General features: G+C 44.0%; 4 protein-coding genes across 4 annotated transcripts; all 4 read right to left on the reverse strand.

The window, feature by feature from the left end:
* Positions 1 to 13,484: 13,484 nt before the first annotated feature.
* KRTAP29-1 (keratin associated like protein 29-1) lies at positions 13,485 to 14,577 on the reverse strand. The gene has a single exon (XM_006940396.5). The coding sequence runs from the start codon at positions 14,541 to 14,543 to the stop codon at positions 13,485 to 13,487; it is 1,059 nt and encodes a 352-aa protein (XP_006940458.4). The 5' UTR covers positions 14,544 to 14,577.
* A 4,161-nt stretch (positions 14,578 to 18,738) lies between these two features.
* On the reverse strand, positions 18,739 to 20,819 carry LOC101086358 (keratin-associated protein 16-1). Its single transcript, XM_019817870.3, has one exon. The coding sequence runs from the start codon at positions 20,779 to 20,781 to the stop codon at positions 19,132 to 19,134; it is 1,650 nt and encodes a 549-aa protein (XP_019673429.3). The 5' UTR covers positions 20,782 to 20,819; the 3' UTR covers positions 18,739 to 19,131.
* A 5,802-nt stretch (positions 20,820 to 26,621) lies between these two features.
* On the reverse strand, positions 26,622 to 27,444 carry LOC111557764 (keratin-associated protein 17-1). Its single transcript, XM_045044806.1, has one exon. It carries the CDS (start codon positions 27,055 to 27,057, stop codon positions 26,719 to 26,721), a length of 339 nt encoding a protein of 112 aa, XP_044900741.1. The 5' UTR covers positions 27,058 to 27,444; the 3' UTR covers positions 26,622 to 26,718.
* Positions 27,445 to 54,709: 27,265 nt separating this feature from the next.
* Positions 54,710 to 59,885, reverse strand: KRT33A (keratin 33A). Its single transcript, XM_003996855.5, has 7 exons — positions 59,461 to 59,885; positions 58,184 to 58,266; positions 57,478 to 57,634; positions 56,073 to 56,234; positions 55,853 to 55,978; positions 55,510 to 55,730; positions 54,710 to 55,298 (listed from the first exon to the last, which is right to left on the reverse strand). Exons 1-7 carry the CDS (start codon positions 59,806 to 59,808, stop codon positions 55,181 to 55,183), a joined length of 1,215 nt encoding a protein of 404 aa, XP_003996904.3. The 5' UTR covers positions 59,809 to 59,885; the 3' UTR covers positions 54,710 to 55,180.
* Between the last annotated feature and the right edge of the window lie 7,874 nt (positions 59,886 to 67,759).

A 67,759-nucleotide genomic window follows, 5' to 3' on the forward strand; every position in this document is an offset into this window, starting at 1 on the left:
ATTACTTGGCAATCAAAAAGAATGAAATCTTGCCATTTGCAACTACGTAGATGGAACTGGAGGGTATTATGCTAAGTGAAATTAGTCAGAGAAAGACAAAAATCATATGACTTCACTCATAGGAGGACTTTAAGAGACAAAACAGATGAACATAAGGGAAGGGAAACAAAAATAATATAAAAACAGGGAGGGGGACAAAACAGAAGAGACTCATAAATATGGAGAACAGAGGGTTACTGGAGGGGTGTGGGAGGGGGGATGGGCTAAATGGGTAAAGGTTATTAAGGAGTCTACTCCTGAAATCATTGTTGCACTATATGCTAACTAATTTGGATGTAAATTTTAAAAAAATTAAATAAAAAAAAAAAACTAAAACTAAACTCTTAAACCTAAAACCTAAACCTAAACTCTTCAGCTTCATTCAGATTCTTGCTTGGAACAAAGATTAAGATGAAAAGGGATAAATTTCAGAAGATCCTCCACCTTCTTCAGGTTGATTCCAAACAAAGTCAACCCAGTTCTTCCAAAGCAAAGCACTTCCCTGTAATTGTCCAATGGTGAGAAACATAGCAAAGCATAAATATACTTAATATATAAAATGAACACCTAAGTGAGACTTAAAAAAAGAGTATTTTCCCCCACACAAATAGTTGACTGTAAGAAGAAATAAGACTTCATTTAAGAGTCACTGGTAAAATTATAATTATGACATAGAAAGGAAGTCTTCTCAATATTACTTATGTATGCAAAGGATCACATTTGAACAGAATTGTGTGGAAAGAAAATTGCAAAGAGGAATTGATGGCCCCAAATGGATGTAGACTGTATAGAGAAAATTTAGTTTCTTCAAATGAGTTCTAGTTTCTTAACCTTAGACAATGTTACTTTTTTTTTTTTTTTTTTAATTTATTTTTTTTTTTTTGGGACAGAGAGAGACAGAGCATGAACGGGGGAGGGGCAGAGAGGGAGGGAGACACAGAATCAGAAACAGGCTCCAGGCTCTGAGCCATCAGCCCAGAGCCTGACGCGGGGCTCGAACTCCCGGACCGCGAGATCGTGACCTGGCTGAAGTCGGACGCTTAACCGACTGCGCCACCCAGGCGCCCCGACAATGTTACTTTTCAAATACCAACACAACTTCCAAGTGAGAACACCAAACCCTTATTGGTAATATTTGAAAATTTGAAAAATCATGGGGAATCTAAGGCATAAAGAGACTGGATGGGTATTAACATCAGAGACAATTTTCACCTAGTCTGAGTGCTGGAAATAAGAAACAGTCTCTCTCAGGAAGAATGAGCATTTGCAAAATATATACCAGGATTTGAATACAAGAACTGTTTTAGCTTGCTGATCATTAAAATAACTTACAATGTCCGTGAAGACTTTAATAAACAATCTATCTCTCTGCTATTGCACAATTAGCTATTATACAGGACATCTATTGTTGTTGGTTGCTGTTGTTTGTTATAGCATTTATAGGGTTTTCTGTATTTCAAATTATTGAGTCTTCATTCTGTTTAGTGCCTGAACTGCTGCTTTCTCTTTTCTTTAATCTGGCAAATATTAACTTCATTTATACAAACTTATTCTAAGAAAGGTATGCCTGCTGCATCCATGATAGTTGGACATCTTTGCATTGAGTGACTTCTTTCTCCCTCTTTTCCTGGTAGTTCAGTTCAATGGAGTTGATTCCTTTTCTCATGGTTTGAAATACTGTAAAAAAAAGGCTACTATGTTTATTCCTCTGGTGAAATACATTATGAGGGAAATAACAGGATTTGATTTAAGAAAACACATCCTAGTCTTCCTTGCCCTTGATGAAAAGTTGGGCTTTATGGTCATTAGTGATAGTTTGGGTTTAGCTAATGAGTGTCATTAGAAATTGTTTATGCATAAAATTCTCCATCCCCATCCTCCACCCCTACTGACTGTCATAATAATTGGTCAATTCTCCATCTCTAATATGTCTTCCTTCCACACTTCTTTGTTGTGTTTATAATTTGTTTTCTATCCACTATGGTCATTTGATTTGTTTTCTTTGCAAGTAAGACATTTCCAAGTTTATCACCTAAAACTCTACTCATCTTGCATATCATTTTATGACCTAGATTATGTATAGTATGTCCTTTGTAAGCCCTTATATTTAGAGGGTTTTTTACATTTTACAAAATTCTTTCACGTCTATTCCCACACTACTCAGGCAAGAGCCCAAATTTTAAGACATTGGGCTAAGATTATGGACCCCATCCAGGGCTGCCTTAGAGTATAAATAAGTGGCCCATCTAAAGAGCTGTTTGTTCATCTTATTTTGTTTGCAACAACTCTGGACTATTTATCATAAAATCTCTATCATTAAATATTTCTCCAGCTCCAGCTAGATTCAAGACATTGCTAAGAGTTTCTGAGAAATTGGATTCTCAGAGGAAACCTACTTCCAGATGTCATGGGACTACTGTTATGAGATCAACCCATTTATATGGGCAAACTGGTGAGATCAACAAAAATGGTATTTTATTTTTCTTCCATCTTTCAAACAGGAAAAACAACCAACCATCTGTAAAGGGAAAGAGAAACTCAAGATTAGGGCATAATAAACATAAATCAGTAGTCTGTTTTAGGAAGCAGGATGTGGGTGCGATGGGATATTAGGGGACCAGGGATTTCCATTTTTTGTTCATACATTATTTTCCCTCCAAACATGAGATATATTTATAGTAAAAAAAAAAAAAACAATGAAGATTGTAATGTTTCCTTCTGAACCAAATGAGAAAACCTGAAACAATGACAAAGAGAGGGATTTTAATTCCTTCTCATCTGAATAAGGAGAGCTACTGTTATGCCCAGAATTCGTGATCCCCAAAGACCACTAGGGAGCCGAGTCCGATGCAAAAGCAAAGAGCCTTTATTCGAGCTAGCTCGAGCTCAATCCCCTACCTGCACCGACGCAGCGGTGAGATACCAGGGAAAGAGCGCAAGTTTCAAAAGGACAAAGGTTTTATTGGGGCCTGGGGGCAGTTGGTGAGGTAATGGCTATGGCCTCAGTCGATTGGCTGGGGAGGGGTCCTGGGGAAGGGTCCGGCAGGTGAGGGAGGGTTTACTCGAGGGGAGGAGGTGTGGTCAAGGTGAAGGACACAGAACAAGATGGAGTCAAGGGGAGGAGGTGTGGTCAAGGTGAAGGACACAGAACAAGATGGAGTCAAGGGGAGGAGGTGTGGTCAAGGTGAAGGACACAGAACAAGATGGAGTCGCCTGCGTAGGCCCGCCCTTTCATTCCCCCCTTGTCATGTAGCTTACGGACCCAATCATGGGACCGGCTGCATTTATGGTGACAAGGAGAACAGAGTCTGGAGGTTTACGCAAAGTTCTGGGAACCAAGTGTCCCTGGGATGGCTCTGGGAGGTCTGATTAAGTATTGTCCCCGAGCTGGTGTCTATGATCTGCCAGGTGATGTTTTGGGGGGCGTGGGGACTCCCGGCAGCATGAGAAATGACAAGCAGAGTTAACAGAGTTACCAATATTAGGTAGGTCGAATGCGCTGTAGCTTGAGCTTGAGCGGGTTGTGTTGGTCCTAACTGATGGCCCATCGCGTGACGAAGTCCTTCCGGATCGAGGAGGGGTCTGCTGGCTGAGCGTGGGTGTGATGGACCCAGGTCGCGATGCCGTCTACCTTGAGAGCGGTGGGGGTTGTCAACACCACGATGTAGGGTCCCTTCCAGCGCGGCTCGAGAGTCTCTCGGTGGTGCCTCTTGACGTAGACCCAGTCTCCCGGTCTGTACTGATGAGGTGTCGGGATCGGGCCAGCCTCGTAGATGGCACGGAGGCGCGGCCAAATGTCCTCGTGCGCCCTCTGGAGCCCGCTCAAGGAAAGAAAAAGTTCTTGATCTTTAAACTCAGCAATAAGTTCAGCTCAAAGGCTGGGAATAACAGGGGGTGGCCTGCCAAACATGATCTCATAGGGAGTAAAACCCAGAGTGTAAGGAGTGTTTCTAACCCAATAAAGGGCGTACGGTAGGAGAGTCACCCAGTCCCCGCCAGTCTCCATGGTTAATTTGGTAAGGGTCTCTTTTAGGGTTCTATTCATTCTTTCTACCTGTCCTGAGCTCTGGGGCCTATAAGCACAATGTAATTTCCAGTTTGCCCCCACCGCCTTGGCTACTGCCTGTGTTACCTGCGAGATAAAAGCTGGTCCATTGTCTGATCCTACCAGGGCAGGAAAACCATACCTGGGTAAGATGTCTTCTAGTAGCTTCTTAGCCACCGTCTGAGCCATTTCATGCTTGGTTGGGTATGCCTCCACCCAGCCAGAGAAGGTGTCTGTAAATACTAAAAGATATTTAAAACCATACTTTCCTGGTTTGACTTCAATGAAGTCGACTTCCCATTGGGCTCCCGGTCTGGTGCCTCTGAGCCTGGTTCCTTTTTTTTTATTTGATGTGGCCCTCGCGTTGGTGAGTTGGCAGGTCTTGCAGGCAGATACAACTTGCTCTATTTTGGTGTCCTGTTGGTGAATCCTCTCCCTGCATATCTGAGCCTTCTTCGCGGATGCCCGGTATCCTAAGGCCCCCAGGGTAGCCAGCAGGTCCTGGGTCCCTTGCTCACAGTCTTTGGCAGTGTCGGCAGCAATCAGGATGTCATCTACATACTGTAGAAGGGTGAGGCCAGGGTGCTCCCTTCTGTACTCACCCAGGTCCTCGTGTAGCGCCTCGTCAAAGATGGTGGGTGAATTTTTGAATCCCTGAGGTAGCCGTGTCCAGGTGAGTTGTCCACTGTAGCCCTCCTCCGGATCATGCCACTCGAAGGCGAACAAGGGTTGGCTCTGGGGTGCCAGCGGCAGACTGAAGAAGGCGTCCTTTAAATCTAGTACAGTATACCAGACCCTGGAGGGCGCCAAGGAGCTCAAGAGAGTATATGGGTTGGGAACAGTTGGGTGTATGTCCACGACCCTCTTATTTACTTCCCGGAGGTCTTGTACCGGTCGGTAGTCATTTGTGTGAGGCTTTTTGACCGGCAGTAGGGGGGTGTTCCAGGCAGACTGGCAAGGAACTAGTACCCCTAGGCTTCGTAGTCTCCGGATGTGTGGCTGGATCCCCTTCCAGGCCTCCTGAGACATGGGGTATTGTTTGATCCTTACCGGACTCTCTCCTGGCTTGAGCTCTACCAGGACTGGGGTCCTATGAGCGGCTAGTCCCATCCCCCCTGTCTCTGCCCAAACCAAGGGGAATTCTTGTAGCCATCTGTCTATATTATCCTCTCTCGGGAGCGCCTCCTGGTGGAGGAGGTATTCATCCTCCAGTTTCATGGTCAGGACCTGGATGGGGTGGCCCTTGCCATCGGTGACCTGAGGCCCCCCCTTGTCTGAAAGTTATCTGAGCTCCAATCTTGGTCAGTAAGTCCCGTCCTAACAGCGGGTAGGGGCATTCTGGTATTACCATAAAGGAGTGGGATACCCGGCCCGTTCCCAAATCTACTGTTCTTCGGGTAGTCCATGAATACTGGCTCATACCAGTTGCCCCTTGTACCCAGGACTTCTTGCTAGCTAGTTTTCCTTGTGGGGTGCGGAGGACCAAATGTTGTGCTCCGGTGTCGACAAGGAAGTCAATAGGGGTCCCCTCCACTTTAAGAGTTACCCTGGGTTCGGGGAGAGGGTCCGAACCCTGACTCCCCTAATCACTTAGTTCATCCAGCTCTAGGACTTTTACTCGATCAGTCTTGCTTCCCTTCCAGCCGGCCCATTTCGGACAATCTCGGGCCCAATGCCCTATCTCCTTGCAGTATGCGCACTGATCCTTCTGCAGCCTCTGCTTCCCCCCCTTGGTGGTTTCTTTACCTTTTCTTGCGTCATCTGCCAGCTGCCGGAGACGGCAGTCTCGTTCCTCGGGGAAGTCAGCAGTGGTAGTTAGTAGTATTCTGGCCAGGTCTCGAGTCTGCTTACTGCTGGCAGCCGCCATGGCGCGAGCCTGCTTGTCCTCAGGAGGCTCCCGGTTATTATATACCTTTTCGGCTACCACCAGTAAGTCCTGCAGACTTTTTTCTCCTAGTCTATCTATTTTCTGTAATTTTCTCCTAATGTCTATGGCCGATTGGTTTACAAAGGCCATGATAACAGCTGCCTTGCTTTCCAGAGCCTCTGGATCCATGGGGGTATAGGTACGGAATGCCTCCATGATCCTTTCTAAAAAGGCAGCCGGAGATTCATCTTTTCCCTGTTGTACATTTCCTACCTTGGCCAAATTGGTTGGCTTTCTAGCAGCCATTCGGAGACCCCCCATTAGAGTCTGGCGGTAGACCCGGAGCCTCTCCTTACCTTCTGCCGTGTTGAAATCCCACTGGGGCCGAGTTAAGGGGAAGGAGGCCTCTATCTGAGCCTGGTTGGTGGTGGGATTCCCGTCTGCGCCCGGAACTAGTTTTCGGGCCTCATTGAGGATTCTTTCTCTTTCTTCAGTCGTGAACAGGACCTGCAAAAGCTGCCGGCAATCGTCCCATGTGGGCTGATGGGTAAAAAGAACAGAGTCTAATAAATCAATAAGCCCTGCCGGTTTCTCAGAAAACTTAGGATTCTGAGCTTTCCAATTGTAGAGGTCACTAGTGGCAAAAGGCCAATAGTGATGGGGCTGATTCCCCTCCGCGTCTGGGGGTCCGGTGGCTCGCAGGGGCAGAATAGTAGAGTCGGCGGCGGAGGCGGATTGCTCCCTCTGAGCCCTTTGTCTGGTAAATGGCGGGCTTCCCCCTGGGGTGTTTCCGCCTCCCGCTCTCGGAACAGCATCTGCCTCCCCCGGAGGGGGAGGATGGTGTTCTTCCGGCATCCTAGAGGGGTTATACGGGGGAGGAAAAATTAATTCTTCTTCAGTACCCCCCTGTAGGACAGGGTAGAGGGGTGCTGAAGGCTGGGTAAGACGTTTCCTCTTCTCTGTCTCCTGCAAAGCAAGAATGGGTTTTGGCTCCAGAGGGAGCAGGGTTAGGAAGGGCTTAAGCCAAGAGGGTGGGTCTTCTACAAGGTCCTGTCAAGTGATAATGTAAGGGAGCTGATCAAGATGGCCCATCTTAGGCTGAGAGATGATACTCCTGACTCGGTGGATGGTAGGGAGGTCGAAGGTCCCCTCTGGTGGCCATCCGACATTGAAAGTTGGCCACTCGCTAGAACAAAAAAACTGCAACCGACTCTTTCGGACTTCCACACTGAGGTTGTTAGCTCTTCCCCTCACATCCTTAAAGTGATCAATCATAATACTTAGAGGAGTAGTCTGAGTCTGTCCCATAACGTCCGTCCAGTAAGTCCACAGAGCAAAACAGAGAAACACAAAAACAGACAAACAGAGGGCCCCTAGAAAGTCTTCCAACTCCATGGAAGCAAAACTGAGAGCTAGCTTAGACATTTGAGGGGATTCCATGTCCCTCTAAAACCGATGAGGGGATTCCACGTCCCTCCAAAACCGATGAGGGGATTCCACGTCCCTCCAAAGACGACGGCCTCACGCCGACCAGCGGGAGCGACCCGCCTCGTCTCAGACCTTTGAGGGGATTCCACGTCCCTCCAGAAGGGAGAATCGGAACATCTTCCGAAACTCCCGGCCCGTGGTCCTCCAGTGCGTCCACCTAGACCGCGTCGGGCACTACCAGAATTCCAGAAATGAGCTCACACAGAAAAGACAGAACAAACAGACACTAACCGTGGCCAGTCAGGCTCTCCGGGTCGGGGGTCCCTCGGGGTCTTGGGGATCCCGGACGAGCCCCCAAATGTTATGCCCAGAATTCGTGATCCCCAAAGACCACTAGGGAGCCGAGTCCGATGCAAAAGCAAAGAGCCTTTATTCGAGCTAGCTCGAGCTCAATCCCCTACCTGCACCGACGCAGCGGTGAGATACCAGGGAAAGAGCGCAAGTTTCAAAAGGACAAAGGTTTTATTGGGGCCTGGGGGCAGTTGGTGAGGTAATGGCTATGGCCTCAGTCGATTGGCTGGGGAGGGGTCCTGGGGAAGGGTCCGGCAGGTGAGGGAGGGTTTACTCGAGGGGAGGAGGTGTGGCCAAGGTGAAGGACACAGAACAAGATGGAGTCGCCTGCGTAGGCCCGCCCTTTCACTACAACCACCAGAAGAAGTCTGATTTGAAGTAAACTCCTCAGTGCGATTCTACTAATTTTTTTCCCATAATACATTAGTATCCACCCCTCACTAAATAATGAACTGTCTACATGTTCTTATCTGGCAAGGAAAATCCAGGCTTATAAAAAGGGTCTATTCTCCTTAACTTGTGCTGGGACCTGGGAATGAAATAAGATCTGAGCTCTGCCTCTGGAATGTGGCCCAAAGAATGTGAGATTACACCAGAAAGACTCTTATTTGGTATCTGTCTTTTCAGACAGGGGAATAATCAAATTGGAAAAATGACTAAACATTTATAAGGACAACTAGATTTTACAAGCACCAGCTTCTCTAGATAAATTCATGTCACTGTGTGCTGTGCATATCATGGCCCAGAGCACTTAGAGACTGGAGTAAAGCATATATTGGTATTTGAGGAGTCTTAGAGAACAAGCAATGCTGAATGTGTTGAGACAAGCAAATGCCATTCCATTTTCAGATTTCTGCAAATCTAACACCTATAAGTTTGATCTTGCCTCAGAAAAAGATCCTTTGTGAACCCCTAGAAAAAGACAGAACATAAGACCAGTTAAACCAAGTTGTGTCAAAGAGCTAGATTGTTGACCAATGAAAATGAATAGAACATGAATCTGGATTTCAGCAGGATAATTGAAAAGGACTCTCAACTTATGAAAAGAGTGCAGAAGCATGGACTGATTTCAATGACAAATGCCAAGATACACTCATTTCCAATGACAGCTTCTTTCTTCATATATTTATAATAATCCCTGGACCTCAGATGCAAGCTGAGACTCTGGATAAGAGATGTACTAGAGAGGAAGTTGAGCAGACAGCTTGGAGCAGATCCACTGGATAGTATTTTCTGCAGATACTCAAAGCATGTGGAGTTTTCTAGGGAGGAGGCACTATGGTTAACTTAGACTTAAGTTAAAGAGCCATATATCTGAAGTCAATATCAAATGTGAACCTGAAGAACTCTCTCTTCCATGCAATTGAGGTAAAGACATCAGCATTCCTGGGATAGGAATATGAACTTAGCAACAGGCATGCCAAGGCAAGGAGCAGGGGATATCAATATAGGGACCAAGAAATCATTTGAGGAGTTACAGAAGTATCCCCTACAGGAGGACAGATGCCCCTCACCTCACTTACTCATAAAATCCCAGAAAATTTTCTGGTCAGGGCTGAGATATCTAACTTAGAGAATAGTATTTGATGACCTCATCACACAGACATGATCCAGGGGAAATACGGACTATAGTCAAAAGAGCAGGATGATTTCTCTGGGCAGGTTAGAAAATAACTAGGTCTTGACTTAGGTTCTGATCATGCCCTTTTTAAAGGAATATTGGATAATTGAAAAGTGTTTTGAAGAGAGCAACTATCCTGGGAATGGAACTGGAATTCAAATCACATCATGAAGAATGGAGGTATCTGGTCATAATTATCCCAGAGAAAATATCTTTGGGAGATAGGAATGCCCCAGTGTAACTGAATATGGAAATATCTGTCTGCAGAAGACATATCTTCTGTTGGCCTTGTAGAATCAAGGAACAAGACCAATCATGGGAGCTCTAAATATTAATTTAGGCAAAAATAAGTGAAAGCTCACTCTTGGAGCTGCCCAGAGAAGCAGTGTTTCCTTGGGAGATGGTCAAACAAACATAGATTCAAATAAAAGTAATAGGAATGTCACAGAGTGATTGTGTAAATAAATGGCCAATTTATTGGCAAGATTCCTTAAGCTATAAGGATTTGATGAAGTCAATGATACTCAGGCATCATTGTCCTGAATTTTGACCAAGGCACCAGTCAGATTAGAAAACCTACTTCTCACAGTGGCTTTGTCTCTAATGTCATTCTTCTCTTTCCTCCTTCAAAAAGTTTAGCTGCTTTGAAGTTCACGCCATCAGATTTACCACCATTACCCTACCTTTTGGATAAATTATATCTTTCCCTTTCACAAGGTCTGCAGATCTAGAACTGTACTTTGAAGCTGCACTTAAGGCATCATGCCTAAGGAGATTGGTCCACACTTGCACCTGATTTCAGTGATGAGATTCTGGACTTTGAGCTTATGGTATAATATGAGATCTGGGAGGACCCTAGGAAGGAGTGAATGCATTTAGTACGTGAATCACTAGGGGGCTAAAAAGCAGAGTGCAGTAGGCAACCTTTAAGATGACTTCCAATTATCCCCACCTCCTGGTATTCATGCCTTTGTGTAATCCCTTTCACTTGAGTGTGGGCTGGATTTCCTGACTTGTCTCTAATGAATAGAGTACCATGAATGTGGTGGGATGTCACTTCCAAAATGAGGCTATAAAAGATGTGTGATTTCGTACCATGTGCTCATTGTCTCCCTCTTGGACCACTTGCTCTGGGAGAATCCAGCTGTTAGGCCATGAGGACTATCAGCCAGTGTGTGGAGAAGCCCATGTGGCAAGAAAATGATACCTCTGGGCAACAGCCACGTGAGTGAGCTTGGACGTGTGTCCTTCCCTAGCCAAGCCCCATAAGGACTGCAGCCCCAGCCAACACCTCAGCAACTGCCTCATAAGAGAATCTGAGCTAGACATGCCTAGCTAAGCCACACCTGGATTTCTAAATCACAGAAGCAGTGAGATAATCAATGTTTGTTGTTCTCTGCCACTAACTTTTGGAGTCATTTGTTATGCAGCAATAACTACTATAATGAAACAGGTCATGTATCAAAATGCAATAAAACATTATTGTTCTAAATTCTTAATAATTAGTCAATTTAATTCTTGATAAAAGCCATTCTTAAAAGCAATAGTGAAGGAGAAAAATAAATGGTGTGATTTTACATAGTATATGTAAATTTTTAAATTTGTCTAAACTCGAGGTATTGTCTAAATACTTCATAAATACTAGTCATTGTTTTATCTTTACATAAACAGTAACTCAAAGTGTACACAAGGTTGTATCTGAGTAGGGACAAATGTAAATGTTTTGGAGGTGGAGAAGGGTACAAAAAGGACTTCAACTTTTTCAAAAATGTCTTATTTCAATTGTGGGGTTTTTGGGGGGAAGATCCAAAGTAGATATAAGAAAATGTCTGAGTGGTGGTTGTCTGTAATATTTTCCTCAAGACTTCCCTGTATTTTGCTCCCCTATCTGGGACATAAATGAAAATAAAGATTTAGTTATAAGCATGTTCAGGCTCTGCAGAACATTGTTTATAATAAGAGGTGCAGATGTTTTATGGACAAGTCCTAGCAAACCTAAAAGGATCTAATAAATGCTCAGTTATTTAAACTGTTGCCAAGTATAGGAAGAGATACACCATTTCCCAAGACACCTTTTACACTTGCGGTGTTGAAAACGTGCAGTTTGCCTGTTGGCAGGCGGCCACTGTAAAACACTTGCCAGTACAACAGAGAAACCCACAATTGGAAAGATAAAGAGAATAACACACATTTAGCTGGGTCAAAAACTACTGCAAAATGGAATTTGAAATTCCAGCTATGTCGAGAATTCTGGTATTAGTAAGCAAAGTGTTTAAGGAGATGTAATTTCTTAAACTTACAGTGTAAGAAATATTGTTGACAGTTCTGTCCAGGACTGAGGTAAGATGCATCACGCTTTCCAGAGCCTCCTGCTTCTTCTGGCGTCACTGAAATCTCCATGGAAGATGTGGGAGAGAGGATTTAAATGGGCTATCCATTAAAGTGTCATTTCTAGAAGACATTCCATCTATGGTAATTCTTTTGCAGTATCAAGGTCCCTCTCTTCTTCCGGTTTTTAATTTCCTTTTTGGACTTCAGCTGCAAATAACTGAGTTAATTATATTCCTTATGGCACATTATCACTTTTTGTCCTTGCAAGGCCTCGGTCCTGTTTTTTCTTTACATACTTATATACAAATTAATTTAACTCCTGTTCTCCTTATGCCCCATTATCTTCCTACAGGCAGCTATTTTATTCTGTTTGGAGTATATTCTCCACCACAAAGCCTTCAAACTTCTTCCCCACTGTCGGCTCTCCTTGATCTCTAGCCTGCAGATCCATACTACAGATTTGGACATACCAGCCTCCAAAATCACGTGAGAAAATTCCTCTTATGACATCTCTTTATATCTATCCTACTGGTTCTGCTTCTCTGGAGAATCAGACCAAGAAGTACCTCATGGAAGGAATCACTGCTTCCTGCCTACCCACCCTCCCAGTAGTGGACACAGATTCCTGTAAAATCTTTTAAAATCTATATGATCACAGAAATGTCACGGTGAGCATCTTCACATGTGTTCCTTCATGGACCTGTGTAGGAATGTTTTGAGTTTCAGACCTAAGTCATTTCACAGACCCAGAGCCTTTGATGAAAGGGGAAGCCAGATCCCCTCAGAGAAGGATTTTACATCATTGCCACAGATACACTCTGCAAACCTCCTTGTAATCTTTCTCCGAAAGAAAACCAGTCCAACCATTTTTCAAATGTTTAGATTTGATAATTACATATGAGGAATACTCACTCAGATGTCATCTTAGACTGTTATTAAAACTGTCTCTTAAAATGTCAAAGACATAAGCAAACAAACAACAAAAAATGTCTAATTTTACATTTTATTAAATTGGCCATTAGGTGAATGATCATCAAAACCAGTTTTAAGTGAATTAACCCTTAGCTATTCTCGTTGCCCCAAACTTATGTTTATTTTAACCCGTGGCTTCCCTGGACCATTTCTGTCTTTGGCTTCCAAGTCTGTTCACTGTGGGGAAACGAAGGCCACTCAACTCAAAAGAGCTTTTGGTGGTATAAAGGTTGGAAGCCAGGGGATTATTTGCCCTTTCTCCCTTCCAGATTGAGCATCTATAATTGCAGACACCAGCCACCCTTGCAGACCAAGGGGAACCACTAACTTAGAGGACCCAAGGTCATCGTGTTCAAATGTGACCTGAAGGAAATCTATGAAGAGGTGTACTGAAAGGAATGAAAGCATTCTGAGAGTTTTATTCATTATGCCCCACCATTCACATTTTTATTAGCAGTTGGCAGCAAAGGAGTCTTTTTAAAGACCTGGCTACATCAAAACAAAAGAGAGAGAGAGAGAGAGAGAGAGAGAGAGAGAGAGAGAAAAGAAATACTGGAGAGAAGGCTTTGCTGAGGTGAAATGAATTGACAACATGAGGAAATGTGAGCCATAGAGAGGACCATGCCTGCTGAAATGTCCTCCTTGGTAAAGAAGGATCTCTTAGTGGCTGAACAAGTCCCCTCATCAGCGCCTGGAGAGAATGTGGGGCTGGACTCAGAATGAAGTTAGCCCACAGATAGCATTTGTGCTCAGCAGGAAGAGGGCGCCATAGGGTGGCTATGCACTTGTAGATAGTGGCAGACCTCAAAGGAGCTGTGAAGGGTGCTCCATCAGCGAGGTGCTGTCTTACAGACGTTGGACTCATGGCTGGGTTGGCAGGAAGTTGGCGAGCAGGCGCTGGCTTTGCAGACACTTGGGGCAGTTGGTTGGAGACCATTGCAGCCACCGCCGGATGATTTGCCTAAACCTGTTACACAGCAAGCTGGTTGGCAGGAAGGGGGTGTGCAGCCACCTTGGTTGCAGGAAGTGGATCCATCCCAAGTTGGTTGGCTGGAAAGCACGGTGCCACAGGAAACTGGTTTACAAGGGTTCTTTACAGAACATGGGGGCTGGCAGTTAGCCACTGGCTGGCAGATGAAAGATATGGAAGGAGCTGGTTGGCAGCAAAGCGACCAGCAAGGGGACGATGCGTAGCATGTAGGATTGCAAGAGCTGAACACACAAGTTGATGGCTGGCAGGGAACAGGCATGCAGGGAACCGATGGGCAAGTCTTGAAAATGTAGCAGATGGGTTGGTAATAAGTTAATTTGCAGGTCTGATCTTCACCATTGATGTGTTGACGTGAACCTGGTTGACAGCAAGTTAGCTGACATGGACTGGCTGCACAGATGGTTGGTGGGCAAGAATTTTCAGCACAGGAATTTACCTCAGAGCAGGATGGCTGTTGGGACCTAGTGTCACAGGAGACCGATTGGCCACAAGCTGATCTGGACACGAGGATAGGTTCTTGGCAGGAGCTTTGCTGGTCGAGGATGGCTTCACAACAATTTGCCTGACAACTGGTGGGTTCCAAGCAGGAGGGTTCCAAATAAGGAGACTGACCAGTTCCAGATTCATAGCCGGCTGTGCGGGAGCAAATGGGTTGGCAGGCAAAACCAACACAAGAAGTTGCCGGAAGGCAGGTAGGTTGGCAGCAAGCAGGTTCACAGCCACTTGGTGCACTGCTGGATGGCTGACAGTTTTCTTGGCAGGTGACCAGCTGCCAAGTTCTGCTCCGGCAGGAACTAGGCAAACAGATACCGTTTTGGAAACTGCCACCATTTGAGCACATGAAGGTGGGCACAGCTGGAATGGCCGTGGTGGTTCCGGGGCAGCAGCTGTCCACCATGGTGCCGATGTGAAGCTCGCTAGGGAGTTGCAAACTCAGTATACCTGGGTGTGAAAGATATCTCTTATAGGGGCTTTTATAGCTCTTCAGGGGTGTTGGTATGACTTAGAGCATCTTTCCTTGTTATTGTTTCTACTCATTTGTATACAAACATCTGATTAGTAGGCTTCGGGAGCCTGGAAGATATTGTCCCCAGTTTAAAAACTTGTCTGTTGAGAGTTTTCTTTGCCGAGTTTGGATTCGTTGATGCTGCTCCTGCTCTGGAATGAGCTGTCTTTTTTACAGGTTGCTCTCCAGCCTCCCTGAAGTGGGCCTTTCCCTGTGCTAACCTCTCATCAGAAGGCCTCAGCCCAGCCAAAGCAACCTGCTCTTCCACCAGGAATGCAGTTCTGCACCATTTAGACAATCAGGAAATGAAGCCTTGACCCAATTGAAAGAGGGCGATGTCTGAGATGGTGAGCCAGGCAGTACATCCCAAGGACACTTCAGTGTCTCCACCTCTTTCTAGAACCTTCCCATTTGGCTTTCCTGAAACCCAACTTTATTAGTAATACTAATACTAATACTAATACTAATACTAATACTAATACTAATACTAATACTAATGGCTTCCATTCCATTTATAGCATACTTACTATATACCAAGCCCTTGACTGCATTTTTCATTGAATCTTTGCAATGGTCCTTATTAGTAGCTGCAATTCCCACTGCTATCTTAGAGGTAGCAAAACTAACTCAGAGAGTTTAAATCCTATTTCTCCAAATTATGCAAGTAATAAGAGGGTGAAACAAGATCCAAACCTAGTTGGGACTGACCCCCAAACCTCGGATTGTAATCACCTATTAGACCTCCTGACTTTGGAGTGGAGGAGAAAGACTGTGATATAGTGATTGAAGACTGACCTTAGTACAACAGTGCACTGGCTAGTGGGCAGGTGGCCAGCCCCCTTGCTGGGGACCATTTGCCCGTTAGTGACTAGAGTCATCAACTAGATTAAACTGGTATGAATACTTACCTCCACTTATCCATACACCAAAAGACATTCTTTAAATTTGGAAATTTTAATAACTGCAAAGTATTTTCCCAAGGATTAAATCAGCCTCTTCCAAGAGGGACTTATGAGGTGCTGGCTGTACTGATTCTTCCCGTCTTTTTCTAGATTTGTCAAGGCTCTGCATTACTGGCCAACTTCAGCAACCCACATCATTCCCTGTCCTGACCTGGTTCACACCAGAAACTCATGACAGAATAGAAAGATCATGGCCTTGGGATCCCAATAGGGTAGAGTCTCATTTTTGGGCTCTGCTACTAACGCATTCCATGGGACAAGATGACTCATTACCCAAGGGTGCAAAGTACCAAGAGTTTACCAACTAACTGCATTGCTGTTGCTCAAGTTATTTTTACTCTTTTTTTTAGTCTATTTATTATTTATTTTGAGAGAGCAAGTGGGGGAGGGGAAGAGAGAGAGGGAGAGAGACAATCCCAAGCAGGCTCCCCGCTATCAGCACAGAGCCTGACACAGGGCTCAAATTCATGAACCATGAGATCATGATCTGGGAAATCCTCACCTTTGTCATTAAAATGCCTTTTTTTAACCATTGCTTTTTGTGTTACAGCCCCGATTACTCCTTTTGCCATCCAACTCATCACTAATCATTTTGGCACCTTGCAAACTGCAAAGATCACTGTGCTGTTTTATTCCTGAAGGTCTACATCCCAAAGCTCTCCATCTTTCAGGAGAAATACTTCTGGTCTTACCAAATAGATCAGATAATGGGAACATGAATGTATTTGAGAAGCCATGTCAACTTCGCTCTGAAAAAGGTACCAATGTCCTGTGCTCATTCATACCACTTTTATTGTTTTTAAAGTAATCGATTTTAACATCCATCTTTCTCTGATTCTGCTCTTGCCTTTTTTTCTCCTAAAGAAACTTCTCAATAGTTGGTACAAGGTACAAACTTTCAGCTATAAGATGAATAAGGTCTGAGGATCTAATATATAACATAGTGACTCTAGTTAATAACACTGTATTACATAATCGAAATTTGCTAAGAGAACTTAAATGTTCTCACATCCCCAGAAATATGAGGTGATGGATGTGTTAGTTGATTAGATAGGAGGATTCTTTTCACAATATATGTGCGTATCAAATCATCACAATGTACACTTTAAATATCTTGCAATTTTGTCAGTTATACCTCAATAAAGATGAAAAAAAAGGTATCTCTCAATAGGGAGACCTTTCACTTTGCTATGGCAAGGCACTAAAGACATCGAATGTATCACCAAGGGCTGTTGTGATCACAGCAAGAGACATGGTGATGTATAAAAAACACAAACTTTGGACTGAACCGTATGTTCTGTATGTTATTTGTATGTTACATGCATTTATGTTGTATGTTACTCTTGTATGTTACTTTCTAGCTGTGACTGTCCTGAATTTTGTGTTTAGCATTCCCCTGTGAATATACATATGGTATATATGTGTAAGTGTGTATACATGTGCATATGTATACATGTGTGTATACTCATACATGTGTGTGTGCATGTATGTGTGTGTGTTGTTTTTCAGCTTTAAATATATATGTGGTCTGGAGGCTTGTTTGTATCAACTCTACACTGGTCAGGTTCACCCCTGTTTTACATATGGCCATTGTCTAGTTTTCATTGCAGCATAGTATTTATTGAGTGAATACACCACAATGTTCTTGTCTCTGTTGATGGGCCCTTGGATTGTTTGTCACTCATATTCTTCATCTTGTAAAATAGAGAGAAAAGCATCTTCTTTCACAGAACTGCTATGATTTGCATGAAACACTGGGTCTGTGCTTGGGACAGAGATTTTAAAGCCCTGGCCAACTCCTCTCCTGACTCTGGAAGGAGATGGAGATAAATCTCAATAGGCTGATGAGACAGTACCCCTGACAGCAACATGCAGGATAAGTTCCACCTTTGAGATTCTCCCTCTGCTGCTGTCTCACCCAGAAGTTCTCAAACAGGGATGATTTTTGCCCCTCATCCCCAGGGGTGTTTGCCAATGTCTGGAGACATTTTAGGTTGCCACACTCAGGGGATGCTACCAGCATTTAGTTGGTGAAGTCCAGAGGATGCTGCTTAATATCTTACAATGTTAAAGAATGATGCCCACAAGGAAGAATTATTTAGCCCAAAATGTCAATAGCACTGAAGTTCAGAAACTCTGCTCTACCCCCTCTTGTGCTTAGGTTAGCCCAAGATGCACCTTGAGGACTAGACATAGCCCCTCATTCTGTGCCCTAAGAGACTACTCCGAAGAGACTCTGTCCTTAGGATTGTAAGAGGCTGTGTATGAAGTTTACACAAGGATTGTGCCTTACAGAGACTAGGAGAATATAAATAAAGCTCTTGCACAAAAAAAAATCCAGTTGTCTTTCTTATTGTACATGTGACCTCCCACTTATTTTCATTCCACTGTGAACCCCAAAGTCAACTGGCTTGCTCCCCAGTTTCCCTATACCCAAGTCCATGCTCCTCCATTCATTTCTCTACACCAAGGCCAGAGGGACATTCCGAAACCAAGTGTTCTTCATGTCACTGCTCTACATCTGCCCCCCCCCCCCCCCGTGCCTTCATGTCAACCGTGCACCAAACGAAAATGCCTCTGTATAGATTACAAGGCCCAATGGGTTCAGGTCACTACTGTCTACTTAACTGACCTTAGAGCTCACCATGCCTCTAAGCACACCTCTGCCCAAGCCTCAGTAATGAACAGTGTGCTCACAAGCCCCATTCATGTATATGTTTCCTCTGCCTGGAAAGCTCTTCCTTTCTGATTTTGACCTGGTCCATTCTTACTTGTGCTGAAAGACCCAGCTTCAATTTCACATTCCCCAAGAATTCTTTCCTATCTATCCCCGTACCCTGCTGAGTTCAGACTGCCCTGTGCTTGCCTCTGTCCCAGCACTTAGCACAACAGAACGTAGTAATTGTCTCTCTGCCTCTCTGTCTCTCCCCATCCCCATTCCAACAGTGAGTTCCCTCAGAGCAAAGGCTGACTTCTCAGTCCTACAGCCTACTATAGTCCCCAGCCAACAGCTGTCTAATGAAGCGTGTTGGAAGGCTGGATGGATGAGTGGATGAAGTTGCTGTCAAAATAAGTTAGCTGATGAGAATATGAATATTAACAACAGCACAATGAGAACATGCCACTTCAACTTAGCCACTTTATTGGACAGTGAAATATCTTTTTCTCATGGAAGAAGTCCCCAAGGAAAATGAGCACACCCAGCAAGGGAACACAGGCATGAGGACAGAAAAAAACCTAACGCTGGGAAAGAGACTCCAGATGATGTGGTGAAGCAGCTCTTCTCAGCTTGATGGCAGCAGCGGGCAGGAGCTCAGGATGATCCCCCTCTCAGTGCCCAGGGGGCCTGCATTTGGACCATCAGGATACTGAAATTTCTGGTGAGTTTTTTGAAGTGTAAGAAGATGGTGAGTGATGGTGAAGAAAGATTCTAAGTCGTTGTGAGCTTTGGGGAGGGCAGTCGAGGTTTCTCTCCAACTGGAGGTTTGCTTTGCAGGAATTGGTGGGCTGAGGCCAGATCAGTGGTCGGCAGGCTTGGTGGCAGTAGGCGGGGTGGCTTCAGCCTCACGGGTGGTTGGGCTGGTGAGTTTGGCCTCAGTGGGCTGGCAGGGACTGGAATCTGAGACCTCAGCCTTGCAGGTCGTTGAGTCAGTGCAATCTGGTTGGCTGGAAGTGGACTTTTTGCAATCTCGTTTACAGGAGTCAGCACAAGGCAGGCGGGAGCAGACCGGACGGTAAGACAGTGAAGTGACACAGGCTGGTCGGCGCAGGATGGAGTGGCATGGGCGGTAGCAGGCAGGGCGATAGGAGATGGATGTCACATACGGCTGCCTGTAAGTAATGTGTCCAGAGCAGATTGGGCGACAGATTGGACGACAGATTGGGCGGTAAGGAACCGAAGGAGAGCAAGGCTGTTTGCAGGAGCTGGGTATGTAGAAAGTCCTAGAGCAAGTTGGCTGGCAGATGGCAGATGCAGAAGACCCTGGGCGGCAGCAGAGAGGTTGGCAGGAGGTAGATGGGCAGGAAACGGGCTCACAGCAGACAGACCGACAGCGCTTGACTACGTAGCAAGTAGGTTGGCATGGACTAGGTGCACAGATACTTGCTGAGCAGGGGCTGGGCTCAGAGCAGATGGGTTGACAGATGCTGGAGACACAACAAGAGGGCTCTTGGCAAGTGCTCGAGACACAAGGCGGCTCACAAGGGCTTGGGACACAGCAGACAGGGCGAAGGCACACAGGCTCACAGACCAGGGCCACACAGCGAGCTGGCTGGCAGTTGCTGGGCTCTGAGCAAGATGGCTCACAAGGATTGGAGTCACAGCAGATAGCCTGACAGCTATTAGCCACAGAGCAGACAGATGGACAGCAGCTAGGTGTGGGACACACCGGCTGACAGACAGGCTCACAGACCACTGGTTGGCAGGAACTAGGCACAGTGCAGACAGCTGAACAGCAGCTGGGCTCACAGATGACTGGCTGGCAGCAGCTGGGCTCACAGATGATGGACTGGCAGGGAGTGGGTACACAGAGGACTGGCTGGCAGGAATGGGCCTCACAGCACACAGGCTGGGCACAGCTGCTCACAGGACAGGAAGGCTCACAAATGGTGGCCTCACAGCACACAGGCTGGGCACAGGCGGGCTCACAGATGGTGGCCTCATAGCACACAGGCTGGGCACAGCTACTCACAGAACAGGCGGGCTCACAGATGGTGGCCTCACAGCACACAGGCTGGGCACAGGCAGGCTCACAGATGGTGGCCTCACAGCACACAGGCTGGGCACAGCTACTCACAGAACAGGCGGGCTCACAGACGGTGGCCTCACAGCACACAGGCTGGGCACAGCTGCTCACAGGACAGGAAGGCTCACAAATGGTGGCCTCACAGCACACAGGCTGGGCACAGCTACTCACAACACAGGGGGGCTCACAGATGGTGGCCTCACAGCACACAGGCTGGGCACAGCTGCTCACAGAACAGGCGGGCTGACAGCACTGTGGGCCACAGCTAGATGACCCACAGCTATCTTGGCAGGTCACCAGTTGCCATGTCTGGCTCCGGCAGGAACTGGGCAAGCAGACAGGCCCTCCACAGCTCACCTCACTGGAGCAGAGAGAGATGCCTGGCACAGATGGGCATTTCCTAGAACAGCAGTTTCCAGACATGGTGGTGGTGCCTCTGCTCCTTGTGAGTGCTGAGAGGGGTGCTGCCTGACTGGGACAGCTCTCCCAAGCCCTCACTTTTATACCAACTCACTGGCATGTGCTGTTTGGAGACCCTGCGTCTTTTCCTCATTGCTGTTTGGGCCGGTTTTCAGAGGAACATCTTATTATGCCAAGGTTTGTTGATCTGGAAGTTGTTTATCTACCCATAAAGAAGCTGTTTGTTTATTGGCTTGCTAAATTTGGAATCTTCGGCACAACAGATCATCTTGGCATAAGCATCGTGGCCTTCAAACCGAATGATCTGTGTTTCTGAGTGGCAGGAACAGGGGAAGAAGAGAGGAACTTATAATTTATCCATCTTCTAGTCCTCTGTACCAAGCCAAGCCATGGGGAGAAGGGGAGCCATTAGGGATGTCCACATGAATAGGACCTACTCACTCCTTCCTACATATCTCATTCTCTGGTGGGCAGACAAGCATGCAGGCAAACTCATTGCAGTGCCATGGTAAGGTCAACAATAGACATACAGGGATTAGTAGAGGAGAGCAGTGGTGAGCTCTGTGGGAGAAGGGATGTCTGGGCTGGATTTTAAATGACTATGCTTTGCAGAAATGGTCTTATTTAAAACCATCAGCAATCCCCCAAGATAAGAACTTGTCTCTTCCCATTATAGGTAAAGAAAAGGAAAGGTGGTTGAAATTGGAAAGCTTAAGTCACTTGCTAAAGATCCCACTCAGCTTGCCCCCTAATCTAGGGATGCTCTCCTTCCTCCTCACCATTCTGTTTGGTCTGACCTTTCTCAAAAGACTGTCAAAGCTGCATGTCATAGGCTCAGCCAACTGTGCTGCCCTCCGTCCTGTTCTATGAACAGTTCTGTCCCAGACCACTGGCTCTACTTGTCCCCAGAAAGTACTTGATCTTGCCTCTATGCTTCTCCTCCCTGTTTTCCCCCCACCCACTTATACCTCAAGCATTCAGTGGCCCTCCAGAATCTCTCTTGGTTTTGGTGATTTAATAGCTCCTAAAAGAAAGACACTTCCAAAATCCAAAGGATAAAGAGGAAAGGCCAGAGATCTTTTGCAAAGACATTGTGAACAAAAGCAAAGAATACAGATGTTTTCTCAAAGTGTGTCAATGCTACTACCTGAGACAGACATAAGATGAGAAACAAACCCTAGGTTTCTTTTTTTTAATGTTTATTTATGTATTTTGAGAGAGAGAGAGAACAAGCAGGGGAGGGGCAGAGAGAGAGGGAGAGAAAAAGAATCCCAAGTAGGGCTCGATCTCATGAACCGTGAGATCATGACCTGAGCCAAAATCAAGAGTCGTATGCTTAACTGACTAAGCCACCAAGCACCCCAAGAATCCTAGGTTTCTAAACACCAAGGCCTGACATCCTTGTTTAAGTAAAGGCCCAGCTCCACAACGCATTTTCAACATCAATACAAAATCCAGGCTCTCCTTTAGAAAAGCTGAACCATCATGCCATCCATTCATCATCTCTCCCTTCATTCATTAATTTATGCAATTACTCACTCAATTTCTCTTTTATTCAGCCATTCGATTCAGCCATCATCAGGCTCTGTGAGAGGGCTACAAAAAGAATGAGTTGCAATTCCTGCCTCAAGGAGTCCGAGTTTAGGAGAGAGACAGATCCATCCATAGCAATTATGGTACAGTATACGTACAAGTGCTATGACAGATGGCTGCACTGGTCCTATGGGGGCACCCGGGAGAAACACCCACAAGATTTTTGGGAAATTAGACAAGGCTCATCAAAAGCATGATACATTTGGGGAGCAGTAAATTGTTCCACAGCCAGAATGGAAGGTTCAGGGGAGAGGAAGGAACAACAATGGTACTAAAAGGGTTACTAGCACTCTACCATGAAAGCCCTTGTGGACCACGACAAGTAGTTGGATTTTATACTGACATGGGGGTATTTTAAACAAGGGAACAACTTGACCAAGTTTGCTCTTTGGAAAGGCATCTCTGGCTATGGCAAAGGTATTGGAGAAGGGGGGCAAGTCTGGAGCCCAGGAGGCCATCAGCGTTCTGGAGCAGTTACTCAAAAGTTTCCTGGTGACAACCTGAACTGGGCAGTGTCATGGGACTGGAGCAATATGAGAGGTTTTATGGAGGTAGAATCTATAGAATCCAGTGGTTGAAAGTGGAAGATTAAGAACAAGAAGTGTCATCCTTGAGATGTAGCTCTCAGACAGTTGGAAAAGAAGACTTTTTGGACAACAGTCTTGCAGTGGGTAAGGCAGAGAAGGAGCCCCCAAGATCCTGATCTCCACCTTTCCAGTTTGTCTATGCATTTCGTCTTCCTCAGCTAAGCCAGCAATGCAATTCACATGGAGATGGCCTTCCTCCCACAAGTCCCTCATAAACTCTCTCAGGTGAGAAACTTAATGTGGCATCACCTGTTATGCCATAATGTCCTCCCAAAGAATCCTTCCCTGCTAAGTGGAATTAGCGGAACTTTTAACAATCTACACATTTCTACTTTGTTCTTTTTTTAAAGTTTATTTATTTTTCAGAGAGAGAAAAAGAGAGAGCATGCATGAGTGGGGAGAGGGGAGGGGCAGACAGAGGGACAGAGGATCCAAAGCTGACTCTGTGCTGAGAGCAGAGAGCCTGATGCAGGGCTTGAACTCACAAACCATGACATCATGATCTGAGCCAAGTCAGAAGCTCAACTGACTGAGCCACCCAGGTGCCCCTCTACTTTATTCTTGTAGCTTTCATCTCCCTTGACATTATATAAGTACCAAAGGGCAAGGATTTTGTGTATTCACTGATATATATCCAGCACCCAGAACAATGTTTGATACATAGGCAGTTTACAATTAATATTTATTGATAAATGAATGAGGACCTCTGCAGGCAGCTAAGAAAGGCAGCGATTTGTCAGTAATTCAAAGAAATCACTACCCTGCTCTCACCCATCCGGGAAGCCATTATCAGAAGCAATAGAAGAATCAGATGCTCTGAATCACAACTGCTCAATGCAGACCTACTGGCCTCTTGGCAATTTTGTACTGTTGGCACACTCATGCTCTGGCTGTGGTTTTGTCCTGGGAGTTAAAGAGTTAGTTCTTAGGAGTCCAATTCCAACCAGAGCAAAGAATGACCTACATAGTAAGTCTGAAACTGAACCAGGGCAGACTCAAAGTTTGAAGTCTCTCCCAAGTAAGACACTAGTAGTATTGCTGGACTTTTAAATGAAACAAAAAAAATGAAAACACAATGAGCTACCACTCTATAGCTGCTAGAATGGCTAAAAATAAAAAAGATGTACCATATCAAGTGTTACCAAGGACGTGCCGCAACTGGAAATCTCAGACATGGCTGGTGGCAAAACAGTCACAAAACAGTTGGGTAGCTTTTTCATGAGGTTAAACATTGCCACACTATTTATCCAGCGATCCAACACCTAGGTATTTATCTAAAATAAATGAAAACATATGTCCACAAGAAAATTTATACATGAATATTCATAGCAGCTTTATTCATAATAGCCCAAAACTGGAGACAAGCCAAATTCCCATCAGTAGATGAATATTTTTTCATGTCCTTTATTCATACAATGCAATACTGTTTAGCAAATAGGAATGAACTTCGATATCTGCAACAAGGATAAATATAAATAATGTTATTCTAAGTGGAAGAGTTCACACTGCATGATTTCATTTATATGAGATTCTAGAAGTGGCAAAAGGTTGATGGTTGCCTGAGTCTGGGGTCAGGGGTGGGGAGGATTTCCTGCAAATGAGGCACTGGGGAATTTGAGGGATGATAGAAAGTTCTATACCGTGAGTGCAGTGGTGGTTACTTGAGTATATACGATTGGCAAATCTCATCAAACTGTATACTATAATTAGGTGCACTTTATTATATAAATTATACCTTTAAAAAGTTGACTTATAAAAAAATTAAGGTAAAAAAAGTAAAAATAACATCCCAGTTTTATTTGTAAATATGCTTAAAAGGAGTCTGGAAACATATATGTCAGTGATAAATGCTGAAGTTGAGAATCCAGGTGGCTATTATTGTTTCTTCAGATTTTTCTGCATTTTTTCGTATTTTTGGAGATCATTGCCATGCTTAATGGCATGTATCTTAAATACAGAGAACAAACTGGGGGCTGCTGGAGGGAACGTGGGTGGGGGATGGGTTAAATGAGTGATGGGCATTAAGGAGGGTACTTTTTGGGATGAGCACTGGGTGTTATATGTAAGAGATGAATCACTGGGTTCCACTCCTGAGCCCAAGACTACATTGTATGTTAACTAACTTGAATTTAAAAAAAATTTTTTTTCTTGTTTGTTGAATGAAACACTGCTTTGCAGGAATAAAAATAAATATTGTTCTTCCAAGGCAAGAGCAGAATTAGCTTTATTCCACATGTAGCTTAAGATCACATTCAGCAAGAAGGGTGCCTGGGTGGCTCAGTCGGTTAAGCATTCGGTTAAGCATTCGGTTAAGACTTCAGCTCAGGTCCATGATCTCACTGCTCGTGAGTTCGAGCCCTGCATCGGGCTCTGTGCTGACAGCTCAGAGCCTGGAGCCTGCTTCAGATCCTGTCTCCGTCTCTCTGCACCTCCCCTACTTGCACTCGCGCGCGCTCTCTCTCTCTAAAATATAAAATAAAATATAAAAATTTTTAAAAAAAGATCATGTTCAGCAAAAAGTTGAATCAACTATTTTTTAAATTTTAACCTTCCGACTGGACCCACACACACCTGGCTCAGGCCCCACCTGGCAGATGTACATTCACCCCTTGCATCCCTGGGACTCAAGCAGAAGAAGTACAGTTGGTCTCAGGACAGGAAAACCTGACGCAGAAGAGGCAGACTTTGCCGAAGCATTTTGGCTAGAAGAAAGAACTGGAGTTCCCAGAACATCCATAGGCACCGTGTTCACGAAGTTTTGCCACAGGACTCTCTTCCGTTCTGAATCAAGCTTGTTTCACCAAAGCCTCTTCCCCTGACCTTGCGAGAAAGTTCTGAACAAACCTGAAGCCTTCCTGCAGAACCATTCTAGGAGAGCCATAATGCTGAAGGAAGCCATGCCCCTTGCTCAAGAGTAAACCCTGGCCAACCTCAGCATTTACCCATTTACTGCATTTTAAAAATGCAAGTCCTGGCTGGGGCTGCCTCCCTAGAGCTAATGGACAAGTTCTCTAATGGTGAAGCCTAAGAATCTGTATTTTTAAAAGCCCCCCCCCCCCCCCCCCCCGCCAAGTGAAATCTCATGCAGCACATAGAAATTTTATTTTATACCTAGGGTTCTTGTTAAAAACACGGATCAGCGAGCCACTCCCCTGGGGATTCTGACTCTGCCTGTCTGGGGGAGGGGGAGAAGTTGGGGGAGCTCCAGAATCTCCATTTTAACTAGTCCCCAGGTGATTCTGATGCAAGTGGCCCACAAACCACATTTCAAAACCCTGACTGTGGATGCCAGAGTAAATTTTCCTGGCCCGGTGCCCAAGAGGGAGCCAAGGAAGAGGCGGGAGAACTAATTTGGTTACGCCAGCAAGCTCGAATTTATTAAGAAGTTAACAAAGAAATCTTCGCACCAAAAAGCAGCAGAAAGCTGAGGAGAAGGGTCAGTCCCAAAGCCACCTTGAGTCAGAGGATGCCTTATAGTGACAAGACATGTGAGTCCATGAAAATAAAGCCATGGGGATTCACCCTGTGAGCTTCGGGATCACTTTGGATGGGAACCAGTTTCCTCTCTCACCAGCATACGGCTCTTGTGCTCGGGGCCTTGAAACACCAGGGCAGGCGCTGGAGAACAAGCCCTCGTCTACCAATAACACGGAGGCAGGATGCTGTCTTGGATGCGGGGAAGGTCCCGGAGACGAGGGGTCCCCACCTGCAGCAGGTGCAGGCTTTGCTTGGGCCACCTCCGCGGAGAAGACAGGGGGCTTCACTTCGTCTCGCAAACGGGCGTGGGCTGGCAGCAGACGGGGCCGCAGCACCCGGACGAGCCGCAGCAGCTGGACCCGCAGCAGCTGGACCCGCAGCCCCCGCAGCCCCCGCAGCCCGAGCCGCAGCCGCTGCCGCAGCAGTCGCTCCCGCAGCAGCCGCTCCCGCAACCTCCGCAGCCCGAGCTCCCGCAGCCCGAGCCCCCGCAGCCGCAGCAGGACCCGCAGCAGCCACAGCAGGACCCGCAGCAGCCGCAGCAGGCGGGCTGGCAGCAGCACACTTCACAGCAGTCTTGTTCTTGAGGGCAGCAGGTGAAGCAGTCCCCCGGGCAGCACCCCATGGTCCCGGCTGGTCAGGTGGCAGGTCAGGAGCGCGGCCGGAGTTCCCCACGTCTGACGGTGGCCAGCGGCCAGCAGCTTTTATAGCCCCTCACCGGAGGGTGTTGGCACAGGGGACAGGATGTTTCCTTTGTTATTATTTATGCCAGTTTCCATAAGAACGTCTCATTAGCTGCCTGTTTATTTTCCAGCCCTGAGTACCTCAACTCATAAAAAAGCCCCACTCGGGCCAACTGCTATTTGTCCAGAGGGTAAAAATGCCATCTTCGAAAAGACCTGTCATCATGGCCAAACACGGGCCAGCCGTCATTAGCCCAGGTCAGAGGGAGCCGCGGCCTCTGTCTCTGGAATGGGTCCTCCCCTTCCACATCTCCTCGGGTGGCAAGCTGGCAGCCAACCCCGTTTCATCGTGGGTGCTCCTCTCGGAAAACCAGACAGGCAAAAGCCGGGGGCCCTGCGCCTCCTGCTGCAGGCAGAGTGGCTGCTCTTCGAGGTCCGGTCCTGTGACTCCTCCCAGGAGGAAATGGTATCCTCGTGTGGGCCCATATGAGCAAAGCAAACATTTGTGACTGTGTGTGGTATGTGGAGTGTGCCACACATTTGTTTGGGCTTGGTCAGTGAGCATCAGTCATGATTAATAACTGCCTGTGCGATGGAAAGAGACTCATCATAAAACTGCAAGAGGTAGGAGCCACGTTCTCCCCGGGCCTCCAGGTGAACTGAACACTCAGCCTCCTCTCTAAGTGGGCTGGAAGAGCAGTGATCAGAACCCTTTCCTTGATGGAAGGAGATGGGGCGGGGGAGGGGAAGGAAGGGAAGAAGAAGGACGGAAGATCGTGGAATGTCCAAAACATCTCACTAAAATGGGAATGTTGTGCACTTCTTTTAAGAGCTCCAACTTCATAGACCACCTGGCGGTAGGCGGGATTAGCATACAAGACACCCAGAATACCATCGCAGGGCATAAAATGCCTTTGGGAAGAGGCTAGCATCCACAGAGGATTCAGGTCCGCGTGTAAATTCCACGATGGGTCGAAATTCCTATCTCCGGGTTGGGTTTGGTACCTTGGAATGGTGATGGCAACCCTGGAGACTACAGGCTCGACCTTTGGAAGGCAGCACCCAGAGAAGGGGACTGAGTGGGAGGTGGGGATGAAGGGGGCAGTGGGTGTGGAGATCTGGGTCAAGAGACACAGCCCCTCATTTTAATTTGCCTTTTCTTTTTAGGTGGGTGTGGAGGTAAGGCAGCCTCCAAGACCAGCTAGATGGACTGAGAAGGGTGGAGCCAGATAATGGGTTGCTTGGATCTGACAGGATGCTCAGTACTTCACAGGATGTGGACATTTAGAACTGGGAGGGAGACATCATGTGGTCCAGGGTTTCTAAACGTGATTTTATGTCAGAATTGCCTAGGGCGGAGGCTTTTGAAAAATGCAGACCTCCAACCTGGACCCCAGTCCTGTTAAATCAGAGTATGTGCTCATGGGAGCTTGAGAAGCTGTATATTTTAAAGCTTCCCAGATGACTCAAATTCTCAAATAGATTAGGAAGCACTGACATAATTTAATGTCACCATGACCATCACCCTGAAGCACTTCTTTTCTACAGAAGCTGATACAAAGGCCCAGGAGAGGACACATTAATGATGGAGTGAGGCAGCCCAGATGTTCTGTTTCTTGGTCCAGTGTTCCTTCCAGCACTGCACATCCACAGATGGACACCTCTGGGCAAGTGTAATACAGTGAGGTCCAAGACAGACAGGTCCTTTTTGTTCTTTTTTTTTTTTTTATTTTTTAAATGTTTTTATTTACTTTTGAGACAGAGAGAGACAGAGCACGAGTAGGGGAGGGGCAGAGAGAGAGGGAGACACAGAAACAGAAGCAGGCTCCAGGCTCTGAGCTGTCAGCACAGAGCCCAATGCGGGGCTCGAACTCACGGACTGTGAGATCATGACCCGAGCTGAAGTCAGACGCTCAACCGACTGAGCCACCCAGGCGCCCCTCGTTCTTTTTAATAATAGGCAATGCAGTCACACGAGAAGGACACCAAAGGGCAGGCAGTGCAAAGCCTCTCCTCTTTCTGTGTCCACCAGTCAGTTCTCTCGCCTCTCACCTGCCCTCCCCTCTGCTCCCAGCCTCACTTAACCCCTCCGCACCTGAATTTCCTCAACTATAAAATGGAAATTATGATAGTTATAGTGCCAATCTCATAGGCTGTTTTGAAGATTAACTGAGTTATATAAAGCTCTTAGAGCAGTGTATTGGCTACATATTGTTTGATAAACATTAGCTATTGTATTATTTACATACAAGAAAAACAGATGGATAGATATAGATATGTTTTTGTTCGTTATACATGATAGCAGGTGTAATAGTAGCAGAGTATACACTCTGGTTTTAACTCTTTTTTTTTTCCCTCTTAACAAGATATCTTAGAGCTCATTCCATTTCAGTACATAAAAACATTCTTCATAGTGTTCTATTGTACTGATCATTTAACCAATTCTCTATTGAAAGACATTTGTTTCTAATATTTCCAATATCTTGCATTATAAACTTTAATTTTAAATATTTTGCTATTATGTAACTGTGTACTTACACATATCTTGCTATAGCCCTCCCATAAACTCTTGGAAGAGAAATTGCTGGATCCTTGAGTTTTTTCATTTGTAATTTTGATGGCTATTGCCAAATCACCCTTCATAAAGGTTTTACAACTTACACACCCATCAGTGTGTGAGAGGACCTACACAACGTGTAATCAAAGTTCATGATCTTGCCAATCTGATAGAAGAAAGATAGGATCTGGCAATTGTAGTAACTTGCTTTTCTATTATCATGAAAGAAATTAAGCAACACTTCATATGCTTAAGTGTTTTGATTGATTGATAGGGCTGCTTTGTGAAACAGAAAACAAAAGCTTGGCCTGTATGATGATTTATAAATATTTTTTCCAGATTGTCATTAGCCTTTGATGCTATAGTTAAATAATAACAAAAACAATAATGTTTGCATTATGAATTTCATACCTGCTTATTGTGGAATTTCTGGAAAATACAAAAAATTAAAGCAAGAAAATAAAAATCATCCATAACCACACAACAAGGATAATCTGCTAATATTCTAGTTTCCCTTTTTAGCACTTTATCTAAAGACTTCCATATAAATATTGATATGAATACAGGTAGCTATACAGACACATATTTATGTATAAGCATATATATATCAGGTACAAATTTCTAAATCCATGTTCCAAGGTATGTTAAGAATACATAACTACCTTTCTCTTAGACTGCTTAAACTATTTTCAACCTTCATTCCAACTGAGGGGGAAGAAGAGTCAGTTTTGTACAAACTCAGAAATCATTCAAAATTTCTGTCTCCCCATCCTTCATCTGGAAATGGCATCTGAGTTTTGTGGGGCTTGGACAGTATTGTAGCATTAAAGAGAGTATCATAGCATTAAAGAGAGTGTCGTAGCGTTAAAGAGAGTATCGTAGTGTTAAAGGATGCACCGTGGGCATCCACTGAAAAGTACATGGTTCTCTCTTATTCTCGGCCACCATCCTTCTTCTGATGGCACAGCTGAGATATTTTCCTCCCTGTTCTCCCCAAATTCTACATCCTTCCACCCTCCATCCAGGAGGCCACAAGGCCCTCTCTGACCACCCACCATCCTCCAGCACAGAAGTCTACTTTGAATTGCATACACAGAGCGTTGACTTGGCTCATTTACTCCACATTTCTATAGTAATAACCCTACCCTGGGGGCAGTGATTATAGAAACACCCCACTGATGCCCAAGTCATGAGAAAAGAGTGAAAAAAAAGAGTGAAAGAAACTCCAGAATAAAGGTAAGACCAATGGATACTCTAGTGTTTCATGCTGACACCTGTTTTTACAAAATTGAAATCATACTGTAAAAACTGATTTGTACACTGACTTCAAGCTGTATTACAAAGCTGTAATCATCAAGACAGTATGGTACTGGCACAAAAACAGACACTCAGATCAATGGAACAGAATAGAGAACCTAGAAATGGACCCACAAACATATGGCCAACTAATCTTTCACAAAGAAGGAATAAAGACAGTCTCTTTTTTTTTTTCAACGTTTATTTATTTTTGGGACAGAGAGAGACAGAGCATGAATGGGCGAGGGGCAGAGAGAGAGGGAGATACAGAATCGGAAACAGGCTCCAGGCTCTGAGCCGTCAGCCCAGAGCCCGACGTGGGGCTCGAACTCACAGACCGCGAGACCGTGACCTGGCTGAAGTCGGACGCTTAACCGACTGCGCCACCCAGGCGCCCCAAGACAGTCTCTTTAGCAAGTGGTGCTGGGAAAACTGGATAGCAACATGCAGAAAAATGAACCTGGACCACTTTCTTACATCGTACACAAAAATAAACTCAAAATGGATGAAAGACCTAAATGTAAGACAAGAAGCCATCAAAATCCTCGAGGAGAAAACAGGAAAAAACCTCTTTGATCTTGGCTACAGCGACTTCTTACTCAACACATCTCTGGAGGCAAGGGAAACAAAAGCAAAAATGAACTACTGGGACCTCATCAAAATAAAAAGCTTCTGCACAGCGAAGGAAACAATAGACAAAACTAAAAAGCAACTGATGGAATGGGAGAAGATATTTGCAAATGACATATCAGATAAAGGGTTAGTATCCAAAATCTATAAAGAGCTTATCAAACTCAACACCCAAAAAACAAATAATCCAGTGAAGAAATGGACAACAGACATGGATAGACACTTCTCCAAAGAAGACATCCAGTTGGCCAACCGACACATGAAAAAATGCTCAACATCACTCATCATCAGGGAAATACAAATCAAAACCACCATGAGATACCACCTTACACCTGTCAGAATGGCTAACATTAACAACTCAGGCAACGACAGATGTTGACGAGGATGCAGAGAAAGAGGATCTCTTTTGCATTATTGGTGGGAATGCAAGCTGGTGCAGCCACTCTGGAAAACAGTATGGAGGTTCCTCAAAAAATTAAAAATAGAACTACCCTACGACCCCACAATTGCACTACTAGGTATTTATCCAAGGGATACGGGTGTGCTGTTTCAAAGGGACATATGCAACCCAATGTTTATAGCAGCACTATCAACAATAGCCAAAGTAAGGAAAGAGCCCAAATGTCCATCAATGGATGAATGGATAAAGAAGATGTGGTGTACACACACACACACACACACACACACACACACACACAATGGAGTACTTGGCAAGCAAAAAGAATGAAATCTTGCCATTTGCAACTACATGGATGGAACTGGACGGTATTATGTTAAGCGAAAGTAGTCAGTCAGAGAAAGACAAATATCATGTGACTTCTTCATATGAGGACTTTAAGACACAGAACAGATGAACACAAGGGAAGGGAAGCAAAAATAATATAAAAACAGGGAGGGGGAAAAACATAAGAGAATCTTAAATATGGAGAACAAACAGAGGGTTACTGTAGGGGTTGTGGAGGGGGCATGGGCTAAATGGATAAGAGGCATTAAGGAATCTACTCCTGAAATCATTGTTGCACTATATGCTAACTAACTTGGATGTAAATTTTTAAAAACAAAACACACGAAAAAAAACATTCTAAAAAAATTTGATTTATACACCAAATATTGTCCTTCACCTGAGAAAATGTTCATAAAGGTGTTGATTATTAAATAGTATGAAAGTCTGAGAAATTATGTTTCCATATTGCTGGATATCTGTTTCCAATTTTCCAAAGCAAAACACGGAACTGAGCTTTTTTGATGTGAGTCTTTATGCAACTTTCTTATTATCTCCCTAAAGTAAATCCCTAGAAATATAATTACTGAATCTTCAGCATGTTAATTATTTTAAGGCTATAAATAAATATTGAAAAATCATCCTCCAAAAAAATCATTCCCATTTTCACCCATTTCACAGATGCCTTCACCAATACCAATTTTTAAGTTTTTTTTTAAGTTTTATTTTATTTGGGGGAGGAGGGCAGAAAGATTGAGAGACTGAGAAAACACAAGCTCAGTTTTGGCCTGAGCTGAATCAAGAGTTGGATCCTTAATCGACTGAGCCACCCAAGTGCCCCAATTTGTATTACTCTAAAATCTCTTTGTCAAGAGATTTGTTGTAATTGGTAGTCAGGTCATGGAATCTCATTGTAGTATTTATTTGTAGTGACTTCATTCTTAGTGCATTTGTTAAGATCTCTTTTTCTTCTTTTGGGAATTATATGTTCAAGCTACACATCTTATTTTATGCTAAGTGCATTAATTTTCCTTTCTCACACTTCCTACAAAATTGTCTCAGGGTATCATCTTTTAATTGTGTCTATGGATTTTTTATGCATTTAATTTTCTTTTTATATAGGCACATCTACCTGTATTTTCCTTCCTGCTCCTTCTGTGCTTTGAAACTTCTTCACCACTCCCAAACAAGACAACTATTTTTTTTCTTTTCTTCTTTCTTTCTTTCTTTCTTTCTTTCTTTCTTTCTTCTTTTTTTAGTTTTTATAGTTGCATTTTTTACACTTACTGCTGTTATCCATCAGGAATTTATTTTGGTGTGTGGCAGATACTACTTTACAATAACGATGTGGTTTTCCTAATTGGGGTACTTGAGTGCCTATTAAATGAATGCTTGGTGTCCAAGAAAAAACAGGATGGGAACATAACAGCAGTCGTGAAAAACTTTGGTGTGGTGTCTGTTTTGGCGGCCTCTTGTGTGCATTGGGTGATATTACACATGCAGTTTCTGGTGTTTCTTTTTGAGACAATCACAAGACAAGCTCTGATTCCGGTTTCACCAGAAGAAGCTCGACAAAAACTTGACTTCTGAGAAGCTTATTATATTTGCATGGCATTGATTTTAAATCATGTGTAGAACTAACCACCTCTTGGCCAAGGGGGCACATTATCAGCCCCTCCCTTTGTGCCCAGGCACTGCACTAGGTACTTTATATGTGTTTATGTGGTTGATGTTCAAGATAACTACATACAATAAGTGTTATGATCCTTATTTTGTAGATGAGGAAATTAAGGCTCATGAAGATCAATTACTCTAACTAGAAGATGCAGAGCTTGGATTCAAACCCAGATGTGTCTGCTTCTGGAGCCTATTGCCCTTTATGTCAGGCTTTCTGGATGGAACCACAGAAAACGGCTTCTTTGTCTTAAGGTAAGTAAGCCTTATAGTAAGAATATCTTCTATGATTGTATGTTTCACAACCACAGAGGTCATAGCTGTTTTATTCACCAGTTTACCCCCAGTGGGTGCTGTAAGGTGGGCACTCAATAAATATTTGTTAAATAAATGAAAAACTAAAATCATGAATGAATGTGAGATGATCCCCTGTAATGCAGTACATTGAGAGGTGTCCACTATAAAAGAGTGGGGTCTCTGCTGCCATTCCTTACCCATCTTTCATTGTTATCAATCGCTGCTTCACTCAATCTCAAGTCTGCAAGTATCACTGTCCAATAGAACTTTCTGTGATAACAAGAATGTTCTGTAATTGCTCTGTCCAATATGGAGTCGACTAGACACATATGACTATTAAGCACTTAAAATGTGGCTAACGTGAAACTAATTTTTAAATTTTATTTCATGTTAATATCTTTATGTTGAAATAGCCACATATTGTGACTTCTGTATGGGGCAGGATACCTCCAGAGGTTCTGTTTCAGATGGTATGGCAGGCTAGGTTATTTGGACTAACCTGCATTATGAAAACAACTGAATATGCTGTATTATTTTCTAATTGTTTGTCTTATTTTTTTATGTTTATTTATTTTTGAGAGAGACAGACAGAGAGAGAGAGAGAGAGACAGAGCGCAAGCGGGGTAGGGCAGAGAGAGAGGGAGACACAGAATCCGAAGCAGGCTCCAGGCTCTGAGCTGTCAGCACAGAGCCCAATGCAGAGCTCAAACTCATAAACTGAGAGAACATGACAGGAGCAAAGTCAGACTGAGCCGCTCAGGCACCACTTGATCTTCTTAACAGCATCACTGAGCTGACATTACTTCTCTTCTGAGAGTATTTGCTGAATTTGACAAACTTGAATTGTAGTTTTCATGACCTTTCTGGGAGATAGAAACAGAAAATAAAGTCTAGGACCCAACCAAGGTAGAGGTTCCCTTCCATAAACTGGGACCCTCAAGGGCCGCACCTCTTGGTGACCCAGACATAAATTCAGCCTAGTCACCTCCCATCACCACGGCACTGTAAGGAAAGTTACCATTCACAACTGAATCATTCAAAAAAAACTTCTGGCCATGAATTGAAAGATGCCAGACTGGTAGTGCCCCAGTGTACTGGCAGGAACAAATTCAAATCCTGTCTGGAAGAACACACCACTATCCTACCTCCACAAAGTCCCACAGATGATATTCTGAGGAAACCAAGTGTGGCAATCATTAGTGCTATCACCAAATATTTCTGTCTCTCTCTCTCTCTTTCAGAAACATTGCAGGAATGCACTTCTCTATCCCCTTTGGAGTTAGGCATGGCCAAGTGACTTGTTTTGGCTAATAACATATGAATAGAAGTGACACGTATCACACATCATTTCCACACCAAGGCTATATGAGCTGATGTATAATGTGCCACTTTTTCTTCACCCTCCCAAGAAGATTTCTGGAAGTCTGTCTAGAGTTGGAGCAACTGTCAGCCTGGACCCTTAAGTAAGTATGATGATTAGAGACTCCTAATGGCTATGTGGGACATAGAGCATGAGCAAGAAATAAACTCCTATTGTGATGAGATTTGGGAAATTGGGGAGTTGGTTGTTACTGCAGTAACCATAACTTAGCCTACCTTTACTGGTACAGTGAACAATTTGCAGTCGTGCATAACTAGGCACACAGGGAAACAAGACACCATGAGTGAGAATCAGCAGAAACAAGAGAGCATAAACAGACGACAATTCAGATCCTGGAATTATCAAACACAGGTTATAATAAAGTATGTTTCTGTCTTTAATGGAATAAAAGGCAAGCTGGAAAATATCTACAGGTGTGGGTAAATATAGCTGACAAGAGAAAGTCAGCCCTGTTTAACCACCCCCCTCCCTTAGAATTTCATGGATGCAGAAAAGTCAAGATGTAACCATCTGGTGCTTTCTTTTGGTTCCCACCACAAGTGAAGACAAACAAGAGGCCCAGAGAAAGTCTTTGTTTCAGTCGCTACTGCTGCATAACAGAAAGCCCAAATACAGTGAAATAAATCATTTTATATGTGATATAAAGAATGGTATTATGCTCATGGATTCTGTGGGCCAGGAATTCTGAAAAAGCAAAGTAGGATGGCTTGTCTCTGCTCTGTAATGTCTGGAACATCATCTGGAAAGACTCAAAGCCTGCCTGGGCGTCCTCAAGGCAGCCCAGAAGAATGAGGTGGAAGTTGCATTGCCTTTTATGACCTATCCTCACAAGTCACTAGTGTCACTTACTCTACAGTCACAAACTTGCCCAGATTTGAGAGGAGGGTCTACGTCAATGGAAAACTAACACAATCATGATGTAGAAAGAGCGCAGGAATAAGAGATATTATTGCACAATCCTCTTTTCATACAGTCTTCTTCTTATCCTGGGTAATCCTTTCCCAGCATGTGGGATGCATATGGCCTACAGTCCTCTTTCCTCCCCTTTCTCCCCAACAACAAAACCAAGAGGTGTCTGGCATCAACCATTTCTTCAGGTTTACTAATAACCCTTTAATTGAACCATACCCTGCATGCTCACTGTATTTCTTGCCTCTCTCTCTCTCTCTCTTTCTCTCTCTGTCTCATTGCCCATTAACAAGAACCTAAGGGAATTATTTGAAGGAAGCTAGAGTAAGGGGGACAAGCTCTCTCAGTTGGTCATGAAGGCTAATTTAATTCAATATCTCTGGTTTCACTGAAGTCAGGGAAGTATGAGGATCAGAAAAGATGATCCACGTTGAATGCACACTTGTCTCCTAGTCGAAGGAAAATCTTCCCAGGCCTGTATTTTATGTTTGGAGCATACGTGCCACCACAAACTCTATTACCTGCCATCTTGGAACTCTCCCTCCATATATAGTCAAGGTTGTCCAGAGAAACAGAACCAATAGGATATATGTAGATAAATAAATATAGATATAGATTATAAGAAGAGATTCATTATAGAAATTGGCTCACATGATTATGGAGGATAGGAAGTCCCACTATCTGCCATCTGCAAACCAGAGAACCAGGAAAGCTGGTAGTATGATCCAGTCTGAGTCTAAAGGCCTGAGAACCATGAGCATTAGTATCCAGGGGCAGGACAGGATAGATGTCCCAGCTCAAACAAAAAGAGCAAATTCACCCTCCGTCTGCTTTTTTTGTTCTCATCAGGGCTTCAATGGATTAGGTGATGCCTACTCACGTTGGTGAGGGCAATCTTCTTTACTCAGTCTACTGATTCAAATGCTAACCTCTTCCAGAAACATCCTCACAGACACACCCAAAAATAATTTTTACCAGCTATCTGGGCATCCCATAGCCTCATCAAGTTGACACATACAACTAAACATCACACTTCACAATCCCCATTTTTCTTTCTACTTCTATTTTAAAATTTATGACAAAGGATGCCACTGGAAGACACTCTTAATTAAGATCAAGATTTGCATTTGAAAAAGAAAATTCCATTCTGAGCAGGAAAGTTTCCTAATACAATGAATCTGCAAGATAAGATATCTTAGAGAAACTTGCATACCTACATGTGGTCCTTTTTGATAACCATACGCTTATCTTATTGATGCTTCTGTGGTTGAGAGCATTTCCATATTTGTGTTTAGATAGGGTGTTTCCCAGTTCATCCTAGAGAGGGAAATACTCATATATAAATCTCAGCAGTGTTTCCAGGAGAACCCCCACGGAGATGAGTAGGCATTCAACATGGATCATCTTTTCTGATCTTCACACTTCCCTGACTTCAGTCAACTCTGAGGTATTGAGTTAAATACCTCAGATACTGCAGGCAAAGCTAAAGCAGTTAGATCTTTTATAAAAGGCCTTTGACTCACTTGTCCTCCTTTCTCCTTATCATAGGAAGTATGAAAATCAGAAATGCCTTTACACAACTACTTTATTGCAAGGATCTGGATGAATGTCATTCCACCATTTCGTGGCTGTGGGTTGCCAGGACCAAACAAGAATGAATATCCTCCTGATTACTCAGCCTATCTTTAGCACCAGACATTTCCATCAGGTCAACAGTACCACCAGTAAGATTCTAGGGTCTAACACCTGGGATTACAACAGCCATTGCTGGCTGAAATGAAGAGATTAGCTCGCTTTTCCACTCAGTTCCTTTGTATTTTGTTTTATACTTTGATAGCAACAAAATAAGAAAAAAAAATCTGGGCCAAAAAAAAAAAAAAAAAGAGGATCATGGACAAGAAGGGGTCAAGATGGTGGAGCAGCATGGAAGTTCTCTGCTTCTCTCATCTCTGAAATGCAGCTAGATCAGCACCAAACCATTTTGCATACCTAGAAAGTTGATCTGAGGATTAAAACAACAATCTGCATAACGTGAACCACAGAACTCAGCAGGTACACAGCACAGAGAGGTGAACTGGGGGAGAGAGAAGTCACAGAGGATAAGGAGCTGTTTTTGAGGAGAGAGGACAGAGAAAGGGGGGAAGAGTACAGGAAAATTGCTACCCCCACAAAGTAGCTGGAGAGAAAGAGAAAGAGTAAAAACACCCACAAGTGACTGAAGAAGAAAGGAAGAAAGGAGAAGGAAAAAGGTTTCAATACCATTAGGACCCTATAAACAGGGGAGAGCAATCTTGGAAATTCCAAGTTTGATACCTGGCAGTGCAGATTCATTGTATTAGGAAACTTTCCTGCTCAGAATGGAATTTTCTTTTTCAAATGCAAATCTTGATCTTAACTAAGAATGCCTTCCAGTGGCATCCTGGTGGGAAGAGTGAATCCCCAGGAGCAGGCAGCAAGGCCTGAGGAGTCCGTGGGCCACACGGGGAGAAGCAGTTCCCCTAGTAGGAGGGCATTTGGTAGAGGCCATAAGGCCTCCCCACAGGCAAAGATCCCAGTGTACCCCAGAGAATAGCCATGTTTGCTGGCATTGGAACAAAGATGCCAGGGTGCAGTGAAACCTGTTGACAGTTGTGTGTTGTGATTTACCATAATCCCTGAACCTCTGTTGCCATGTGATTGCATGAACTTTTTCTGGGGCAAGCTGGCACCTAGCCATTGCTCCTTGACCCTCCTCCAGAGGGTCAGAGCATGTCCAAACTGCAGGGCCCTCAAAAGTGAAGAGTTTGGAAACACAGCCCCATGATAAAATTCAGGAGGTAGGTGCCACCCAGCAGGCTGACGGCTTGAACGTGGACAGTGTAGAAGTGGGGAATGTACAGAAGCTGGAGACAAAGGAAGAGTACTTGATTGCTGGTTGGTGAGAGTGCAGTGTTCCTGTGCCAGAGACTGGGAAACTAGGTGAAGCCATTTTCACCTTGCCCACACATGTACATAGATGCACATGCACATATACATGCACACACATGTATGGAGCCAAGGAGAATGGAGCCATTACACCAAGCCTCTTTCAACTGCAACAACCAAGCCCTAGATGACTACCACAAGTATCTCCACCTGCTTAGTGTACCAACTATAAAGTCCTTCATAGTTTGACTTCTAGGGGAAATGGGATATAATTTCATTTGGATTTCATTCTGTTCGCTGGTCCATCTATCCAGTTTTTTTTTCTTTTCTTTTTTTATTCTTGATACAGAAAGAGAAAAAAATTATTTTTATTTTCCATTTTTATAAAAAAATTATTTTTTACCATATTTTTTACTGTTTTTGTAAATTTTTTATTCTATTTTACTTTCTTCACTTCATTTTATTCTATTTTATTGTATTCATTTGTTTCAAGTTTTGAACAGTTTCTTACTTCTTTTCTTTTCTTTTCTTTCCCTTTTTTCTCTGTTCTATCAACCTTCTTTCAACAACCAGACCAAAACACACTTAGGACCTAGCTTCCTTTATTTGATTTTTTTGTGTTGTTTTTAATTTTTTAATTTTAATTTTTTATTTTATTAATTCTTTTTCTTCCTCCAAAATGACAAAATGAAGAAACTCACTCCAAAAGAAAGAACAGGAATAAATGACAGACAGGAAATTAATCAACACAGATATAAGCAAGATGTCTGAACTAGAATTTAGAATCACAATAATAAGAATACTAGCTGGGGTTGAAAAAAGCATAGAATCCCTTTCTACGGAGATAAAAGAAGTAAAATGTAGTTGGGACAAAATTTAAAATGTTATAACTGAGATGCCACTGTAGCAAGGATGGATGAAACAGAGCAGTGAATCCGTGATATAGAAGACAAAATTATAAAGAATAATGAGGCAAAAAAAAGAGGGAAACTAAGGCACAATAACATGATATAAGAATTAGAGGGGCGCCTAGGTGGCTCAGTTGGTTAAGTGTCCAACTTTGGCTCAGGTCATGATCTCACCATTTGTGATTTTGAGCCCCACATCAGGCTCTGTGTTGATGGCTCAGAGCCTGGAGCCTGCTTTGGATTCTGTGTCTCCCTCTCTCTCTCTACCCCTACCCCTCTCAAGTTCTGGTCTCTCTCAGAAATAAATAAACATTAAAAAAAAGGAATTAGAGAACTCAGTGACTCATTATAAAGAACTAACATCTTAATCATAGGAGTCCAGGAGATGAATAGAGAGATAAAGGAGCAGAAGGTTTATGAGAGCAAATCATAGCAGAAAACTTTCCTAACCTGGGGAAAGACACAGACATAAAAACCCAAGAAGCACAGAGAACCCCCATTAGATTCAACAAAAAACAACTATCAACAAGGCATATAATAGCCAAATTCACAAAATACACAGACAAGGAAAGAATTATGAGAGCAGCAAGAGAAAAAAAAAGTCCTTAATTTATAAGGGAAGACAGATCAGGTTTGCTGCAGACCTGTCCACAGAAACATAGCAGGCCAGAAAGGAGTGCCAGGATATATTCAATGTGCTGAATCAAAAAAATATGCAGCCAAGAATTCTTTATCCAGCAAGGCTGTCATTCAAAATAGAAGAAGAGGTAAAAAATTTCCCAAACTAACACTAAAGGAGTTCATGACCACTAAACCAGCCCTATAAGAAATTTTAAGGGGGACTTTCTGAGGGGAGAAAAGATGAAACAAAACAAAAAAGACCAAAAGCAACAAAGACTAGAAAGGACCAAATAATACCACCAGAAACTCCAACTCTACAGGCAACACATGGCAATAAATTCATATCTTTAAGTATTCACTCTAAATGTCAATGGACTAAATGCTCCAATCAAAAGACATAGGGTAACAGAATGGATAAGAAAACAAGATCCAACTATATGCTGTTTACAAGAGACCCATTTTAGACCTAAAGACACCTTCAGATTGAAAGTAAGGGGATGGAGAACCATCTATTATGCTAATGGCTGCCAAAAGAAAGCTTATATAAGACAATCTATATTTTAAAATAAAGAATGTAACAAGAGATGAAGAAAGGCATTATATCATAATTAAAGGGTCTATCCACCAAGTAGATCAACAATTGTAAACATTTATGCCCCCAATGTGAAAAACCCAAATATACAAATCAATTAATAACAAACATAAAGAAACTCATTGATAATAATACCATAATAGTAGGGGACTTCAACACCCCACTAAACAGCAATGGACAGATCATCTAAGTAGAAAATCAACAAGGAAACAATGGCTTTGAATGACACACTGGACCAGATAGACTTAACAGATATATTCAGAACATATCATCTTAAAGCAGCAGAATGCACATTCTTCTCAAGTGCACATGGAACATTCTCCAAAATATATCACATACTAGGACACAAATAAGCCCTCAACAAGTACAAAAAGATCAAGATCATATGATGGTATGATGGTCTGTTTTTTCAGACCACAACACTATGAAACTTGAAACCAACCACAAGAAAAAATTTGGAAAGAAAATGAATACTTGGAGATTAAGAACATCCTACTAAAGAATGAATGGGTTAACCAAGAAATTAAAGAGTAATTAAAAAGTACATGGAAGTCAATGAAAATGATAACACCACAGCCCAAAACCTCTGGGATGCAGCAAGGTGGTCATAAGAAGGAAGTATATAGCAATCCAGGCCTTCCTAAAGAAGGAAGAAAGGTCTCAGATACACAACCTAACCTTACACCTTAAAGAACTGAAAAAAGAACAGCAAATAAAACCCCAAACCAGCAGAAGTTGGGGAATAATGAAGATTAGAGCAGAAATCAATGCTATCGAAACGAAACGAAACAAAACAAAACAAAACAGTAAGAGTTCAATGAAACCAGGAGCTGATTCTTTGAAAGAATTAACAAAATTGATAAACCCCTAACCAGTTTGATCAAAACAAAAAAGGTAAAGACCCAAATAAATAAAATCAAGAATGAAAGAGGAGATATCACAACCAACACTGCAGAAATACAAACAACAATAAGAGAATATTATGAGCAATTATATGCCAATAAATTGGGCAATCTGGAAGAAATGTACAAATTCCTTGAAACATATAAACTACCAAAACTGAAACAGGAAGAAGTAGAAAATTTACAAAAACCCATAACCAGTAAAGATATTGAATTAGTAATCAAAAATCTCCCCAAAAAACAAGAGTCCAGGGCCATATGGCTTTCCAGGGAAATTCCCAAACATTTAGACAAAAGTTAACACCTATTCTTTTGAAGCTGTTCCAAAGAATAGAAATGGAAGGAAAACTTCCAGACTCATTCTCTGAGGCTAGAATCACCTTGATTCCAAAACCAGACAAAGGCCCCACTAAAAAGGAGAATTACAGACCAATTTCCCTGATGAACATGGATGCAAAAATTCTCAACAAGACACTAGCAAACTGGATCCAACAATACATTAAAAGAATTATTCACCACGAGCAAGTGGGATTTATACCTGGGATGCAGTCCTGGTTCAATGTCCACAAATCAATCAACATGATACATCACATCAATAAAGGGACAAGAACCACATGATCCTCTCAATAGATGCAAAGAAAAGATTTGACAAAATACAGCATCCTTTCTTGATAAAAACACTTAAGAAATCAGGGATAAAAGAATCATACCTCAACATCATAAAAGCCATATACAAAAGATCCACCACTAATATCATCCTCAATGGAGAAAAACAGAGCTTTCCCCCTAAGGTCAAGAACACGACAGGGAAGTCTACTCTCACCACTATTATTCAACATAGTAATGGAAGCCCTAGCCTCAGCAATGGGACAATACAAAGAAATAAAGTCTTCCAAATCGGCAAGGAGGAAGTCAATTTTCACTCTTCACAGATGACATGATACCCTATATGGAAAACCCAAAAGATTCCACCAAAAAAATCGCTAGAACTGATCCATGAATTCAGTAAAGTTGCAGGGTATAAAATCAATGCACAGAAATCGGTTGCATTTCTATACACCAATAATGAAGCACCAGAAAGAGAAATCAAGGAACTGATCCCATTTAGAATTGCACCCAAAACCATAAAATACCTAAGAATAAACCTAACCAAAGAGGTGGAAAATCTATACACTGAAAACTATAGAAAGCTTATGAAATAAATTTAAGAAGACAGAAAAAAATGGAAAAATATTCCATGCTCCTGGATAGGAAGAACAAATATTGCTAAAATGTCAATACTACCCAAAGCAACCTACATATTCAATGCAATCCCTATCAAAACAACACCAGCGTTCTTCACAGAGATAGAACAAATGATCCTAAAATTTGTATGGAACCAGAAAATATCCCAAATAGCCAAATCAATCCTGAAAAAGAAAACCAAAGCTGGAGGCATCACAATTCTGGACATCAAGCTGTATTACAAAGCTGTAACCATCAAGACAGTATGGTACTGGCACAAAAACAGACACTCAGATCAATGTAACAGAATAGAGAACCCAGAAATGGACCCACAAATGTATGGCCAACTAATCTTTGACAAACCAGAAAGAATACCCAAAGGAATAAAGACAGTCTCTTCAACAAATGGTGTTGGGAAAACTGGACAGCGACCTGCTGTCCAAGAATTAACCTGAGTCACTCTCTTACACCATACACAAAAATAAACTCAAAATGGATGAAAGACCTAAGTGTAAGACAGAAAGCCATCAAAATCCTTGAGGAGAAAGCAGGCAAAAGCCTCTTTGATGTCAGCCGCAGCAACTTCTTACTCAACATGTCTTCAGAGGCAAGAGAAACAAAAGCAAAAATGAACTACTCATTGTTGAGGTCTTGTTGGGACCTCAACAAGATAAAAAGCTTCTGCACAGCAAAGGAAACAATCAGCAAAACTAAAACGCAACTGACAGAATGGGAGAAGATATTTGCAAGTGACATATCAGATAAAGGGTTAGTATCCAAAATCTATAAAAAACTTACCAAACTCAACACCCCAAAAACAAATATTCCAGCGAAGAAACGGCAAAAGACATGAATAGATGCTTCTCCAAAGAAGATATCCAGATGGCTAACAGACACATGAAAAAATGCTCAAAATCACTCATCATCAGAGAAATACAAATCAAAACCACCATGAGATACCACCTCACACCTGTCAGAATGGCTAAAATTAACAACTCAGGCAACGACAGATGTTGGCGAGGATGCGGAGAAAGAGGAATTCTTTTGCACTGCTGGTGGGAATGCAAAGTGGTATAGCCACTCTGGAAAACAGTATGGAGGTTCCTCAAAAAATTAAAAATAGAACCACCCTATGACCCAGCAATTGCACTACTAGGTATTTACCCAAAGGACACAGGTGTGCTGTTTCAAAGGGGCACATGCACCCAATGTTTATAGCAATGCTATAGACAATAGCCAAAGTAAGGAAAGAGCCCAAATGTCTATTGACGGATGAATGGATAAAGAAGATGTGGTATATATATAAACAATGGAGTATTACTCAGCAATCAGAAAGAATAAAATCTTGCCATTTGCAACAACATAGATGGAACTAGAGGGTATTATGCTAAGTGAAATTGGCCAGAGAAAGACAAATATATGATTTCAGTCATATGTGGAATTTAAGATAGAAAACAGACGAACATAAGGGAAGGGAAGCAAAAATAACATAAAAACAGGGAGGGGGACATAACATAAGAGACTCTTAAATATAGAGAACAAACTGAGGGTTGATGGAGGGGTTGTGAGTGGGGGCATGAGCTAAATGGGCAAGGGGCATTAAGGAGGACACTTATTGGAATAAACACTGGGTGTTATATGTAGGGGATGAATCCCTGGATTCTACTCCTGAAATCATTGTTGCACTATATGCTAACTAACTTGGATAAATTAAAAAAAAAAAAGAATAGAGAAACTATATTGTAAAAGCCTATGCTTCTCTACTGAGGGTGAATAGAAGTTTTTTTTTTTTCCTATTTGCTGTGTTAAAAAATCAAGTAAACGTAACATGAAAGATGACATAAAGAATTTGGGCTTTCAAGCCAGTCACATTCAGTCCCCTCTTCCTAGACACGAACACAATCATGAATTTAATAAATACACTCTACTAGCATTTTGTGCATATACAAATGTCTATACAAGTCCAAGATTTTTTTAAATATAAGCATAAACATTGACTAGTATTTTTATTCATTCATTCATTCATTCATTCGTTCATTTTTACACAGAGTGTGTGTGTGTGTGTGTGTGTGTGTGTGGGAGAGAGAGAGAGAGAGAGAGAGACCTGGGAAGAGACAGAGGGAGACAGAGAGAATCTTAAGCAGGCTCCATGCTCAGCACAGAGCCCAACACGGGTTTGATCCCACGACCCTGGAATCATGACCCGAGCCGAATCAAGAGTTGGGTGCTCAAACGACTGAGCCACCTAGGTGCCCCTTGACTAGTGTTTTTAAATCAACTAATTTAATTGGATATGAGATTAGTATGAGTTTGAAAGAACCCATTGATTCAACCAAGAGATCCACTTTTTCACCAGCTCTTCATTTATTGTCAGTCACAGCTTAATGAGAGAAAGAAAAAAAAAAAGATTCTTTAAACACACCCTGATTCTCTCAATTAAAATCTAAAACTTCTAGGATGTCTACCTTACTTTGTCACCTTTGAGCAGCTTTATGTCTAAGCAAGAGATGCCCACACCCTCTGTAGAGAGAAGAGGCACAGGGTCAAGACCAAAGCATTCAAGCCTTGGCTTGGCCACTGATTAGCCCTGTGACATGGGCTTGATGGTCACCTTTGGGGTCTCCGCTTAAGCACCTCCCAAAAGAACTGGTCAAATTCTTGGCACAAAGTCCATTGTGTGGTTGAAACACTTTAGCTCTTTACTTAATTTCTGTTTCGTGCTCAACTTAATTCAAAAGTCACACTCCATACCCCTGTTTTGTCACCATGAATTCCATGTCTAATCCTGTGAGTGTCATGGTTGTTTATATAGGGATGACACCCTGCCTTCAAAGCACATAGTGCCAGGGTTAGGAGAAAGGGAATTACTCCCTTCTCATTAGAAAATGGCAATCATGGGGCGCCTGGGTGGCGCAGTTGGTTAAGCGTCCGACTTCAGCCAGGTCACAATCTCGCGGTCCGTGAGTTCGAGCCCCGCGTCCGGCTCTGGGCTGATGGTTCGGAGCCTGGAGCCTGTTTCCGATTCTGTGTCTCCCTCTCTCTCTGCCCCTCCCCTGTTGATGCTCTGTCTCTCTCTGTCCCCAAAATAAATAAACGTTGAAAAAAACCAAAAAATGCTGCGCAGGCCAAATAAGCCACATCTATCAAGCAAATTTTCCCCATCGGCTACCATTTGAAAAAAAAAAAATGGCAATCATGTGTCTCCCTGCTTCCTGCTCTTCTCATAGTTACCCAAGGGCTTCTCCTCTCAATGAGCAAAAAGCACTTTTTGCTGTGTGGCATTGCTCAAGCAACCTCTCTGTGCTTCATTCTTTCATCTGCCCTAAATGAGTTATTAATTTCAGGCAGGCCAGTTATTATCTGTTGCACGTTGTCTCTTCCAGCACCTACACAAGCTCCTGTGAGTAGCTGTCTGTGAGTAGCTCTGAGGGGACAAAGGAGTACTGAATCGCTCACTGGAGGAATTATCAAGAGGCCCAAGAAGCATCCTGGAAACACCCGGGAGGACATAATTGATTACGTGCTTCCTACATGTCTGCCATAAAAGGCACACAAGGATCACTTAAGAAATGTGAAAATTCTTTGACATTATTTAAACTATCTGACTTGAGAGCCAATCTAGTAGGGACAGTGACCCGGATGGAGTCTGAGGACCAGGCTCCAGGCAGGCTGTGTGGTTGCCCCCAAGGCTCCCATGTGTAGTCGTAAGAGTGGTGTCAGGTGAAAGAGCACCCAGTGGTGGGATCATATAGAAGCGAAAGAGCAACGTCTATGCCATTTGCCAAACCAGCCCCCTGTGGGGTGTGTCCAGCCAGGAAGGAACCTTTCTCTAATTCACCAACAGCCCTTTCATCTTTCTGTTTGAAAACTCTGATTGCTATAATCCATGGAAATGTGAGTAGTTCACATGTCTTGCCTTCCTCCAAAAGCGCCATGTGCCACACACACACACACACACACATACACAGATGCACACACAGAGATGCACACACATGCACACACATATGCAAATAAACACAGGCATATATGCACACACGCACAGATACATATGCACATGCAAATACATGCACAGATGCACACATGCACACATACTCACATGTGTGCGCGCACACGTATGCACACACATACACGCATGCACATATGCACATACACATACACATACACACACATCTGAATTCATTTAACTGATTCTCAGGCCTCAAGCTCAGATTCCTTGGCGTCTTGCTCACATCCAGCCAGTTTGCAACAGCCTTTGCCTTGAGGGAACTTGAAACCAGCTACCTAATCTGGGTGCCAACACACATGCACGCACACACACACACATACACACACACTTCAGTGTGTCACTCTCTAAGCGTTAGCTCATCAGGGCCACCACTAACTTCATTTGTGCCACCATATGAAGCCACGTCATGTAGACACCAACATTTCCCTGCCACACTGAGCACATGTTTTAATTTCTTATATATCTGTCTTTGCCCCAGAAGTTGTACATTTTCCCTGGTCTTCCTTAAATTTCTGATGCACGCTTGTCCCTATATGTGACAAAGTGAGAAACAAAGAGAATACTACCCTGAATGCCTGCATGGACTCCAATAAGAACCTGGCCAGGCCCGGGCCCACCTGCCTGGCACCTGCTCACTTAAAGGTGTCAGCACAAGTTTTGCGATAACAAGGGACAGGCCACATCACGATCCTATCTTCTTACCATTCTAGCAATTCTTGAAACTTTTGGCACTTCTCGCCTGATTTTCCTGTTTCGATGAGGAATGTGAGCAGTTGTTAGATATCAGTGACTCTTCTTTGAAGCAAAACAAAATGGAACAAAGCATTTGACTGTCACTGTCACCCACCACCCCCAGCTTTGAATGCTGTTTCACACTCAGCTGCCAAAGTGCTCCCGGGTGTTTTCAGGATGCTTCTTGGGCCTCTTGATAATTCCTCCTGTGAGTGACTCAGCACTCCCTTGTCTCTGCAGAGCCACCCACAGAAAGCTACCTTGGAAAAGGAGCGTGTGCAGGTGCTGGAAGAGATGGGGGTTACAATGTACATCCAGGAGGAGAAAGGGGACAGAGAGGCCTTGCAGGCCCATATCCCTTCTCCCACACCCCTCTCATCGTTCCCCCCAAGGCCTCCTATCACATTCCATTCCCTGTGGGTCCTCCTGTCATGTCAGTCCCTGGGACCTGGCATTCCATGGGTCAACGAGGAAGATGAATACCTGGAATAACATAAGAGATTAATGCCCTTTCCAGAATGGAAAGTGGGTCCCGCTCTACCCCAGGGCCTTTTGGTGGAGCTCCCCAAGCTGGGAAAACAGAAGCCCAGGTTACATCTGTCAACAGCAGCAACAAAAGGACCATGTAGGACGCTAAGTGGGATGGTTCACTGGGAGCAGACAATCTCAAAATTAGACTCTGAGAACTTAAGAGTCAGTCTTCAAGGTTCAAGGTCAAGGGGTCAATGGCAATAATACTAAGGCTTATGTGTGAACGGTGCTGTGCCATTTACAAAGTGCTTCCACACGCGGAGACCATCACAACCCCCATGAGGCTGGCGGCCCAGACGTTCTCTCAAAGGAAGAGTCTAGAAGTTGGAGGAGTTGAAAATTTGTCCAAAGCCAGGACCCAAATATCCTGCCTCCAAAACAACCCATAATTCTTCTACTGTAACTGTCAGTCAGCAGGTCACACTGTCATTAGCAGGTGAGACCCATCGCCCAGCCCCGCAGAGGGTGGAGCTGTGCTAGGTGGAGGTCCCCAGGTTTTGATGCTCTTACTTCCTTGCTTTGGGAGTGCTGCTTTCTGGGAAAGCCTGGCTCTAGAACTGTTGACCTCAGCAAAGTTGGACTGGGAACCCATGGGAGGAGAAACTGATCTTAAACCTGGGAGAGTCCACCCAGAATTGACTAGAAGGTAACTCTTAGTAAGAGCCCTCACTCTTTTTCTTTCTCTGCCTCTGTTGCCGCTGAAAGGCAGTTTAAAAAGAGAGAGTTCCAGACCCATTTATTTCTTTCATATCCTAAGCAAGCAGCAGACACCCATTTTTAATAATGCGACGTTCTACATTACTTTAATTGAGACCCGTATTGTACCATGTTAATCATTTTTTTTTCAACGTTTATTTATTTTTGGGACAGAGAGAGACAGAGCATGAACGGGGAAGGGGCAGAGAGAGAGGGAGACACAGAATCGGAAACAGGCTCCAGGCTCTGAGCCATCAGCCCAGAGCCCGACGCGGGGCTCGAACTCACGGACCGCGAGATAGTGACCTGGCTGAAGTCGGACGCTTAACCGACTGAGCCACCCAGGCGCCCCCATGTTAATCATTTTTAAAGTTGATAAGGCCATTATCTACTGATTCTTCTCTGCTGAAGTCAAGTAAAGAATGGGGTCCTCTACTAGAAAGGGGCAGAGGCTCTCAGAGGAGTCTGCTCCCCGGGGACAAGCACAGTGGCATGTGGCCAGAGTCTTTCAGAGGCACTTCTGGCATTTCTCTGCACAGCAGCACTAACGCAGGGGAGAGGCTGGCCCAGAGACACCCAGGTGGGAAGGCTGAGCAAGTGTTGAGGGCCTGTCTTCTCAGCTGCCCTCAGGTATGCACACCCTGAATCAAGGTTTTTGGTATTTTCCCCTGGAACTCACTGCCACACCTAAGTACGTGGTCTCTGAGTTTGGGATAAAAGCTCTAGTCCCACTCTGGCTCTTGCCTTGCCCCATGATTTTCATAGACTGATGTTCTGATCTCTATAACAGTTCTCGTTCCTGGTATCTCTTCATTCCAACCACTGATTTACAAAAGTGGGAGGGGCACCTGGGTGTCTCGGTCAGTTAAGCATCTGACTTCGGCTCAAGTCATGGTCTCACGGCTCATGAGTTTGAGGCCTGCATTCCTCTGCCATCAGCACAGAGCCCACTTTGGGTTCTCTGTCCCCTACTCTCTCTCTCTCTGCCCGTCCCCTGCTGGCTCTTCCACACTCTCTCAAAAAAAAAAAAAACATTAAAAAAAATAGAAAAGTGGAAATCAGGGGTGCCTGGGTGGCCCAGTCAGTTGGATGTCCAACTCTTGATTTCAGCTCAGGTCATGATCTCACAATTTATGAGTTCAAGCCCCGAGTTGGGCTCTGTGCTGACTGACAGTGTGGAGCCTGCTTGGAATTCTCTGCCCCCCTCTGTCTCTGCCCCTGTTCCACTTGTGCTCTCTCTCTCTCAAAAACAAATAAATAAACATTAAAAAAAATTTTAAGTAGGAATCTTGTTGGAAAACAAGAGAATACTCTTGACCTGAGCTGGGCCTTGGTTCCCTCACTTGATTGTTGTTTGTGTTCTTTGCTAACATTGGTAAGTGGAGACATCAGTGAATGTGGGACGGAAAGACAATGCCAACTGCATACAAATAAAAATGGATGGAATTGGAGCTCCAGGGCTCACTGAAATACAGCATAGACCAGCCACAATCCTCCACCATCTGAAGCACACTGCCATTTCGGGCGACTGAGCAGGGAAGGCACACTCCAGGGTAGACAGAGCTCCTGCCCACCTCACAGGACAATAGAGTAGTCCCAGGATTCCGGAGTGTGGAGGAGGGGACAGAAAGTGGAAGGTGAATCCCAGGCACTCCCCGCCCATCCAGCCTAGCAGATCTGGCCACTTCTCATGGCCACTGGATCCTCTACCCTCTCCTGTGCTCTCGTATTTTCTACCCACATATTGTGTGTGTGTCTAAATATATAATAGGTTAGGGGCGCCTGGGTAGCTCAGTTGGTTAAGCATCCAACTCTTGGTTTCAGCTCAGGTCATGATCTCATGACTTGTAAGTTGGAGCCTTCCATCAGGCTCCACACTGATAGTGTGGAGCCTGCTTGGGATTCTCTCTCTCTCCCTCTCTCTCTGCCCCTCAGACTCATGCACACGTGCTATCTCTCTCTCTCTCTCTCTCTCTCTCTCTCTCTCTCTCAAAATAAATAAACTTTTTTAAAGCAATTCTAAATAAATAAATATATGTAGAATAGATTAATATATTATTAGTTATGTATTTATATTAACTATATTATATGTAATGTACATTAATATGTAATGATATAATATATAATGTATATATACATATATGCATACAGTTTATATATGTGGGTACATATACAGTGTGTATGCATGTATCTGGTATGTGCACATATGTATATAAGATAGATTTATAATACCTTAGTGCAATTTTCTCTTCAATTTTACCCCAGCTATTAGCTGGACTTCCCTTTTCTTCTCAGAGATATAGGCTTGGACCACCCCCAACACTTCCATGGCTTTTGGAAGTCTGAAGACCTCCCAAGAGTTTTTCTAATACTTAGGCACACTTTAAAAAAAAAATCTCCTTTGGAATCATAACATACAAACAAAAACCACAAGTCTCTTCAGCATCCAACATGATGAATCTTCACCTGCTACTTTCTATGCACTGTGCAGTTTCTGCCTGGGACCCAAAAGCCTTCCTCGAGCACTACCTGAGATCACCTCTTCCTGTCTGCACCCCAAGGGCAGCCACTCTGTGACTCACAATAGCCCAGATTACTTCTACTAGGCACAGGCCCGTGTGCTTCTGTGTACTCACTCCACCCATCCTCAAGATCATCCTGTGAAAACACACTATTATCGCTGCCCCCTTAAAGATGAGGAAACTGGGGAGCTTCGTGTTGATGTTATTTGCAAGGTCAAACTGCTATTAAAGAGCAGAGCAGGGATCCAACCCACAAACTCTAGTTTCAGAGTCACTTTCTTCAACTTAATACTGTGGCTATTGGATCAACAGTTCAAACCAATGGAGTCAGATGTACCAGAGAATAACCACTTGCCTCTACATAGCACTTTGCAGATGGTTTTGCACTTACTTTGAGTTCACATTTTCTAAATTGCATCTGGGAGTGCTGGGAGGAGGCATGAAGCTTGGAGAAGGGGAGGGACTTGCCCAAGGGCCAGAGTTGGTAAAGAGCAGAGTCAGATTTGAGTACAGTATGGACTAGGAACCATTACTGATTTCTCCTTGTCACAAAGGACAGGAAGATCCTGGGGCCAGGAGAGTCATGGGAGCTACAGTGAGTGGTGCCAAGCTCAAGTGAAGTCTCAGCTTTTCCATGCCTTTCAGGCCCTTTGGGGAAGCCTGAGGTCTTGACTGCAGTCTTACTGAGGGGCAGAACAACTGCCTGGGACCCGCAGCCCCCGTAGGGAAAGGAGACAATTAGGGGGAAGAATGAAGCCCAGAGGCTCTCTGTGAATCTGGGACTCCAGTGGGGTGACTTATAGGCACTTGCTGTGTCCTGACAGCCCAGAACAACCTTGGGAGAGGGGGCCATGGTGCTTCAGACCCACGATTTCACACAAGGTGGATATCTTAGGTGAACTGATATGTCAAGAAAGGTATACGTGTGTAAATGTCAGGCTGTTCTCTCACTTCAAAAAGGAAGAGTCTTTTTGATGGAAACAAAATGGTCTTAGTTTCAACTCCTTAGTCACACATGAGGCATCCCAAAGAGTTTCCACCTACAACTTTAGGTGGGGTTGAAGTGACATCTCTGTCTGTACAGAGCACAGGGGGTCTGGGAGGTTCAGGGCTCACTACTTGGTGGGTTTCACAATATTTCATCTTACACTCCTACCAAAAAAATGCTGAGCACACACCTATAATGTGTTTACTTATCCTTATATATTATTTTTATGGATTTTATCATATGTAAATATGCCACAAAATATTATGTGTGTTACAAAACTTACACTGTATGCTACTAATGAAAATTTTTTTCAAGTTTATTTTATTTTGGGGGGAATGAGGGACAGAGAGAGGAAGAGAGACAATCCCAAGCAGGCTCCGCACTGTCAGCACAGAGCCCAATGTGGGGCTCAATCTCATGAACCGTGAAATTATGACCTGAGCTGAAATCAAGAGTTGGATTGAGCCACCCAGGCCCCCCTTAACAAAAACTTTTAAAGGAATATGTAATCTGTGATAAAACTTTTGCAATTATATTTGTTGTGATTATTAAATGGGTATAACATTTGCCCTCCCCCAAAATACCATGATTTAATAATATGAAAAATAATATTAACATTAATAATACTTTGGTGGGGCACCTGGGTGGCTCAGTCGGTTGGGTGTCTGACTTTGGCTCACGTCATGATCTCACTGTTTGTGAGTTTGAGCCCCATGTCGGGCTCTGTGCTGATAGTTCAGAGCCTGGAGCCTGCTTTGGACTCTGGGTCTCCCTCTCTATCTGCCCTTGCCCACTTATGCTCTCTCTCTCAAAAATAAATAAACATTAATAATAATAACAATACTTTGGTGAGGAATGTAATTAAATAAGTCTTTTTTTTTTCAAGTAGGCTTCATGCCCAGTCATGGAGCCCCAAATGGGCTTAACCAACTGAGCCACCAAGTGCCGCTGAAAATAAGTCTTTTTATAACATTGTGGTTTGATAATCTATAATAAGCTGACTTGATATTCCGAACCTAAGTACAATGTATTTCTGCATTTTTTAATAGTTATTATAAAATCTATAGGTACAAAAATCACCATAACTTGATTTGGATGGCTATAAAGAAAACCTCTCTAATACACAAAGATAGAAATCGAGAAGATAATTGTTGGCTGATTATATTTTCTCCAGTCTTTTTCTAGGGTCAGTATTTTCATGTTGCCAAGAGGTATGGGCTTCCTCTCGAGATTCACTTCCTCCTGATGATGTACCATTTCTGTGGAATTCCCTCTGAAGAGCTAGACAGAAAATGTTTGTAGATACCGTCATGTGGATTCACCAGTTTTTCCCCTATCACCTTCTGCCCATACCCGAAATTCACATCAATAGGTGGGTGATGTCTGGAGACTTTTCCTTTGAAGGAAGTCACATGACCCCTTCATCTGATGAGAGAACACCAGTCACTTTTTATTGATACAAGACACCCAACTGGTGAATGAATGAACAAAAAAGGACAATTATTAGGTTTGTGCCAGAATAAGAGTTTATTAGGAAGTTAGTAAGGGACCCGTACTGTAGTATCTCCAAAGACCAAAAGAGTGACAAGGAAGATTTTTTTCCCAATTAGGTTCAGTTTTGTAGCCTGCCCGTCAGCTCCATCATTCTTTCATGTAATTATTTTGAAATCACATTTAGGTAAGTATTTGTTCAAGCATAACTTGTTACACGAGTGCGTCATCGTGATAATAGGTATTGCACGATTCTGTTGTAGATTTCTCTATGTGCTCAGAAGACGGACCGAACTGGTACAGACTTGGCCGTCTAAAGGATCAAGCCAGGCAAACCAGTAGAAGGTAGAGTTGACACTTAGAAGCTGGTGCTGGTAGAAATTTTTCCTTTGTCCAAATCGTGGTCACCATAGGAGATGCTTGCATGAAGTAGAGTTGACATGTGACCTTGAAACCCTTCTCCTCCTGCTGGCACCGGGGCTTCTAACGCACAAAGGTGTTGCAAGGCCCGCACCGAGCACGTTGGACACAAGGATTGGTGACGCAAGGCCCAGTGGGTTTGTCACATGCATTGGTTGTGGCACATGGGTTGCAGGGGAGCCTGGAGAGAGAAGATCATGGGGGCAAATTAGAGGGAAATGACCTGAAGACATAGGAAGATACTAAATGCACTCTGTGTAAGAATATAGCACTGCCTCACACTGCCTCCAACCAAAAGCTTGAAATTATAAATTTGTCTCCATCAGGATGATTTCTCATCCCCACGCAACCTCATGCACCCCCAAGGGAAATAGTACTAGCTTCCCACTCACTTGCAATCCTCGCTCTCCAGCAGGCCCCGGTACGTGTTGATCTCGCACTCCAGCCGGGCCTTGACGTCCAGCAGCACCTGGTACTCCTGGTTCTGCCGCTCCAGGTCACAGCGGATCTCGGCCAGCTGGGACTCCACGTTGGTGATCATGCACTGCACCTGGCCCAGCTGGGAGCTGTAGCGCGCCTCGGTCTCCGTCAGCGTGTTCTCCAGGGAGTCCCTCTGTGTGGGGAACATACGGAATGTCACAGAGCCGCTTCTCGGGGCATCGCCATGGGACTCCAGAGAAGCCACGGGCTTCACCAGGTGAGGAGAGGGTGGGCAGCACCCTGAGCGACACCCACCAGGTTGTGCTGGGCCTGCAGCTCGATCTCCAGGGCGTTGACCGTGCGTCTCAGCTCGATGATCTCTGCCTGGCAGGACTGCAGCTGCTCCGCACTGGACACCACTTGCTTGTTCAGCTCCTCGGTCTGAAACAGCACAGGGGACGAGACAGGGTGAGACCCTGCCTCAAGGGCTGCAAGGTGCCGAGGGGCCCGGGCGGCCGCGTGCTGAGATGCCCACCTGGGTGGTGAACCATTCCTCCACGTCCCTGCGGTTGGTCTCCACCAGGGCCTCATATTGGCTCCTGGTCTCGTTGAGCACGCGGTTCAGGTCCACGGTGGGGGCCGCGTCCACCTCCACGTTGAGGCGGTCTCCGATCTGGCAGCGCAGGGTGTTGACTTCCTAAAAGAGGAAGGGGAAGATGGAAAGAATCACAAAGGGTTCTGGTGCTCCCTTCTAAGAGAGCAGGTCAGCTTGTGATCATTCTTCAGCTTTCAGCAGCTCTGTGCCACCAGATCCTCTCACAACTGGGTTCTGTAATCAGTACTTAATCCGTGTATTCCACTTGGCAAAGTATTTCACCCCTAGGACCACTTTCCACCCCCATATTCGGACTATGCCTCCTCATTTAGAGCAGCGATTCAGCCTCCGAGCTGAGATATGAGAGACCACCATGTACACTGTGGACCCCAAGCACCCAGTTCAGTGTTTTTGCTCATACACCACACAGCCTCTTAGGTTTGATTCTTAACCATGGCTAATAAAAAGGATAGAGTCCTACTAAAGAGGAAATAAAGAGTGCTTACTTCAAAATCTCCCATCTGGGATGGAATAGACCTAACTGGTGGTTTGGTGATTCTATCAAGCTAGATTCTGCTGAAGGAGATAAGTATCCATTCATTTCCCTGCTATCTCTTCATAAAGCCAATATAACTTGGTACTTGGGCTTAGGTGGTTATCAAGCTTGAGTTGAGGGCCATCTCTACCACTTACTATATGGCTTCTAGAAGCTTCTAGGAGTCTCAAGCTCTCCATCTACAAAACGAGAACTACCTCTGGAGTTCTAAAACACTTAGCACAATGTTTGGCACACAATAAGCTCTTGATTACTATTAACCATCGCTATTTACATTGTTCTGGTATTTAAGGTTTGCACGAAATGTCTGTCTCCTTGATCACACAACTGACCAAGAAGTGACAGTAAGCATTTTGCTCAGCATTTTCTCCAGACAGCACTGACTAGCAGAGAAAGCTCTGGAGGAGAAGGAGGAGAGGTGGTTTTGTTTCCAGCTGAGCCCTCTCTGCTGGGTGGCCATCCTGGCCTCTGCAGGTGCTTAATGGGGAACTGGGATACAAGATCTCTGCATCCCCGCAGAGCGGAGGAGGCTGGGAGCGGAGGAAGCTGTGGGCACTGCCTGGTTGTTGGTCTTTCCTCATTACTGGGCTTGCCAACTTCCTTCACTCTCACCCCCGCCTCTGGCAGAAACATCCTACTCTCATATCACAGGTTTTCAATTGCTCATTCTCTACAAATCCTTTTGTTTGGAAGACAGATTCCTCAGCACGTAGAGCCTCTCCCACACCCCACAGCAGTTGGAAACAGGCTTTGGCGAGTTTCAGCCTGTTGCTCTTTGGGGAACCTCACCTGCTCGTGGTTCTGCTTGAGGGTCAGCAGCTCCTCCTTCAGGGACTCCACCTGGGCCTCCAGGTCAGACTTGCACAGGGTCAGCTCGTCCAGGATCCTGCGCAGGCCGTTGATGTCCGACTCCACCAGCTGCCGCAAGCCCAGCTCCGTCTCGTACCTGTGGTACAGGGGCATCAGGGACCCGCCAGACGGGAATAGGCCTGGCCCTGACTCTGGTTTCGTTCAGTCTGTCAGACAACTGGAAGTTTGGGGCTTATGGTTTCTACAGGCTTGTCTCTCATTCAGGTTTTTAACACTGAGCAGTAGCTCCTAGAGGAAAATGCTCTGGGAATCGGTTTTTGGTTTTGTTTTTTGTTTTTTGGGTTTTTTTTGGATAAATAAAGAGCCAGTAGACTTAGGCAATAAAAGTTGATACACTGTGAAATTTCCGAAATTAATTCACCTCTCACATTCTCCTGATTGCATTCTGTGCAGAGCAGAGCAATGGCGGGAGACGGAGGGATGCCTAACTTCTCTCCTAGATTGGAGGGATGTCACCTTACAGAGAAGCTGGAGGAAGGGTCTGCATCTAGAGATGAGAGCTCTGAGCTCTGCTGAGCAGTGGCTCTGTGGATCCTGGGGGAAACGTCTAGGGGAAAGCTTTGTCAGTGTTGAGGACCGGCTAAGGGGCAAGAGGAGAGAGGGGACACCCCACTCGTCCACTCACTTGGTCCTGAAGTCATCTGAGGCCAGCTTGGCATTGTCAATCTGCACCACCAGCCTGGCGTTCTCTGCCTTGCTGCACAAGATCTAGAAGACCCAAAACAATCTAGGATAAGCTTGGTTATTTCTAACCAACACCAATTCCTGCTGATGCACTCACATGGAAGGGACAGAATGAGAAATCACACTGCATCATATATAAGATTATTAAATGCTGTCCACGCACGATAGGTGCTCAGTAAATACTTGACAAATCAAATTTGAAAAAAGAATCCTGAAATATGCGAGAAAAGTATCGGCAGCTAAGTAATCTTTTTCTTTCCTGGTAAGCAATACTGAGAGGCTGATAATAATAATAACTAACATTTTTTTGAGCTACATATAGAGAGAGAGATAGCACGAGTCGGGGAGGGACAGAGAGAGGGGGACAGAGGATCTGAAGCAGGCTCGGTGCTGACAGCAGAGAGCCCTGTGTGAGGCTTGAACTCACAAGCCATGAGATCATGACCTGAGCCAAAGTCGGACGCTCGACTGACTGAGCCACCTAGGTGCCCTTAACATTTACTTTCAAAAACCCATCATAAATCTGGCATTGTTCTAGGAACCGAAGATACAAAACTGAGTCAACACTGGATCCACCCTCAAGAAACGTCCAGTCGGCTGGGGAAAATGAATGCGTAACTGGCCACTGGAGGCACTGGGTCAGGGAAGCGGCCGTGCCCTCCCAGCCATCCTGGCTGGCTTTGCACGATTTCCTCCTAGGAGGTTTCTACCCTTTCTGATTTTAGCTAACCATTTTATGCCCTCACTGAACACGGAACACCAGGAGAAGTCCAGAAGCATCCAGGTCAGGAAAATAATTCGGGTAATTAAGTACCCAGAGGAGGACAGCAGCAAGAAGTCAGAGTAGTCAAGAGTCCAGATGAGGGAGAGAGAAAATGGTCCAATTCTTACAAAAGGTTCTGCTTCCTCAGCTTCCTTCTTGGGTTCGGTGCTTTTCTTTTGCCTCAGGGTAATAAATCTGGAGCTTGGCAAATGCACAGAAGCATTTGGAGGCGGCTTTAATTACAGCTTATTTATGCAAAGTGCTGCTACCTTCACATAGACTTGCACTATGCAAATATTGAGGCCTAACAGTCCTGAGCCTCGTATAAAATGGGCCCTCAAGAAAACAAAATGGAAAAGCCGGACATAACTGAGAACCTGTATTGTTTCTTAATCAGACCGCAGATTCCCTCCCTACCATTCCGGCTGGAGGCCATGTGGTGCCCACCCCCTCACCTTCTGCTGGAGCTCCTCGATGGTCCGGAAGTAGGACTGGTAGCTGGGGCACACGAAGGGCACCTGCTGCTGGCACCACTCCCGGATCCTGGTCTCCAGCTCCGCGTTCTCCCGCTCCAGCTGGCGCACCTTCTCCAGGTAGCTGGCCAGGCGGTCGTTCAGGAACTGCATGGTCTCCTTCTCGCTGCCATTGAAGGAGCCCTCGCAGAACCAGCCGCAGTTGCCCACGTTGGCGGGGATGTTGCAGGCCCCGGGCAGGGTGCAGGTGTGGCAGCTGGGGGGCACGCAGGGCCGGGAGCAGCAGGTGGAGCGGCAGCTCAGGTTGGGAAGGCAGCAGTTGTAAGGCATGGTGCAGGAAGGAGGGAGCGAGACGCCCGGCTGAACGCGGAGTTCAAGTTCTCCAAGCCACAGAGCTATGGGTCTCCTGCCCCTGGGGAGCATTTATACCCCTTCCACAGAGGGTGTGGACATGGAAGGCCTCCCTTTTTTTCTTACTCATTTGGTGATTGTCAAAAGCCCTTCCCCCCTGGTTTGTTATGTTTCCTCAGAAGAGTCCCTCACCTCGTAAAAGACTTTACTTGGGCTTCTCGCTAAGTCAGGACTCCTCTGCCATGCTGTGCATCAATGAAGTATGAGCTTCATAGAGTGGCTTCAAAGAGCTGGGCTCATGAATGCCCTGGGCTTCATTAGTGGGGTGGGGCAGGTCCGGGGACACTATTGCGCTTTGCCTCCTGGCTTGATGGCCCGGACTCCTTGGCGAGCCCCCAGCTCTTCTTGCTAAGATGCGAAAGCACAGTTCTTGCCCGTGTATCTTTTGCCAGGTCAAATTTCCAGATGCCAAATGCCAAATTCATGGTTCTCAGAGAGAGGAATAGATCCCTTCTGGAATACTTAAAATAGCCTGGCTCCCAGTGGCTCTGTTTCTTGATATGGCAGAAATTTCCAGGATAATATAAATCAACCAAATAACAGATAGTCACCAGGATAACAGTATGTCCGGGGCACTGTAAGGAACGGAAGGTTGACCCAGAGCTGCCAGAAGGAGCTCACACTTGTTGAGCACCTGTACGGGCTCACCTTGGTGCTAAGCCCTTTTCACAAACATGATCTCATTCATGCCTCACCATGACCCTACAAGGTACATGATATTATTCCCATTTTACAGGTGGGTAAATGGAGGCATAGAGGGTAGGAGGTAATGTGTTGTGAAGCCAGGATTCCAACACAGAGAACAGTGATCTCTGTTCATCACCCCATGCTGCTTAAATACAAATGAACTATCTCCTTCCCTAACTTTTTCAGACAGATAATTTCTTCCTCCTCTGTGCGGTCTCATCTCACTTTAAGCATGGCAGTGCACAACTTCTGTGCTCATCTATCTCTGTATCTGAGTTCCCTGAAGGCAGCAGCAGAGTCTAATTCTCTGAATCCTCAGCTTTAAGTGCATGGTACTCAGCAGACACTCAATGGATGTGCGTTGAGTGGATGAGGAATGAATGTGGAATCATAATCTAAGGCAGGAGATGGTAAGTGATAAGTGAGAGATTGAGGAAATGGGCAAGAGGGCACTGCCAGGATGGGAAGTTCACAGGAGCATATATGTGCCGGGGCGCAAGGCTTCTGAGACGCAGAGGAGAAATATGGGCCCTGCAGGTGGAAGAATGGCGTGCACACACGGCGGGCAGGTGTGACACACACAGTCAATGAGACTAGTGGCTGGGAGGGAAGAGGTGTGTAGGGAGGTTGTAGAAAATAAAGCTGTATGGGGAGGTCGAGGCCATATGGTAGAAGTTCTCTATGGCAAAGCTAAAGAGCTTAGACTGTCCTGGAGGGAGATGTTTTAGGAAATATTTAGCAAACATTTATCTTTTTTTAGCAAAATGAAGGTAAGGCTGGAGGCAGAGGGGCCAGCAAGGAGGCGACCGCAGTAATCCAGGCCAGCGGTGAGGTGGGGCTTCATTTAGGTGTCTGCAGAGGAAGCATAAAAGAAGAAATGGTGTTAAGAATCATTCTCAAAGAAGACATTTTTTTTTAACCAGCAATCATTTAGAAAGGTGAGATGTGGGAGAGGATAAAGAATGAACGCAGAATTTGGCAAGCGAAATATTTGAGAGGAACACAGACTGTTTTGCTCATCAAGGATGAGCTAGCCCGCTTCCTTTAGCAGACGTTTAACTGAGCCCTTCATGTGCCAGGAACCGAGCAGGCACGGTGAGCGAGAGAGCCAAGCCTACAATCTGGTGGAGGATGCACACCAGCTGGGTGCAGGATACATCTGTGACAGGGCAAGCCCCAGCGGCTCTAGGAACGAGCAAGAGGACCTTACCAGACTGAGTGGGGGGTCTAGTAAGGCTTTTTGGTGCAAGTGCACATTGTATTCAGGCATGCTTCCCATTTTTCACACATATATAGGAAATATATATACACATATATATACACATATATATATATACACATATATAGGAAATATATATACACATATATATACACATATATATATATACACACATATATAGGAAATATATATACACATATATATATATATACATATATATACACATATATATACACATATATAGGAAATGATTTTTCACACATATATAGGAAATGATCACACTTTGTGGCTCACTGGGGCAGTGACTGGGCTGCCTTGGCCAGCCACTCCAAGGATTCAGAGCATGAGTACCATGGACCCCCCAATCCATTCACCTCAGTAAGGTTAGGAGGTTCTGCAACAGAGGAACCAAGAGAAGCTCAGTAAGCACCATGTAAGTCAGGGAGTGATAGATGAGGGTGGAGGAGAAGTAAACTCTGTCCATCATCTCATGTTGTTTAGATATAAATGACCTAGCTCTTTCCCTAACTTCTGACAGATTATTTCTTCCTCCTCTGTGAGTTCTCGTCTCACCTTGAGCACATGGCATTGTCATGACCTACATTCTTCTCTCTCTCTCTCTCTCTCCTTGAGTTCCCTGAAGGCATGGAAAGACTTTCATATGAAAGACCTTGTATACCTCCTTGAGGAGCTTAGGCTTCCTCAGGAGGTCAATAGGAAGCCATTGAAGGTTCTAAGGAGAGCAGTGATATAGTTTCATTCTTGATCAGCTATACTGGAAGGAATGGTGGAATCTATACAGGAAAATGTTCATCAGGTCCTTGGAGTAACAAAGCTAGAATTCATGAGCCTAGTGAAGATGTGAAAGCTGGAGAAATGAACCAAGAGAGAATGTATGAAGAGAAGAGCAACAAGGGCTTGAGGACCAAACTTTGGGGATTCCCCAACCTAAGAGCAGGAGAAGGAAAAAGAGTCATAAAGAAATGGAGAAATGGTTGGAGAAAATGAAGAGAGCCAGTTCATGGCATCAGAGAAGGTTAGGGAGGAGAGCTTCAAAGTGGAGGTGAAGGTCAAAAGTGTCAAGTGTGGCAAAGGGACCCTATAAGATCAGAATCATGGAAAGGGTCTTGGATACATTGGCCAACAAGTTGCCAGGACCTTTTCATGGTCACATGAGTGTGTTTACTGTAAACAGTACCTGTGTTCTTGAAGTACCTCCACACTGAACTTTAGGCAATCAAGATTTTAAATAACCCAGAGGTGAGATGTCCATTGTTTAAAGAAGTCCTGCCACAGTCCGTTTGTACACCTGATTATAAAGATTGTGAGCTTTGGTCTTACCAATACAAACTTTCTACAATAATTAGAGTGTGCTTTAAGTAGTTTAAAGGTGTCAAGCTTGTTTGGATTTGATGATTCATAATAGTTGATGATTTAGGAACATCTACCCAAGAAGCACAAGCAATCAGAAATGCTCATGAATATAGCACAATTTCTGGGGTTTTTTTTCAAGGCATAAGATGAGACTTATTTGGTATCTTAAAGAGAAGCTATGAGGAAAGAATTCAGTTGTGTGCCTAGGTGAAGAGAAAGGCTCCTTACTGCTGTTCTAGCGGAAGACAGCAGAACTCAGGGACATGCTCACAGCAAGAGTCCACGATTCAGCTATAGCTGCAGATCCAAAACCAGGCTGCTTTGCATTTGGCCTTTCTGATCCTCCCTTCCACTTCCTAATGTAAATCCCAAAAGCCAAAATTGTCAGAGAGGGAGAAAATCTTGGAAAAAAAAAGTGATATCAGAGATCATCACGATCATCTTCTCCAAGCCTCTCATTCTATAAATGAGGAAACTGAGGCTCAGAATGGAGAAATGGCTTACTTAGGATCATATAATTAGAAGCCAAATCTGCTAATCCCCATGGATTCCCAGCCCCCATCAGCAGACTGCAGAAATGTTGAATAATTTCACAACCAATATGATCTGTCAACTATTTAGGGGCAGATATCAAAGACAATTAAAAAAAAAAACAGAAAAAACACACTTGTTACCCATAGATATGCCATGTTGAATAAGAATAAAGGGTGAATATGGAAATGATACAATTCAGTGATATTAAGGTTCCTTACTGCCATCCTGATTTCAATCATTATTTCTAAATTGATGATACAATTTTGTTTCAATAGTTTGGAACAACTTAGATATAATTATATCCCAATGATGAAACAACTTAGAACCACAAATAGTGACCCTACTCAAGAGCAGTATAGTTACCCAAAATAACACACAGTCATAACAAAATTAATGTACATGATTTTAACAATGGGGGACAACTGAGAGATAAAAAGAACCACACTATAATGATGACACTGGATGCTTTTAAATGGTAGGGTTATGAATGCTTCCCCCGCCCTTCTCTGTACTTTTTTGTTCTCTCCAAGTTTTTTGAAAACATACCTATTCCTCCTACACAAGCAAAAGGAATAAAATTTACATGAAAAAATCCAAAAGGAAATTCTTGTAAGTGTTCTAAATAAGTAAAGAGTTGTAAAAAAGACCCAAGTAAGTCTCCTATTCCAATATAATCACTAAATTACACTTGAGCTTTGTTGTTCCGGAAATAAAAGTTTTGTCACGATTTTCACTGTCACCCTTGTGATAACTGCTGACTTTGCCAGTTCTGAAGGGGAGCTATTAGGAAGTGAGGAAAGGACACCAAGCTTCCTATGGAATCAAACAATCTGTAGTTCAAAAGTGACTGAGGTGTGGGTATGAGCTTCAGGCAAAGAGAATGACAAAAGGAACAACCCCTGGAAAAATGTTCTCCCAATTTACTGCCAGTCCATAGTCCAAGATCATGTATTAGAATCACCTCACACTGAGCCACACTCTAAGAATGGACTTCCCACACAAATAAAGGATTGTGAAATTTCTCTTCTGGAAATCATGTCTGAGTCAGATAAAGCCTAGAATCTTAGAATGTTGGAGCCACCAAGGGCTCAAGTGGTCATCTCACCCAACTATGTTACAAATGGGAAAACGTTAACCCCAAAGAGGAAGTGATTTGCTTAAGGTCACACAGAGAGTTTGTGAAGAGGCTAGGTTGAAAAACAGTGAATTAGAAATGAGGGACAGGGGACAAGACCTTCAGTCTATATGAGAGAGTTGGAGCTCAGACAACAGGAAAAACCCGTATCTCTCAAGGGACTGTACCCTTAGTGAAAACATGATCTAGAAAAAGAAAAAGAAAAAGAGAAAGAAAAAAGTATGCTCATTGTCACAGAAAGATTTTTTAAAAAAGCTGAACTTTTATTTGGTCTCTAAATTTAAAACATTATGTAAAAGAAGCCAGTCCAAAAACACCACAGATTTTACGATTCTATCCACATGCAATGCCTAAGCTAGGCGACCCTATAGACACCATCGTGGTTGCCTAATTTGAGGTGGGGTGTCCTAGGGAATGACTTCTGGGTAGTGGGTACACGGTATCTATTTGAGGTGATGAAATGTTCTAAAATTGTAATAATGGCTATACAACTCTATGACTACAATGAAAAGCGCTGAATTGTAAACTTCATACAGGGGAATTTTGTGGCATATGAATTATATTTTACATAATATGAATTATACTTCAATAAAGCTATCTTTTAAAAAGGAACTCAGACGTGGAAAATCGAATAAGACAGAAGTAATACACAAACAACACAATGGCTGAGAATGTTCCACTGGTTCTGAAAAGCATGAATCAATTCAAGAAGCACATCAATCCTAATTAGGAAAACAAAACCAGACCCACCCCTAGACAAAATATAGTGAAGCCACACAACACTTCAAGACAAAGAAGCAATCTTAGAAACAAAGAGAGGGGGAAATAAATAAAAGGATTACCAACATGGAACCACACTTAGATGGGTAATATGCTTTTTAGCATCAGCAACAAAATGCGAAAGACAATGGTATGATAATCTTGAAAAGACCGGAGGAAAATAGCCACCCTTCTGGAACTCCACACCGAACTACACCATCGTTCAGGAGGGACCACTAAGAAGAGACATTTTCAGACAGCAACTGGGAGAACTTATCACAGGTACTGTAGGAACTACCAAAGAATGCATTTCAGAAAACAAGAAATTAAAACCAGAAAGGAGGAAGAAAGTGAAAAAAGGATTGGAAGCAAACAACCCAGTAAACATACAGGAAAATCTAAAAACAATAGTAACAATGACCAAATTTTTGAGTGCAAAAACAAGGCAGAACTAGGGGCATCCGGCTGGCTCAGTCAGTTAAGCGTCCGACTTCAGCTCAGGTCATGATCTCACAGTTCGTGAGTCCAAGCCCCTCATTGGGCTCTGGGCTGACAGCTCGGAGCCTGGAGCCTGCTTCATATTCTGTGTCTCCCTCTCTCTCTGTCCCTCCCCCGCTCACGCTCTGTCTCTCTCTCTGTCTCAAAAATAAACAAACATTAAAAAAATTGTTTTAAAAAGGCAGAACTTAAAAAATAAAGAACATAAATCAAAACTTCTTTGCACCTTGTTTTATATGCAAGAAGAGAGAGATTAGTTAAAATTAGCACTATGTCTGCGCATTTAAAAATTAATAAGCATCAACAAAGAAAACAAGATCAAGCTGATAGATCTCAGGAAAGGGGAAAACAATAAGCTAAGAAAGAAATCACAATTGATAGCAAGCACAAAATAAGATTTTAAAAATAAATCCAAGTGTGTCAATAGTAAAATTCAATGCAATAGACTAAACCCTATTTTTCTGTCAGACGTTCAGTGCCCTGACCACCCTACCTGAAAGGCTTCTTCCCCCATCCTTCTCTGTCCCCTTGACACTGTCCCCAGTGTCTTAGTCCATCCAGGCTGCTATTGCAGGTTACCAAAGACTGGGCAGCTTATAAACAATAGAAATCTATCTGTCACAGTCGAGAGGCTGGGAAGCCCAAGATCAAGGCTCCTGCACACTCAGTGTTTAGTGAGGGCCCGCTTCCTGGTTCATAGACAGCAGTATTCTCATAGCAGGAGAGGTGAGGGAGCCCTCTGGGGTCTCTGTTTATAAGGGCTCCAACCCCATTCATGAGGCTCTATCCTCAGGACTAATCAGCTCCTAAAGGCCCCCACTTCCCAATACTATGGGAATCACAATGGGAACTAGGATTTCAACATGAGGATTTGGGGGGCACAGTCTACAGCACCCAGCTTTGTTTTGCTTCTTAGCACTTACCACTTGACATAGTCATGTTTGTCTGACTCTTTTTACTGCCTGTCTCCCCACCTGAACGTAAGTTCCTTGAGAGCAGGTCTTAGTTTCTTTCACTCCCCTGTCCTGACACCCAGGACAGCTTTAGGTCATCGTGGGCATTCCATGATTATTGAGTTGAATTTATTGAATTAATAAGAAACCCAAATGGCCAACCAAAAGATTCTTTAAAGGCTTAATTTCACTAAGAATAAGAAAACTACAAGCTATAACAACACGATGCCATCATACCCACATTTATTGGCAGTATTTGTATCTGTTGGCACTGCACAAATTTGCAAGTGAAAACAGATTGCTGGGTGTACAATTTGATGCTTTTATATACATACACATACATTGTGGAAGGATCACCACAATCCAGCTAAATGACATATTCATCACCTCTACTGGGTCACCTTCGGGTGTGTGTGTGTTTGGGGGGTTGCAGGTGCACGCATGCATGCTGGGAAGATTTAACTTAGGATTTTTCTTCTTAGAAAATTCCCAAAAATACAATACAGTATTATTAACTATTATCACCACACTGTACGTTAGAGCTCTAAGACATACTCATCCCGTATAACTGAAACTTTGTACACTTTGACCAACAGCTCTCCATTTCCATCACACCCCTGGTCCCTGGCAACCACCTTTCTACTCTCTGTTTTTATGAGTTCAACTTCTTTAGATTTCACATGTAAGAGAGAGAGTGCATAAATTAATGCA

Source organism: Felis catus, chromosome E1 (genome assembly GCF_018350175.1).
Source record: "Felis catus isolate Fca126 chromosome E1, F.catus_Fca126_mat1.0, whole genome shotgun sequence".
NCBI lineage: Eukaryota > Metazoa > Chordata > Mammalia > Carnivora > Felidae > Felis > Felis catus.

What these genes read in the sequence shown, in the direction of transcription:
- LOC111557764 (XM_045044806.1), bottom strand. Translation starts at nt 27,057, where the DNA reads ATGGGGTGCTGCCCGGGGGACTGCTTCACCTGCTGCCCTCAAGAACAA.
- KRTAP29-1 (XM_006940396.5), bottom strand. Translation starts at nt 14,543, where the DNA reads ATGGTGGACAGCTGCTGCCCCGGAACCACCACGGCCATTCCAGCTGTG.
- LOC101086358 (XM_019817870.3), bottom strand. Translation starts at nt 20,781, where the DNA reads ATGTCTGGAAACTGCTGTTCTAGGAAATGCCCATCTGTGCCAGGCATC.
- KRT33A (XM_003996855.5), bottom strand. Translation starts at nt 59,808, where the DNA reads ATGCCTTACAACTGCTGCCTTCCCAACCTGAGCTGCCGCTCCACCTGC. An exon ending in TCAGATGACTTCAGGACCAA is followed by an intron (nt 57,635 to 58,183) that starts GTGAGTGGACGA and finishes CCTGTACCACAG; the next exon opens with GTACGAGACGGAGCTGGGCT. An exon ending in CTGGAGAGCGAGGATTGCAA is followed by an intron (nt 55,299 to 55,509) that starts GTGAGTGGGAAG and finishes TTCTCTCTCCAG; the next exon opens with GCTCCCCTGCAACCCATGTG.